The 72089-nt window shown below is 42.7% G+C and overlaps 1 protein-coding gene and 1 long non-coding RNA gene across 2 annotated transcripts; one reads left to right on the top strand and one right to left on the bottom strand.

Moving 5' to 3' along the window:
- Nucleotides 1-25223: 25223 nt before the first annotated feature.
- LOC138797561 (uncharacterized) lies at nt 25224-38260 on the bottom strand. The gene is made up of 3 exons (XR_011363950.1): nt 38183-38260; nt 26976-27111; nt 25224-26272 (listed from the first exon to the last, which is right to left on the bottom strand). It is a non-coding gene; the product is annotated as an uncharacterized lncRNA (long non-coding RNA).
- A 121-nt stretch (nt 38261-38381) lies between these two features.
- On the top strand, nt 38382-70717 carry ELAVL1 (ELAV like RNA binding protein 1). The gene is made up of 6 exons (XM_069977880.1): nt 38382-38535; nt 43829-44010; nt 53046-53149; nt 58056-58209; nt 59200-59425; nt 62189-70717. Exons 2-6 carry the CDS (start codon nt 43839-43841, stop codon nt 62511-62513), a joined length of 981 nt encoding a protein of 326 aa, XP_069833981.1. The 5' UTR covers nt 38382-38535; nt 43829-43838; the 3' UTR covers nt 62514-70717.
- The last annotated feature ends 1372 nt before the right edge of the window (nt 70718-72089 follow it).

The raw sequence follows: 72089 nt of genomic DNA, 5'->3' as shown, positions 1-72089 counted from the left end.
GGCTATTGAGTGTTACTCAGCTAAGCGCTTCATAGTAACATAGTAAATAAGGTTGAAAGGACAAGAGTCCATCAAGTTCAACCTATAGAAATCCTACTGTGTTGATCCAGGGAAGGCAAAAACCCCTATGAGGCAGACGACAATTGCCCCACCACAGGGAGAAAACTCCCTCCCGACTCCAATAGCAATCAGAACAATCCCTGGATCAACGTATCACCGGAAATCTAATGCCCATAACTTGTGATATTATATTGTTCAAGAAAAGCATCCAGGCCTCCCTTAAACTTATTTATTGAATCGGCCATGACAACATCATGTGGCAGAGAGTTCCACAGTCTTACCGCTCGTACAGTAAAGAAACCGTGTCAATGCTGATGATAAAATCTTCTTTCCTCTAGACGTAGGGGATGCCCCCTAGTCATGTTTACAGACCTAGGAGTAAAAAGATCACTACAAAGATCTCTGTACTGTCTATTCATATATTTGTACATTGTGATCAGATCGCCCCTAAGACGTCTTTTTTCTAGCGTAAATAACCACAAGCTTGATAACCTGTCCTGGTACTGTAACCCACCCATTCCCTTAATGATCTTTGTTGCCCTCCTCTGCACCCGCTCGAGTTCAGCTGTGTCCTTCTTATATACCGGTGCCCAAAACTGTACACAGTATTCCATGTGTGGTCTGACCAGTGATTTATAAAGAGGCAAAACTATGTTCTCATCTTTAGCATCTATACCTCTTTTGATGCATCCCATTATTTTATTAGCCTTGGCAGCTGCTGCCTGGCACTGATCACTAAAGTTGAGTTTACTGTCCACCATTACCCCCAGGTCCTTTTCTGATGTAGTTTTACCCAGTGTTTTATTATTTAGCACATAACTGTACTTATTATTTCTATGGCCCAAGTGCATAACCTTACATTTATCCACATTAAACTTAATTTGCCATTTCACCGCCCAAGCCTCTAGCTTCTCCAAATCCCTCTGTAATATGATATGATCCTCCTCTGTACTGATTACTTTACCCAGTTTGGTATCATCTGCAAAAATGGAGATTCTACTCTGTAGCCCCTCAACAAGATCATTAATAAAAATATTAAAAAGAAGTGGACCTAACACTGACCCCTGTGGTACCCCACTAGTAACTAAAACCCAATCTGAATATGTTCCATCAATGACCACCCTCTGTTTTCTATCACACAACCAGTTACTTACCCATTTGCATACGTTTTCCCCGAGTCCCAGCATTCTCATTTTGTAGATCAACCTTTCATGCGGCACAGTATCAAATGCCTTTGAAAAGTCCAGATACACAACATCCACAGCCTTCCCCATCTAATCTATAACTTACCTCTTCATAGAAGCCGATTAATTAGTCTAACAGTACCGATCCCTCATAAATCCATGCTGGTGCTGCGTCATAAGATTATTTTCATTAATATACACCAGTATAGCATCTCGTACAAACCCCTCAAATACTTTACCTACTATAGATGTTAGACTTACGGGCCTGTAGTTTCCAGGATCACTCTATGACCCCTTCTTGAATATTGGTACCACATTAGCTATGCGCCAGTCCTGTGGAACAATCCCTGTCGTAATAGAATCTTTAAATATTAGGAATAACGGTCTGTCTAACACAGTATTTATTTCTTGCAAAACTCTAGGATGGATACCTTCTGGGCCCGGTGACTTATGGATTTTAATGTTTTTAAGGCGTCTCCCCACTTCTTGTTGTGTTAGGCAGGTGAGATTTATGGGAGGATTTATATTATCCCTAGTCATGTCCTCTGTTATGTGATTCTCCTCTGTGAATACAGTAGATAAAAATGTATTTAATAGATTGGGCTTTTCCTCTTCCCCCTCCACCATTACACCCAGATTATTTTTGAGATGACCAACATTTTCGGTTTTAAGTCTTTTGTTGTTTATATAGGTGAAGAACATTTTGGGATTCGTTTTACTTTCTGTGGCTATCCCTCTTTCTGTTGCTATTTTTGCTTCTTTTATTTGCTTTTTACACATTCTATTCTTCTGTCTGTAGTTGCTCAATGCTTCCCCACTACCTTCTTGTTTTAGTAGTCTGAATGCTTGTTTCTTATCATTTATTGCACCCCTTACAGCTAAAGTTAACCACATTGGATTTCTCTTATTTCTACTACTTTTATTCCCGTATGGTATGTGTCGTTCACACGATTTACCCAGGATGCTCTTAAATATGTCCCATTTCTCTTGTGTACTTTTATTTCTGAAGGCATTGTCCCAGTCTATGTCCCCAAGGTCCTCTCTTAGTTTTTGGAAATTAGCCTTCCTGAAATTTAATGTTTTTGTAGCCCCTCTGCTAATTATTTTATTGAAGGATAATTGAAAACTTACTATATTATGGTCACTATTACCTAGGTGACCCCCCACCTCTATTTTTGATATTTTGTCTGGCCTATTGGTTAAGATTAGATCCAGGAGTGCCCCCCCCTCTTGTTGGTTCCTGTATTAGTTGGGAAAGGTAATTATCTTTTACTATTTCCAAAAACCTGCTTCCCTTCCTGGAGCTGCAGGTTTCTGTTTTTCAGTTTATATTTAGGTAGTTAAAGTCCCCCATAATAATGACTTCCCCCTGCTTCGCTGCCGCATCTATTTGTCTTATAAGAAGATTTTCTGACTCTTCCACTATACTTGGAGGTTTATAACTCACTCCTATAAGAATTTTATTATTCTTCGTCCCTCCCCTTATTTCTACCCAAAGAGATTCCACATTATCATCACTTATATCCTCCCGCAGAATGGGGTTAAGGCATGATTTAACATATAGACAGACCCCTCCCCCTTTCTTATCTTTACGGTCATTTCTAAATAGACTATAACCCTGGATATTAGCAGCCCAGTCATTACTCTCATCCAGCCAGGTCTCGCTTATCTCCACTATATCATATTTCTCTTCAACCATTATGAGTTCTAATTCCTCACCTTTATTAGTGAGGCTTTGAGCATTAGTATACATACATTTAATATGTTGTTCATCTCTCCTGGTTCTGTTACTTCTGTTGTCTGACCTATTGCTTGATCTCCCAACCTGCTTTGTCTGCTGCCTGCCTGACCTCCTTGCCTGTCCCTGACTCTTCTTCTGCCTTATGTTTTTGTACCTCGCTGACCGCCGTTGCTGACCCGGACCGTAGACTCTTCATTATTGTGTTTGTTTTGTCTGTCTTGTTTTGTGTATCACCTGGTGTAGGACAGGGACTGACACCATGGTTGTTCGCGGCCGTTTAGGGCCGTTGAGGCAAGTAGGTAGGGACAGAAGGTCGGTTCAAGTGGTTAGGGCTCATTGTCTTGTCCTGTTCCCTAAGTCCGGCGCTTTTGTGAGAGCGCCTTCTCCAAACTGCCATTTTGAGATCTCTCCATAGGTGTTCTATGGGATTCAGGTCTGGACTCATTACTGGCCACTTTAGAAGTCTCCAGTGCTTTCTCTCAAACCATTGTCCTGCTGGAAGACCCATGACCTCTGAGGGAGATCCAGCTTTCTCACAATGGGTTCTACATTATGCTGTGAAATTTGTTGGTAGTCTTCAGACTTAATAATGCCATGCACACAGTCAAGTGGTCCAGTGCCAGAGGCAGCAAAGCAACCCCAAAACATCAGTGAACCTCCTCCATGTTTGACTGTAGGGACCGTGTTCTTTTCTTTGAAGGCCTCTTTTTTTTCTAAACTCTATGTTAATGCCTTTTCCCAGAAAGCTCTACTTTTGTCTCATCTGACCAGAGAAAATTCTTTCAAAAAGTTTTGGGCTTTCTAATGTAAGTTTTGGCAAACTCCAGCCTGGCTTTTTTATGTCTCTGGGTCAGAAGTGGGGTCTTCCTGGGTATCCTACCATAGAGTCCCTTTTCATTCAGACGCCGACTGATAGTAAGGGTTGACATTGTTGTACCCTTGGACTGCAGGGCAGCTAGAACTTTTTTGGATGTTAGTCGAAGTTCTTTAGCCACCATCCGCACAATCTTTCGTTGAAATCTCTCGTCAATTGTTCTTTTTCCGTCTACATCTAGAGAGGTTACCCACAGTGCCATGGGCTTTAAACAGGAACATTCAGGTCATTGGAGATTGCCTTGGGATTGCTCATGCTTCCTCACAATTTGGATTCTCAAGTCCTCAGACAGTTCTTTGGTCTGCTTTCTTTTCTCCATGCTCAATGTGGTTCACACAAGGACAGAGGTTGCGTCAACTTTAAAGGGGTAGTTTGGCGGTAATTAATTATTCACAGAATAACACACATTACAAAGTTATACTACTTTGTAATGTATGTTATGTCTGTGAATGGCCCCCTTCCCCGTGTCCCACCACCCCCACCCGTGTACCCGGAAGTGTGGTGCGCTATACATACCTGTCACGTGCCGACTCGTCTCCGATCTTCAGTCTGCGATGTCGTCTTCGGACGGCCGGGCCGAATGCCTCCGAGCGTCCTGAGTGCCGGCTGCCCTCTTCAGCGTCATCAGATGCTCAGCCGCGATTGGCTGAGCACAGTTATGCTCACCCATTAGCGGCTGAGCAGCCGATGACGCGGCAGAGGGCGGACGGCACTCAGGACGGACGGAGGGATTCGGCCGAAGACGACATCGCAGACTGAAGATCGGAGACGAGTCGGCACGTGACAGGTATGTATAGCGCACCACACTTCCGGGTACACGGGTGGGGGTGGTGGGACACGGAGAAGGGGGCCATTCACAGATATAACATATATTACAAAGTTGTATAACTTTGTAATGTGTGTTATTCTGTGAATAATTGTTTACCGCCGCACTACCCCTTTAATCCATTTCAACTGGCTGCAAGTGTGATTTAGTTATTGCCACCACCTGTTATGTGCCACAGGTAAGTAACAGGTGCTGTTAATTACACAAAATAAAAAAGCATCACATGATTTTTCTAAGGGTACTTTTGTCTGCCCCCTTTTTTTTATGTTGGGTCTGGAATTATATCAGTTTTTGGCTTTTTGACAATTCTTTTTGTGGTTTTCCATTGAAGACAAATTAAATGAAGAGATTAATACCAAAGCATTTGTGATTGCAATCATTTTCCATATCAATATCATAGCATTTTGTTCAAAAATATTTGTATAGGTTGTCTGGCAGGCAAGGGAAACTAAACTGGGATGAATTACCTCAGAAAATGTGTGTTCACACATGGCGTGTATTTTGCAGTAATGATGTGTTTGTGCCAATTTTACTATGATCGCTCAATTTGTTGCAAAATAGCAGCAAAAATACCATAAAACCATGTAAACACAGTCTAAGGGTCAGCAGTATAATTTATTTCCATCTCATCAATAAACCAACAATAGATCTATCCTCAGTAGTCAAATAGTCTTGAATCATGAACCCAAGGTATCCCATTCCAACAGGGATTTCTCCCACTGCTGGATCTCTGGCCTTCTGTCAGTGTACTTTCTGTCAGTGGCCTTTCAGTGTACTTATAAACTGCAGTGTTATCATGAATAGTACTGGTTTCAGTGTACTTATAAACTGTAGTGGTATCACTAATAGTACTAACTTCAGCGTGGTTATAAACTGTAGTGGTATCACTAATAGTACTGGTTTTAGTGTACTTATAAACTGTAGTAGTATCACTAATAGTACTGGTTTCAGTGTACTTATAAACTGTAGTGGTATTACTAATATTACTCATTTCAGCATGCCTATATATTGTAGTGTTGTCACAAGTAGTACTGGCTTCAGCTTGCTTTTAAACTGTAGTGTTATAACTAATAGTCCCAGCTTCAGCATGCAAATAACCTGTACTGGAAAGACTTAGGGCCCTATTACACAGAGCGATAATCGCTCCTTGTAATTGAGACAGCGATCATCGGCTGATCGTTGGTTTAGGTTTGGACCTAAAATCGCCTTGCGCTGACCGTGCATCGCTACGTGTAATAGCAATGCACGGCTGATGATTGCCCAAACACCTGATACCTTACAGCTCCCCGCTCACAGTCTTCTCTCCAGTGCTCTGTAGCTTCACGGTCCCGGCGGCTGCAGCAGCATCTGAGCGGCCTGTCAGTTGACAGGCCACTCAGCCAATCACAGGCCGTGGGAGCAGAGAGAGGTAAGGTATCAGGTGTTTAGGCAAGGGCTGCATGGATGTTGCTAACAGCCCTTACTGCCCCATTATAGGTCCATTAAAAGTGCCCATCTAGCAGATTGGCACTCTTTCACTAAAATGATCAGGCCGTAGTCGGCCCGGGTAATAGGACCCAAATGATATGTGAACACTACAGAAATCATGCGGATTAGTTGCCATGGATTCCACCTCGTCCCATAGACTCCATTGTATAGTCATGAAAAGTCAAGAAAATTATATTTAAATAAAACTACACCATATAGACCAACATTGATTTCTAGTAAACCATAGAGTCATCACTAATAGTACCTGCTTCATGGTGCTTATAAACTGTAGTGTTATCGCTAACTGGAGGGGCCTGGATGATGTCGTTTGGCGCCAAATTCAAATGCTGGTCTGATATATAGATAGAGTCCCTCATTATTTCCTTGTCTCTAGCTATAGATAGTGAGTCTGGACACCACTCTGACTCTGCAGAGGCAGGTCCCACCTCTATCCCAGTGAGTAGCTCACCCTAGCGGGTTCACTTATGCTTTAAGGTTTCCTTCTCTCTCTGCAGGGAGACAAGGAAGCCCAGAGGAGATCTAGATCTGAAAATGCAGCATCTGTAATGATAGATTGCCTGAGAGATATCCTCTGCTATAGCCAATGTTTGTGGTGCTGAACCGCCCCACAAAAGAGAAAGACTTCGTATAATCTCTGATTCTGACTCTGATGAAAATGTTCCGTCTGACTCTTAGGGTTCTGATAGTGAGGTGGAGCAGGTTGATAGCCCTCCTCCTGAGGAAAGTAAGAAGTATTACTTTTTTTGAAGAGGAGACAGACATTGTGCTGGGTCAGAAGTACTTTGGACTTAAAGTGTCACTGTCATAACCTTCAAAATCTAAATCAACAGTAGATGTGAAATAAAGCAAGTTTGCATTATACATTCATTATTTTTTGTTATTGTGATCATGCTGCAAAACAAAGTTGATTTTACCAGAAATTCAGGTCCAGTCTCCAGAAGGCAGATTTTCTGACTTGTGCTGGTTGAAAAAAAAAAAAAAAAAAAAGACAAAACACAAGAATTTCGGCCAGTACAAAGAGTCTATCAATCACATGACTGCCTTCTCTCTGTGAGCGCTCAGGATACACAGGACTTCGTAGTGTGAAGTTGAATGGGTCACATACCCGCAGCAGAATTTTCATTCCGCTGCCAGTATGTGACCCGGCCCCTTTAGCTCGCAGCGTGAAATCCGCTGCGGATCCGGTATGTGTGAAGCTAACCTAAAGGAAAGAAAAAATTTTGGCAAATCAGGTAGATAGAGCTACCTTAAAGGAGGAAAAGGGAGGGAGCTTCTCCTCAACTCTAACTCCTCCGAAAAAAAGCAGTGACACCATACCTGTGGGGGGGAGGCTGTCACAATTTTACTATGTGTGGGAAAAACAAAAAAAACTCTTATCCTAAAAACCTTAGAAAAGGAAGGGCTACAAAATAGAGTTTTCAAGTCTCCCTCCCTTAAAGGGGTTATCCAGCGCTACAAAAACATGGCCACTTTTCCCCCTCTCTTGTCTCCAGCTTGGGCGGGGTTTTGAAACTCAGTTCCATAGAAGTAAATGGAGCTTAATTGCAAACCACACCTGAACTGGAGACGACAGTAGGGGGGAAAATGGCCATGTTTTTGTAGTGCTGGATAACCCCTTTAAAGTTCTGTACTATAGATCTCAGCTCAGACACCTAAAACAGATTACGGGCATCTCAGAGCTCCTCTGCCTAGGAGCAGTAACTCAGGTCCCTTTTGCAGAACAAAGACTAGGTCATTATTCCAGACTATTCCTAGTTCAAAAACTCAATGGCTCATAAATCTTAAGCCATTAAATCATGTTATAACATACAAGAAGATCAAAATGGAAACATTAAAATATGCGAACATAAAAAATATCTAAGATTTGCCATCTTTCGCAACCAGCAAGTTCTTCACTATCAGTTCAAATCCATTCCGTTTGGCATTGCATCATCCCCACGTATTTTCACCGAGGTGATGGTAGAGGTAGTGGTTCACCTAAGCCTAAACGGTGTTACCATTATACCCTATCTAGACGACATTCTCATTGTCTCTCAGTCCAAAGAACAGCTGGAACGGCATATAAACCAATCTATATCTTGTCTCCAGAGTTTAGGTTGGATAGTCAGGGTACTAGTACACATAGTGATTTTTAACGACTAACGATAAACGATCGCAAACAAGATTGTTTATCATTCACCTGAAATCGTTCACCATATTACACAGAACGATAATCGTTAGTTACGATCATTATTGCGATAGTTACTATGATTGTTTACTCCATCTGATCCCAGTAAAACAATGAACAATGTGCAATTACACTGAACGATTAGTGAAAAAATGCAGAACTTGAGCGAACGAATGTGGAATTACAGTGAACGATTAGCAAGCGATTAACGATAATTTTAGGTTCAGATCTAAATCATACGATTTTTCAATCTTTGTCTGCAATTACACAGAACAATTATCGTTTAAATTCGAACAATTTAACAAATTTTTTCGCACGATACTTGTCCCGTGTAATAGGGCCCTAAATGTTCAAAAATTGGATTTAGTGCTGTCCCACAGGCATAGTGCTGGACACAGATTGCCAGATGACGTTTCTTCCTCAGGAGAAGATCAGTGCCCTCCAAGAAAAATTTTGTACGTTTTCTTAAAAAAATGGATGACAGAGTTGAACCTGAGCAAGGGAGTGCTATGGCACCCGTCTCCAGTAATCTCACTCACTACAGGCTTCAGCCTGTGGGGATGGGAAGCACATCTCAAGACTCACTACTTCCAGGGTTAGTGGTCAGAAGAAATCCGGCAGTGCTCGACAGCCCCATAGACCAAAGGATAAAAGCGCTATAAGCATGGTAATAGATCAATTTTAAGGAACATATATCTCTTAAAAATGTTTAGAATTTTTTAAAAGCCATCAAATAAAATAAAAGTTATACATGTTACATATCGTTGTAATCGTACCAACTTGAGGAACATATATATCAAGTCAGTTTTACCCCAGGGTGAACGGCATAAAAACAAAACCTCCCCAAATAAAAAAAAGTTTTGTTTTTTTTTCAATTTCACCACACATTCAATTTTTTTCTAGTTTTGCTGTGAACTTTATGCAAAAATTCAGCCTGTCATTGCAAAGTACAATTATTGGCCCAAAAAATAAGGGCTCATGTGGGTTTATAGGTAAAAAATTCAAGTGCTATGGCCTTTAACCCCTTAACGACATCGGGCGTACCCATACGCCCCCGTTGCCTGGGCTTTAACGCAAACGGGCGTATGGGTACGCCCGATGTTTCCCCGATCGCTGCGTGTTCACACACAGCGGTCGGGGAAGATGGCCTGCTATAAATCATAGCAGGCCATCTTAGCTTCACGGCACGGGGGGTGGTTAACACCCCCCGTGCTTACGATCGCCGCTATAGGCTGATCAATTCAGATCAGCCAATAGCGGCGATCGGAACCTTTCCGGGTCATCGGCGACCCGATGACCCGGAAAAAAATGGCGGTCGGTGCTGTCCGAGGACGGCACCGACCGCCATTACTGTAAAAAGTAATGGTGATCGCCGTGCCACCGGCCCGATCGCCGTGAACGGCCGCCCGGCCGTTCACGGCGATCGGGCCGGTGGCACGGCGATCAGAGTCCCACAATATAGTAAATACCTGCCCTGGACCCCTCAGCTAGGTAGCCGAGGGGTCCAGAGCAGGTATTTGTACATTACTCACCTGTCCCGGGCTCCTGATCGGCGTCTTCCGGGTTCGCGGCGTCCTCCGTCATTCCGTTCGGTCTTCGGGTCTTTCCGGCGGTCCCCGTCGTCTTCTTTCGGCTATTTTCGGCTCCAGCCTCGTCATTTTCCGGATTTTGCGCTCTGCTGCCCTCTAGCGGCTGATATGTGTAATACACTTATCAGCAGCTACAGGGATATTCAGAATGTAGAAAAAGGTTTTTTTTTTTCCAAATTTTTTTTTTTTCTATTTTCCGCACCCTATCGCCGCTGAGTGTTGATCAGCATCGCACGAAAGTGCGCTGCTAATCAGCAACTCCTCCTTTTTGGCGTAGGGTGTTTTTTTTCTATATCCTACTGCCACGGTCTGCTTATAAGTGCCGCACATAAGTGCGGCATTTATCAGCAACTCCTTTGTTGGCGTAGGTTTTTTTTTTATACTTACTGTAAAAAAACACGTAAAAAACACTACATTACACCACACTACATTGAATAAAGTTTGACACTACACCACTACATACCCCATATACTAGTCCCCATATAAAGATGGCCCCCAGGGTGTTTTCGGCGTCAGAGGGATACGTTATTATTACCTTCGACACCGAAACAGCCAGTGAGGATGAATGGGGGGGATCCTTCTTTCCTCCATTCATCCTCATCATCCAGTGACGTGTCTGGGGGTAGCGTAGTGTGCGCTGCCCCCCAGACACGTCTTTTCTGCCAGTACCGTCCCAATAAGAGATCACGGTATGGCGTGAAATTCTACAAACTCTGTGACAGTACCTCAGGGTACACTTACAGATTTCGTGTACGTGCAAACTGCGGAATGGCGAAGGATAACCCTTTGTGCATTCCGCAGCTGGCACCCACCGGCGGACTGATGCGGGCGCATGTCTCTACCCGTGTCATAGACTCCATTCTATGCACGGGCGGAATCCGTCGTCCATCCAAAGAATGAACACGTTGGACGGAGAGCGGAATCCGCCCGTGCATAGAATGGAGTCTATGACACGTGTGGAGACGTGCGCCTGCATCAGTCCGCCGGCGGGTGCCAGCTGTGGAATGCACGAAGGGTTATCTGTCGCGATTCCGCAGTGTGCATGTACCCTTAGAGTGTATGTAGGAAGGGACACCCGAATCCAGCCCCCAGATGCCCACTCCCCCCCCCCCATCCTCGGAGTTAGTGGGGAGATCGTCCGGGAACTGATCTTCCCACTGCTGGATAAAGGTTACCACCTGTACGGGATAACTTTTATACCAGCACCCCCTCTTCCAGTCCCTCGCTGCCCTGTAGCTTGCGGCACGATCCGAACATATCAGAAGCAGTAATAGCGCCCTAATATTTAGCAGCCATGGAGCGGACCCAGCGCTTCTGGATATGTGGGACCCCGCATCGCACCAGGACAACATTTTCCAGGTGACGTCCCCCACACTGGAGAACAGGAGACCCCAGAAGAAGTGCAGAGTGTGGGGTAACAGGGGATCAGGAAGGACACCATTTTCCAGTGTGACGCCTGTCCTGATCCCCCCGGCCTCTGCATACTGGATCGCTCCAAGGCGCACCACACGTCACTGGGGTTCTACATTATCTAAATTCTGTCCCTTATTCCTATTTCAGGGGTCACGTTGGTCCGGGGATTATTCTGATCGCCATTATGGAGTCGGGAAGGAATTTTTCCCTGTGATGAGGCTACTGTCGTCTGCCTCACGAGGGGTTTTTGCCTTCCTCTGGATCAACACAGGTTGAGTTTGATGGACACCTGTCATTTCCAACCTTATAAACTAATAATTGGCCCAATTGCCCCCAAATAAATTAGAATTGTCCCTTTTCCCCAGCTAAGTAGGTATGGCCACCATTCCCATTAGAGGATGCCATGATGCAATTACAAAGCCTCTGTGCGGCCAGGACTGTAGAACCCCCCCCCAAGTGACCCCATTCTGGAAACTACACCCCATAAGGAATCTAAGAAGGGGGGCAGCGGGGATATGGCCCCCTGGTGACGGCCACATTTGGGACGTGAAAATGAAAAACATTGTATTTTTTATTTTCTCGGCACATGTTCTACGTAAGTGCCCGTCACCAGTGGGGTCCATATGCTCACTGCACCCCTTGTTAGATTCCTTATGGGGTGTAGTTTCCAGAATGGGGTCACTTGTTGGGGGTTTCTACTGTCCTGGCAGCACAGGAGCTTTGTAATTGCGACATGGCCTCCATCCTCCATTCCAGCCTCTAAATGGCGCTCTGTCCCTTTGGTGACTTGCCCTGTGCCCATATGGCACATTATGCCCACATGTGGGGTATTTTCGTACTCAGGGGACACTACCCTACACGTTTTGTGTTCATTTTCTTTTTTAACCCCTTGTGGAAATGGAAAAAAATCAAGGCTAGACCAACATTTAGTGTAATTTTTGTAAAATTTTTACTCTAAATTATTAATCTTGTCATGTTTTTTCATTTTCACAAGGGGTTAAAAGATAAAAAAAAACATTTAATGTGTAGAGCAATTTCCCCTGAGTACGGAAATACCCCACATGTGGACATAAAGCGCCATGCGGGTGCAGGGTAAGCCTCCGAAGGGAAGGAGCACCATTTCGTTTTTGAAGGCTGGATTTGGATGGAATGGATTTTGAGGGGCCATGTTGCATTCAAAAGGCCTCTGTGTTGCCAAGACAGTTGAAACCCCCCACAAGTGACCCCATTATGGAAACTACACCCCTCAAGGAATGTAACAAGGGGTGTAGTGAGCATATGGACCCCACTGGTGACGGGCACAAATGTGGAACAATGTGGCGTGAAAATGAAATATTACATTTTTTACACTATAATGTTGGTTTAGCCTTGAATTTATCATTTTCACAAGGGGTTAAAAGAGAAAAAAACACACAATATGTGTAGAGCAATTTCCCCCGAGTCCGTAAATACCCCACATGTGGACATAAAGCGCCATGTGGGCGCAGGGCAAGCCTCCGAAGGGAAGGAGCGCCATTTGGATTTTGGAGGTTGGATTTGGCTAGAATGGATGATGAACGCCATGTCGCATTTACAGAGCCCTCGTGCTGCCAAAACACTGGAAACCCCCCACAAGTGACCCCATTCTGGAAACTGCACCCCTCAAGGAATCTAACAGGGGGGGGAAAGAGGATATGGACCCCTTGATGACGGGCACATTTGTGCCATGAAAGTGAAAAAATGAAATTTTTCCCTTTCACGTCACATTGTTCCACATTTGTGCCCGTCACCAGTGGGGTCCATATGCTCACTGCACCCCTTGTTAGATTCCTTGAGGGGTGTAGTTTCCAGAATGGGGTCACTTGTGGGGGGTTTCCACTGTCCTGGTAGCATAGGGCCTCTGTAAATGCGACATGGCCCTTGAAATCCTTTCCAGTGAAATTCAGCTTCCAAAAGCCAATTGGCACTCCTTCCCTTTGGAGGCTCGTCCTGCGCCCCCTTGGCACTTTATCGCCACATGTGGGGTATTTCTGTACTCGGGAGAAACTGCGCTACACATTTTTTGTCTTTTTTTGCCTCTTATCCCTTTAAGAAAATGAAAAATTGAAGGCTAGAACAACGTTTTAGTGTAAAAAATAAATTTTTCTTTTTTCACGCCATATTGTTCGGAAAATCTGTGAAGCACCTGTGGGGTCCAGATGCTCACCGCACCCCTTGTTACATTCCTTGAGGGGTGTAGTTTTCTAAATGGTGTCCCTTTAGGGGTGTTTTTTAGGTTTTGACACCCCAGAGCCTCTGCCAACCTGAAGTGGTACAGTCAAAAATGACCAAATATAACGGAGGCGTTGAAATTCACTAGGCGCTCCTTTGTATCTGAGGCTTGTGGTTGCGTCAAATAGCGCAATAGGGTCACATATGGGGTATTTCTATAAACTGCAGAAACGGGGCAATAATTATTGGGGTGCATTTCTCTGGTAATAGGTTTATAATTATGAAAAATATTGGATTACAATAAAATCTCTGCACAGAAAATTAAAATTTTCAAATTCCTTACACACTTAGCTTTTATTTCTGTGACTCCCCTAAAGGGTTAAAACACTTTCTGGATGTGCTTTTGCAGAGTTTGGGGGGTGCAGTTTCTGAAATGGGGTGCTTTGTGGGGCTTTCTAACATACAGGCCCCTCAAATACACTTGGGGGCTGGGTTCACACTATGTATATTTGAGGCTGTATTTGGTCCTCATGTCAGGTCCTCATAGCAACCAAAACCAGGAGTGGATTGAAAACACAGAAAGGATCTGTTCACACAATGTTGAAATTGAGTGGATGGCCGCCATATAACAGTAAATAACGGCCATTATTTCAATACCACAGCCGTTGTTTTAAAATAACAGCAAATATTTGCCATTAAATGATGGCCATCCACTCAATTACAACATTATGTGAACAGAGCCTTTCTGTGTTTTCAATCCACTCCTGGTTTTGGTTGCTATACAGCCTCACAAATACAGCCTCAAATATACATAGTGTGAACCCAGCATTATAAGGCTGGGTTCACACACTGTATACTTCAGGCAGTATTTGGTCCTCAAGTCAGGTCCTCATAGCAACCAAAACCAGGAGTGGATTGAAAACACAGAAAGGCTCTGTTCACACAATGTTGAAATTGAGTGGATGGCCGTCATATAACGGTAAATAACTGCCATTATTTCAATATAACAGCCGTTGTTTTAAAATAACAGCAAAAATTTGCCATTAAATGACGGCCATCCACTCAATTACAACATTATGTGAACAGAGCCTTTCTGTGTTTTCAATCCACTCCTGGTTTTGGTTGCTATACAGCCTCACAAATACAGCCTCAAATATACATAGTGTGAACCCAGCCTAAACCTGAACAGGTCCCTAAAAATATCTGATTTTGAAATTTTACTGAAAATTTGGAAATTTGCTGCTAATGTTTTAAGCTCCCTATTGTGTAAAAAAAATGAAAAATAGTTTAATAAATGCCGCCAACATAAAGTAGACATGTTGCTAATGCTATTTAATATATAATTTATGTGGTATAACCACTTTCTGTATACGCAAAAAAGTTTCAAAGTTGGAAAAATGCATTTTTTCACATTTTTTCACATTATTTGGGTTTTTTTCATAAAGATTTGTTATGAGTATCGACTCCAATTTACCAGAAATGTAAAGTACAATATGTCACGAGAAAACAATCTCAGAATCAGCCGGATAGGTAAAAGCATCCCGAAGGTATTAATGACTAAAGTGACACTGGTCATATTCATAAAATTTGTCTCTGTCATTAAGGCCATTTCAGGCTCTGTCCTTAAGGGGTTAAAGCACAAGGAGGAAAAAGCGAAAATGCAAAAATTTTAATTGCCCGGTCCTCTAAGGGTTAAAGCTCATTCCACCAGAGCTGTGTCTGTCTCCAGATTCTCTTGAGCAGGTACAAATTGGATGTAGCACCATCCCAAAATCTGCAGAGATATAGAGCAACATTAAAGACTTTTACTAATTTTTCCATATACATATGTGTAACAGTATAAATAACATGAGTACGCTATTAGTAAGTTGGTTAAAACAGATGTTGTCCATTGCTCCAATGATGGACTCAGATCCTAGTAGGGGTCTGTCCTAAAACAATCAGTCTCAGATGACCGGCGTGTATTAGGTCTTTACTCCACTGGTAGAGCAGGAGATATAAGCTATATGAAGTGAAAACAAAACTGTAAAAGTGGACACATCCTATAAATAATGCACCTCAGTGCACGTAAATATACCTCATTCATAAACCAATGGGATCATGTCCGCCTTTAGTATATGGTATGATCAGCACCGTAGCAAGTTAACTTCTAATATAACCTTAGAACAAGAAAAGTGTATTTAACTATACAAACAAGGTGTTGGTCTCGTCTTCCCAGTGTGCCAGGTAAGAAGGGGGTGAGTACATAATATTAATATCACAATTCACAATTGAAGCGAAGTAGTATTCCTATAAGCGAACCATGGGGCCCAGGTTTTCTGAAACTTGTCTTTTTTTTTAAAACTTTTTATTCAAATTTCTGCAATATAACAGCAAATAAACGCATGTGGAGACGGTACTCCACGTTGGATAAACAAGAGCATACATACATAACTTGTGATTCAAACACAGAAGAAAAGTGTAACAGCCATAGTATAGATTAGTGTCCAGGAGAGCCACAGTTCCTGGCTTCTCGGTGGTCGGCCTAATGGTGCGTTTACACGAAACGATAATTGGCCCAATCGTACGATTAACGATGTCGGAGTAACGATTTTTTTTTCAGAACGATCAGCGTTTATACGGTACGATATGTCGTACGGAAAATTCGTTTTGCGATCCTTAAGCCTATCTCACACATTGGTTAAATCGGTGAACGACTGTTCACATGGAACGATCTGCAAATTTTTTACGAACAACGATTTGCTAACATGTTGAAAGATCAAAATGAACGATTTCTCGTTCGTCGTTTGCTGCGTTTACACATACGATTATCTTTTCAATTCAATCGTTATCTCGCAAATTCGCACGATAATCGTTACGTGTAAACGCACCATAATACAAGTAAAATACAAGGTCGAATCCCATCCCCCCCATCCCCTCCCACCCTCCCCGCTCATGGTACTACCAGAAACTCAAGGAAGCTCCAACTATAACTCTGCCATCTGCAAAGTGCAACGCAATAGTTCCAGAAAAGTTTGGCCTATGACACCTTTAGCCGGCCCAGTGTACCTGCAACATCTTAAGCCAGATACCATTTGGTGTCTTTAAAGGGCAAGACAACCTGTTGTATCTCGGCTTAAGTGAGGAAAGTACATATAAACATCTTCCACTTTTTAAAGAACCTTTTGTAGATTTTTCTTTCATGCGTGAGACTTCTAACTGGTCATAAAGGAGATACTTCTTGACCTGGCCCACCACTTCGTCCGTAGCTGGCATATGAGGTTCTAACCAGTGTGCCAGCAAGCAGCGTTTGGCGACCAGGACAAAAACATGGGTAAGTAATTTCGGCGGGATCTCGGTGTGAGGGATAAGGAGTAGGAGAAAGTCAGGTGTCAATGGGAGTTTAACCCGTAATTTGGAGAACAGCAAGTCCTTCAATTTTACCCAAAACGGGCATGTCACTAAGCAGTGCATAAGGTTCGTCCGCCCCAGATTACAGTTAGGACATCTATCCTGTCAGGCCTGTCCGGTGTCTTAGGCAGCGTGAAACCGTAGGTGGCGTGGTGAATAATACGATACTGGGTTTCTCTCCAATGCTCACTAACCACCGCCCTTCGGACCGCCGCCCATCCGTCCAGTATAAGTTTTGTCAGCTCACTTTTGTCCAGTTTATTTTTCCAGTACCTAAAGATGCTCTGATGCTTACGTAATGCCCAATAAATATATGACAGGGAATGATTAGGGTTTTCCAGTTGTACCAGATCATGAACCAGGATAGACCGGTAAAATAAGGAAAGATCTCTCAGCCGGGGTTTGACAAAAGCCATGATCTGCCTGTACAACAAGAAATTTCCTGCTGCCAAACCATATTTTCCCTGCATGTCTGGAAAAGTCAAGTACCTATGTTCCGAGTCGTGTAAAAGGTGTGACACCTGGTGGATACCCTTCTCACGCCTTCTCAGATAAGCCTTGTCCAATTGCCTCAATTCCGGGTGCGACCACAATGGCATATGCTTCCCTATAGAAGCTGGAAGTTTAGGGTCTTTCAAACTAGCTTTCCAGGCCGCAACCATATCACGTAGTAACACAGTGTTTAATGTGGGAGGGAATAGCAGAAAATTTGGAATATAACACCGCCTTCAGAGACCAAGGGCCAGCTAGGGCTGCTTTAACACCAAAGTTAGAAAAGCCCCCTCCGCCCCTCATCCAATCAAAGCCATGCCTAAGCAAGCATGCTATGTTATATCTCCTAATGTCAGGGAAATTAAAGCCACCTTGGTCACGAAACAACTGTAGATTTTAAAGGGCTATACGTGGCCTCTTTCCCTTCTAGATAAAGTTCAGGAAGGCTGTCTGTAATTTACTCACGTCTGCATGCTTCAACAACACGGGGATTGTCTGCATAGGGTATAAGAGCCTCGAGAATGCTAACATTTTAAGTAGGTGACACCTCGCCATCATGGGCAAGGGCAGTGACTTCCATCTGTCAATGTCTTTAAGGATTGACTGGATGAGTGGTGGGTAATTGAGTCCATATAGCGAGCCAGGTGTTCTTCCAATCATGATCCCTAAATAATTTATTGCTGTGCGTGTGATCGTCAGGTCCCAGGGCTTTATTGGGTTTTAAATCTTTGACGGCTCTAGCAATATCCTCCATTTGGCTCCTCGGCAGTTCGGCCATTGGTCTTGTGATAGCCTTGGCATTAGAGAGGCCGAGTTTGCGGAGGCCTCCATCCGACTAGGGCTTGAGAAAGCTGCTGACGGAAGGTTGGTCAGATAGTCTTTCAGACTGTTAGCTGCGTCATCGACTGCCGTGAAGGATTGCATGGACCCGTTAGGGTGAAACACCTTCAATACTGCCGGATATACCAGCGCAAATCTTACTTGTTTCCTAAACAATGCAGTGCAGATTGGGGAGAACAATTTCCTTTTGCAAGTGACTTCGTCCAAAAAGTCTCCAAAAAGAAGTGCTGACCTTCGAAGCGGAGACCATCTTGCTTATTACGAAAGGCTCTTTGGATAGCCACCTTGTCTGTAAAATCTAAGTGCTTTACAATCACTTGCCTTGGCCTGTCCCTCTGTGCAAGTCTAGGGGGGGTCCCCGCATCAGGAGGCTGTCGTGTTTCGGTGCGCTCTCTCCACCTTGCAATGGCGCTGGAGACCGAGCATAGACGGTATAGTCAACTCGCATATTTGTAGTAGGTCTCTTTGCTTGACGGTTTCAGGGACTCCCACCACACGGAGATTGTTCTGTCGGGACCTATTTTCAAAGTCCTCCACCTTGTCCCAAAGCTTTGTATTTTCCCTCTCCACCTCTTGCAAGTGCGTGTGTCTGGACTCGGCTGAGTCCTTCAGCGTGCCTATTCTATCCTCAGCAGCGGTGAGTCTCGTCCCTTGCGCCTCCATCTCTGCCTGCATCTGTTTCATAGCTGCAGCCACTGCCACCGTGACTCCAGCGTAATGCGCTTTACAACTTCGGTAGCCAGTGCTGCATAATCTAGTACGAGAGTGTCCCCCTCCTCCTCTCCCCCTGAAATGTCTCTTTCAGACCTGGCTGGCGAGGTAGCCCTGGAGGATACAGGGGAAGGCGCCATGTTGGTCTCCCCTCCGTTCTGCTTGCCTTTTTTCTGGACGTAGCAATCAATTCAAGTGCCCCGATATATAGCCATAATCACCCCGGTTTGTGCAATAGTGCGGGTGTATGAATGACGGGCACGAAAGCCGCAGAGCAAAGCTGAGGCTGTGCGTGGCTTACAGCATGGCACCGGAACTGGAAGTCTTGAAACTTGTCTTTTATATGATTTATTATGCTAGTCAGCTCTTCCAACCTACAAATTTAGTTACCCTTTTCTACCCATTGCTGATGCGATGGGGTTGTCTGACAAGAATTGAACCAAAAGTTTTGCTGCTGACAGCAAGTGCGCCTCTACCAAGTGTTTGTGGAGGGAAAAAGCTTTACTGGAAAGGCCCAAGGAGACCAATTCCATGTTAAGCTTCATCTTAGGGGCACATACTTTGTTTATCACACAGATTATTTACATTACAAATTATATAACTGTGATGTGTGTTAAATTAGCTAAAAAAAAAGAGGTGTTCAGAGCGGAGCCGCGTGGCGACGCCGCTCTGAACCGCCGCGATCCCGGGTGATGCGTGTAGCCCGTGATCAGACCGTGCCCGGTAATTAAGTAATCGGAGGCAACTGTCAGAGTTGACAGCTGCATCCGATTACCGTATGCAGCCATTCCCTGGTGTCTAGTGGCGGAGATCGCTCCTCCGGGAGAGCGATCTCCGTGTCTTTTACCTGGTGGGGTCTTCGCTAAAATGGCGCTGACTCCGACTCGGCACTTGGTTTTTTTTCGGCTGCAGCAGCCGAAAGCAATCAAGTGCCGATCTCATCGATCTATGCTGTATAACTATATACAGCATAGATCAATGAGAGATCAGAGTGCATATACTAGAAGTCCCCCAGGGGGGCTTCTAGTATATGTGCAAAAAAAAAAAAAGTGTTGTTTTTAACAAAAAGCCCCCTACCCTAATAAGTTTGAATCACCCCCCTTTCTCCATGTTATAAATAAAAATAAATAAATAAATAAACATGTTTGCTATCGCCGCGTGCGTAATCGCCCGAAATATAAATTAATCACATTCCTGATCTCACATGGTAAACGGCTTAAGCGCCAAAAAATCCCAAAGTGCAAAATTGCGCATTTTTGGTCGCATCAAATCCAGAAAAAATGTAATAAAATGTGTTCAAAAAGTCGTATATGCGCAATCAAGGTACCGATCGAAAGAACACATCATGGCGCAAAAAAATGACACCTCACACAGCCCCATAGACCAAAGCATAAAAGCGTTATAAGTATGGGAATGGAGCGATTTTAAGGAACATATATTTGTTAACAATGGTTTGAATTTTTTACAAGCCATCAGATAAAAGAAAAGTTATACATGTTATATATCGTTGTAATCGTAATGACTTGAGGAACATGCATAACAAGTCAGTTTTACCCCAGGGCAAATGGCGTAATAACAAATACCCCCCAAATAAAAGAAATGCGTTTTTTTGTTCAATTTCACCACACATTGAATTTTTTCCTGGTTTCGCAGTGTACTTTATGCAAAAATTCAGCCTGTCATTGCAAAGTAGGGCTGGGCGATATGGCCAAAAAATAAAATCTCGTTTTTTTTTTTGTTTTTTTTTACAAATTTTTTATTTTTGCTAAATAAACAGGACATTTTTCTCCCTGCAGCATTAGATACTATCTTAATTACGTTTAAAACAACGGCATTGCTTCCCAGTGTGACAGTGCTGCCCCTGTGCCCCCATGTAGTAGACAAGCCCATTGTGTGCCCCATATAAGTAGTTTTCCCAAATATGTGCCCCATATAGTATAGGAGATCTTTGTGCCTCCATCTAGGTAGGGAGTAGTAGTGGGGGTATAGTGGATAAAGGGTGTAGTGGTACAGGTAAACATGAGGAGTGTGGTGGTAGTAGTACAGTTATAGATGAGGGGTGTAGTAGTACAGGTTAAGATGAGGGGTGTAGTAGTAGTACAGGTATAGAGCAGGGGTGTAGTAGTACAGGTAAAGATGAGGGGTGTAGTAGTAGTACAGGTATAGAGGAGGGGTGTAGTAGCATAGGTAGAGATGAGGGGTGTAGTAGTACAGGAACAAATGAGGGGTATAGTAATAGTACAGGTATAGATGAGGAGTGTAGTAGTACAGGTATAGATGGGGGGTGTAGTAGTAGTATAGGTATAGAGGAGGGGTGTAGTACTAGTACAGTTATAGAGGAGGGGTGTACTAGTACAGGTATAGAGGAGGGGTGTACTAGTAGTACAGGTATAGAGGAGGGTTGTAGCAGTAGTACAGGTATAGAGGAGGGGTGTAATAGTAGTACAGGAATAGATGAGAGGGACTGGGGCAGCTGAGTGTGACTGAGGGGGGATGGGGCAGCTTAGGGTGACTGGGGGGGCTGAGGCAGCTAAGGGGGACTGAGTGGGACTGGGGTGACTGAGGGGCTATGAGGAAGACTAGGGGTGAATGAGGGGGTATGGGGCAGACTGGGGGTGACTGAGGGGGTATGGAGCAGACTGGGGGTGACTGAGGGGGTATGGAGCAGATTGGGGGTGACTGAGGGGATATGGAGCAGACTGGGGGTGACTGAGGGTGCATGGGGCAGACTGGGGGTGACTGAGGGGGCATGGGGCAGACTGGGAGTCACTGAGGGGGCATGGGGCAGACTGGGGGTCACTGAGGGGGTATGCGGGCCTAAGGCAGGCACGGTAAAGTGTAGGGTCTCGAGAGAGAGTTGCAGGACGGTGAGGTGCAGGGTCGGCAGTCAGGAGAGATGTGGCACCAGCGGTTCCAGCCTCTTCACAGAGCCGCGGCTGACCTGTCCCCGCCCCTTACACAGCAGAGTCGCGCTGAGCTGCGTCCCGCTCTCTTCCTGGCACACATGCAGGTCCCCGGTCTGTGGAGGAGGCGGCAGGGATTGCAGCAGAAGGAGATAGCGACGCTGCCCACTGTACAGCTTCAGGACCCACAGCGGCGTTATCTCCTTCTGCTGCAATCCCTGCCGCCTTCTCCACAGACCAGGGACCTGCACATGTGCCAGTAAGAAAGCGGGACACAGCTCAGCGCGGCTCTGCTGTGTAAGGGGCGGGGACAGGTCAGCCGCGGCTCTGTGAAGAGGCTGGAGCTGCCGGTGCCGCATCTCTCCTGACTGGCGGCCCTGCACCTCACCGTCCTGCAACACTCCCTGGACCCGACACTTTACCGCGCCGGCCGCCCCTCCACTGGTCTGCCCGCAATGATTCTTTGTGAAAATCGAATTTACGATTTTCACAAAAAATCTAATCGATTCTAACTGTCTGGGCGAATTAATCGAATTAATTCAATTAATCACCCAGCCCTATTGCAAAGTACAATTAGTGACACAAAAAATAAGGGCTCATGTGGGTTTCTAGGTGGAAAAATGCAAGTGCTATGGCCTTTTAAACACAAGAAGGAAAAAACGAAAACGCAAAAACGAAAATTGGCCCCGTCCTTGTGGGGTAAAAGTGTCACTGTCGTTTAAGCTATTTTTGCAGAAATCAATAGTATAGGCGATTTTAAGAAACTTTGTAATTGTTTATTAGCCGAAAAATGCATTTTTATCATTAAGGGTAGCTTCACACGTACCGGATCCGCAATGGATTTCACGCTGCGAGTTTGCAGTGAAATCCGCTGCGGATCCTTTAGTGTGAAGCTGAATAGGTCCCATACAAGCAGCAGATCTGCTGCCTGTATGGGACCAGGCCTCTTGAACCCCACCACCACCGGCCGCCCAGAGCATACTTTACCTGCTACTATAGGATCTGCAGCAGATTTCGCTGCAAAACTCGCAGCGTGAAATCCACTGCGGATCCGGTACGTGTGAAGCTACCCCAAAAAGAAGTTTGAAGCTCTCCCCCCGTCTTCATGGTTCTCTTATGGAGAGGGGTGGAGGGAGATTAGGCACCTAAACAGGACAACAAAGAAATAATTTACAGCTACATTGCCGGCTATCTCCTCGCACTGACCTTTCTGACCTCTGAATACGGCTTTCATGCAGCTTACGCTGTGTAATCCTTTGTTCTCTGCTGCCAACTAATCTCCCTCCTCCCCTCTCCATAGAACAGAACTCGACTGATGTAAAAAAGTCAAGATTTCCTGATAATGAGCAGTGGATGAGAGAGAGGAGGGAGGGGGGGCCTAGGAAAAGTCTTTTTGAATGCAGATAATGGCATATTTGCCTAATAAACCCAATTACAAAGTTTCTTAAAATCGTCTGGACTATTGATTTCTGCAAAAAAAATAAAACAACAGTGACAGGGGTTATAAAATACTTTTGGCCGGATTTCTCCTTTTAAAACAATTAAAAAGATGGCCAAAGGACAGCCACCATAACTACACATGTGCCCCCACAATACTTAGAGCAGCAAATAATAGACCAGGCGTAATAAAAAAAAATCACAAAGGATCTTGCTAGTATGAGAAGATAGACACACCAAGCATGGATATATAGTCAACAATACAGGAAAGATACCACAATAAATAACATATACAGGATATGAAAAAAAAAAAAAAAGTGCTCAATACTGTATACCATAGATTGCAATAGCAAGTCCACCCTAGTATACAATCACCTACATCCCACACATTCTGTTATGTCCCCATAACTTTATCAGGAGTTAGCATTGGTAGAAAGTGATGTAGTGCATATTTATACATAATCATAATGAGATAAGTAAGTATACATTACCAATTACGGTCGTCACCATCCTGTTCTCCCGGGCGCCATCTTCTGACGACGACGCCAGAGTCGGGGGGCGGTCCGGGTCTTCTTCCTCCTCGGCTTCTTCATAGAAACTGAATGAGAAAGAAAAGGCATGCGCACCAGCAGCCTTTTCATTGGCTGGAGCGCATCACATGGCTTCCAGCTTGCTCAGCCCTGATTGGCTGAGCTTGCTGGAAGCCATGTGATGCGCTCCAGCCAATGAAAAGGCTGCCGATGCGCAAGCGCACTGGCAGCCTTTTTCTCCCATGGACCTGGAAGTGAGAGACATCGCTGGACGGCGGCAAGAGGTGACTGAGGCGTGGACGGCGGGGGAATCGAGTGGCGATAGTCACTGGAGGGATGGTGAGTATGAAGTCTGTGTGTGTTTGGTTTTTTTTCTGGTCCCGTGGGAGTTGACCTTTAAAAGCAGCAAAACGGTGCAAAAGCTATAATAAGTTGATTTTACAAACATAAAAAGCTATGGGTGGGCTATTTATTAATGAAAAAAAGATTTTGGGGGGGGGGAATAGCCATTTAATTTCCCAGAATCACGTATAAAATCTAACTTTTATTAGATATGCATTAAAAGTAAAAAAATGTATTAAAACAAGTGTTCTACACATATGAAATCCGCACTTCACAACAGATCTAGAGTGTTGACCCTCTGATAGACTGGTATACTTAGTGATATATTAGCCCAAATGCATAAAGATGAAACCAGACTTCAGAAAAAATTGCAATAAACAAGTATCTCTGTCTCAATCCAGGTCTGGTTTCATCTTTATGCATTTTGGCTAATCTATCCCTAAGTATACCAGTCTATCAGAGGGTCAATACCCTAGATCTGTTGTGAAGTGCCGATTTCATGACTTGTTTTAATACATTTTTTACTTTTAATGCATATCTAATAAAAGTTAGATTTTATTCGTGATTCTGGGAAATTAAATATAATTTACACAAAATTGGACTGTGGTTATTGCACGCCCATATGAGGTGGTGCATCTGTGATTTCGAATAACCATTTAATGCTAAGTCAAAGGTATAGCTGCAATGTAAGTACAAATTCTTATTTAGATATCACAACACATACAGAGCCTGTCAGTACTGACACATATATGGCGCACCGAAAGCAGGCAGGGCTGCAGGAACTAACAGGTAATAGAAACATGACCATGTTAGAGATGAGCTAACCTCGAGCATGCTCGAGTCTATTCGAACCTGAACTTTCGGCATTTGATTAGCGGGGGCTGCTGAAGTTGGATAAAGCCCTAAGGCTATGTGGAAAACATGGATATAGTCATTGGCTGTATCCATGTTTTCCAGACAACCTTAGAGCTTTATCCAAGTTCAGCAGCCACCGCTAATCAAATGCCGATCGTTCGGGTTTGGATGGACTCGAACCTGAACCCGGTTCGCTCATCTCTAGACCATATACATATTCACTTTTATCACTATTCTGTTGGTGCATCCCTTTGATTGTTTATATTTTTATATTACATTTTTTTCACTTTGCTATTTTCTTTACATTTCCTTATGACCATTTTTTAGCCCATTAACACCACTTCACTTGTGTTTTCTCATTGGGTATGTATTAGTGTATTTTTTATATTTTGGCCCTAATGTAACTATTATACACAGTGTATGGACCGCTTTGGATGTACTGTGCAATATTCTCCCGATGATGCCATCACATGCACAGATATTCTAAGCCACGCCCGTAGGGCACGGAGCTGTAAGTTTAAAAGTTGTTTTTTAGGACAATAACTGCATCATCTGCCAAACAGACCACCGGACAGATCTTGGATTAAAAGAAGCTATCTGAAGGTACAAGTGGTTTGGGGGGGAGGGGCGGTGTCAGATTGTGGGTACAGAGTAGTTTTAATAAGACATTTTGAGCCATCAACGAGGTAGATAATAATCCATGTGGGCCTTACAAATGAAGCAGCAAAGGATTTCTTGTTTGTTCCAGTGCCACTTCTTATTGGTTAACTTATCACGTAAGTTCGGTGCTCTTCTAGCAACCAGCAAAGGTTGGGGCGTCACACATTAAGAAATCCTGGGATCCGAACGCAGGATACTCCAATGTCTCTCCAGGATTTGTTGGACTTCCTTCCATTGGTTATTGAATTGTGAGATGAATCGTAAACTCTTATCGGGGTCTATTTGTCATAATACAACCTCTATATCCTGGTTACATGCTCGTTGATATGCCTCACAGACGAATTTGCGAAGATAACCACGTGCCCTAAATTGTGACGTCAGATCTCAACTTGTTCTCGAAAGTCACTATTTGTCGTACAGTTTCTCTTGACTTGGTAAAATTGTCCTGTGGGTATAATCAGGGTGATTGTAGGTTGAAAACTGGTTAAGTGCAGAAAAATATTCGTTGCTTTACTTCAATAAAATAAATTAGCCGGTAGTCTGCCATCTTTGATTTCAAGCTGAAGATCCAGAAAATCCACTGCGGAGGAAGAAACATGGGAGGTAAGTTTCACATTGAAATTGTTACAACTTAAACTCGAGATAAACCCAACCCAGACCTGTTCCTCCCCATCCCAAAAAAAGACAATGGGGGACATTTATTAAGTCCGGCGTTTTTTACGCCGGACTTAAAAATGTCCCCGCATCTCCAGCGCTACGGGGATTTATGTAGAGGCGGACTGCCTTTACATAAATCCCGTGCGCTCGGCCGAAAACCTACGCCAGCTGAGGACTGGAGTAGGTTTTCGGCGTATCTTTTGGCGTAACGGATGGTGAATCGCCCTCCGTTCCACCCCCCTCACACACCCTCTCCGCCCCCCGGCGTACTAGGCGGAAAGTGCCGATTTGCAAATATTTTATTCGCAAATCGGCCATTTGCGAATAAAATAATACGCAAATCGGCACTTTCCGACGAAAATCATCCGTACGCCGGATGATACATGTCCCCCAATGTCTATAAAACTGAACCAATGGGTAACTAAGCAAAAATAGGGCGAAGGGTACATGTGTGCCTAGTCCCACCATCCCATAAAGAGGTTGGCGTAAAAGGGGGCACAACGTGCACCCAACGCCATCCCAGATACCTGGCGGTAGAACTTCTTATCGAACGTTAAGTAACTGTGCCTTAATATAAAACTCAGGGCCTCCACAATGAAAGAATACAGTTTATGATTAGAACCCACCTGCCAATTTAAGAAGTATGTTATTGCCGCAAGTCCATCTTGATGGTTAATATTTGTAACTCCACATCACATCACCATTAGTGTACCACTCTTCCAGACCACGCCTTCAAGGCACTGGAACAGGTGCATTGAGTCCCTAAGGTAAGAAGGGAGACTGGTCACCAGTGGTTGCAAAAAATTATCCACAAAAATACAAGCCTTCTAACACAAACCCCCAATTCCGGCTACGATTGGCCTGCCCAGAGGGTTGTTCAGATCTTTATGAACCTGTATTGATTTGACGCTGGCAGTCTGGCTAGAGTGATGGATAGTGATGGTAGTGTTCTATGACGCAATCTTCGGTCATGTGAGTACATCACTTATACTGTACTATTCTCCTGATGATGCCATCGCAAGCACCCTCAGTTTTGGAAACTGCCTGATGCTGTGACCCCACGGATAGGACAGACTACTTGGCCTTGGCATTTATGTTGAAATAACTCATTCACTCCTCTATGTGGACGCTTCCTTCACAATCCTTCTTGAACTTGCTGCCTTTTTTCCTTAATTTTTGGAATTACATGAAATTTTGTTGATGTTTTTTTGTAAAGATATTTTATCTTTGTAACTTGCCACATAATTTATGTTTCCATATTTGGCCTAGACTAACGAATATATATATATATATATATATATATATATATATATATATATATACTTACATTGTTTATGTATTTGGTCATGTTTCTATTACCTGTTAGTTCCTGCAGCCCTGCCTGCTTTCGGTGCGCCATATATGTGTCAGTACTGACAGGCTCCGTAAGTGTTGTGATATCTAAATAAGATAATTTGGGTAGTTCATGTGTTGCCCTTTGGTATGTATATTTCTACACTTCCCTGTATATATGGTGATTGGATCCAATGGAATGTCTTATATACTTTTCCTTTGGATTGTATTTCTATGTTCTAATTGTTACGTACAATTTATCACACTTTATTATCTAATATTTTATACAAACTTTTTCTGTTATTTTTTCCTGATACATACTTATTCACCTGTATGGTGGGTTGATTTGGTTTATATTTTGTAATATTTTTAATGTTTTATATTTTATGTATATGCTTGGTTACATAGTTAATACGGTTGAAAAAAGACACATGTCCATCAAGTTCAACCAAGGAGGGGATGGATACAGGGAAGGGGGAGGGGTGATAGGTTGTATACATATGCATTTATATTATTTTGCTCTAAGAACTTGTCTAGGCCGGTTTTGAAGCCCTCTACTGTTTTTGCTGTGACCAGATCCTGTGGTAGACTGTTCCACAGATTCACAGTTCTCATAGTAAAGAAGGCTTGTCGCCTCCGGAGATTGAACCTTTTTTTCTCCAGGCGGAGGCAGTGCCCTCTTGTCCTTTGAGGGGGTTTTACCTGGAACATCTTTTCCCCATATTTCTTGTAGGGGCCATTTATATATTTAAATAAGTTAATCATATCTCCCCTTAAACGTCTCTTCTCCAGACTAAACAAATGTAATTCTTTTAATCTCTCCTCATAACTAAGATGCTCTATTCCCCTTATTAGTTTAGTTGCCCATCTTTGTACCCCCTCCAGCTCTAGAACATCTTTTTTATGAATCGGGTTCCAAAACTGGACGGCATACTCCAGATGAGGCCGCACCAAAGCTTTATAAAGTGGTAATATTATATCCCTGTCCCGTGAGTCCATGCCTGTTTTAATGCATGACAATATCCTGCTGGCTTTAGAAGCAGCTGACTGACATAGTGTGCTGTTCTGTAGTCTATTATCTACAAGTACACCCAGATCCTTCTTCATCAGCGACTCTCCCAGAGTAACTCCCCCCAGGACATATGATGCATGCGGGTTATTAGTACCCAGGTGCATAACTTTACATTTATCCACATTGAACCTCATTTGTCAAGTGGACGCCCAAACACTCAGTGTGTCTAAGTCATCCTGTAACATCTGCACATCTTCCATAGACTGTACTGTACTACAAAGCTTGGTGTCATCTGCAAAGATAGAAACATTGCTGTTAATTCCATTCTCAATATCATTAATAAACAAGTTAAACAGAAGAGGGCCCAGTACTGACCCTTGGGGTACACCACTTATTACCTGGGACCATTTGGAGTAGGAATCATTGACCACCACTCTCTGGGTACGATTTTTAAGCCAGTTTTCAATCCAGTTACACATTAAATTTTCCAAACCGATAAGACTTTAACTTACCCATCAGACGTCCATGAGGAACTGTGTCAAACGCTTTTGCAAAATCCAGGTACACGATATCCACAGTCGCGCCGCCATCCAGGCTTCTACTTACCTCTTCATAGAAACATATTAGGTTGGTTTGACAGCTTCTGTCCTTAGTAAAACCATGCTGGTTATCACTTATAATACTATTAGCCACTACATATTCCTAGATGTAGTCACTTATAAGCCCCTAAAATAGTTTCCCCGCAATGGACGTTAAGCTTACAGGTCTATAGTTACCTGGGGAAGTTCGAGAGCCCTTTCTGAAGATCGGCACTACATTTGCCTTACGCCAGTCCCTCGGCACAATACCAGTAAGCAAAGAATCACTGAATATTTCATACAAGGGTAGAGAAATTACAGAACTGAGTTCCCTTAGAACTCTGGGGTGTAATCCATCAGGCCCTGGAGCTTTGGTTACATTGAGTTTATTCAATTTATCTTGGACCATATCTATAGTAAACCAGTTCAGTACATTACATGTGTTAACAGCACTGGCCCTTCCCACCTCAGTACTGGCCCCACCCACAACAGCTCCATCCTCTTCTTTTGTATATACAGAACTGAAGAAGCCATTAAGTAACTCAGCTTTCTCCTGATCCCCAGTTATTAATTCCCCGTCGCCATTATTTAGGGGTCCTACATGCTCTGACCTTGTTTTTTTTTTTTTTTTTTTTGCATTAACATATTTGAAGAATTTTTGGGGGTTTCTTTTGCTATCTATGGCTACCTGCCTTTCATTGTAAATTTTTGCTGCTTTTATTACATTTTTACAGGTTTTGTTGACTTCTTTGTAATGTTTAAAAGCTAAAGCTGACCCCTCTGACTTGTAGTTTTTGAATGTCCCTTTTTTCTCATTTATAGCCCTTCTAAACTTCGGTTGTAAGCCATGTGGGATTTGATTTTAACCGTTTATATTTGTTACCCATAGGAATATATTTGGTTATTTGCATGGTTACATATCAAATGGGGCGTGTCTAAGTGAACTTTCTAATTTCTACATCTGGTACAAGAAGTACTGGCACTTATTGCAACTCTATATACTGCGCATGCGCAGCACGATATGGCTAGATATCACTAGTGGAATCGAATACATGTATTGTGCCAATCGTGCAGGTAATTTTTATGGTCTCATTGGAAAATATTTATTGTGATTTTTTTAAAATTTATCATTACTAGTTAGCCTGGCATATCATATTTGGTCTAATGTGATGTGCATGTGCCATACTAAGCACCTGCATTTAGTATTGAGCATTTGATACACCCTAGTCATGTGACGTGAACTTTGGTTATGTGACTGCACTAGGGGCTGTATTTTGATACACTCTAAGGCTGGGTTCACACTATGTATATTTGAGGCTGTATTTGTGAGGCTGTATAGCAACCAAAACCAGGAGTGGATTGAAAACACAGAAAGGCTCTGTTCACATAATGTTGTAATTGAGTGGATGGCCGCCATTTAATGGCAAATATTTGCTGTTATTTTAAAACAACGGCTGTGGTATTGAAATAATGGCCGTTATTTACTGTTATATGGCGGCCATCCACTCAATTTCAACATTGTGTGAACAGATCCTTTCTGTGTTTTCAATCCACTCCTGGTTTTGGTTGCTATGAGGACCTGACATGAGGACCAAATACTGCCTGAAATATACATAGTGTGAACCCAGCCTAATTATGTGACACGGATTGGGGTCATGTGATTATAATTATGCTTTGACACAGTGTGCATGCATGTATTGATTCGGCGCTGGCAGCCTGCCTAGAATGATGGATAGATCTCTATTCTATGTCGCAATATGCGGTATTGTGATCGCCATGTGACATCACTTATATTGTACTATTGGCGCAATTTATTACTCTACTTAAATAGCAGCTACCTTTGACTTAATAATAAGTTTATGTGCTATACTTACCTATATTTATGAATATTTGCTGGTTATGATTTGAGTTGATCATGGGACCAGGGCCAGTGTTACCTCACTTCCAGTTTTGTGTGATTCAGCGCAGCGTGCGTTCCAGTGGCCATCGGGGCTCACAACAGGTATTCATCATCTCATTATAATTATGTATAAATATGCACTACATCACTTTCTACCAATTCTAACTCCTGATGAAGTTATGGGGTCATAACCGAACGCGTGTGATGTAGGCGATTGTATACCAGGGTGGACTTGCTATTGCAATCTATGGTTTACAGCATTGAGCACTTAGCAATTTTTTTTTAATATATATGTTATTGATTGTGGTATCTTTCCTGTATTGTTGACTGTATATCCATGCTTGGTGTATTTATCGTCTCATACTAGCAAGATCCTTTGTAATGAGTGATTTCTTTTATTTACACTTTCAGTGTGCTTATAAACTGTAGTGTTATCACCAATAGTACTGCCTTTAACATGCTTATAAAATGTAGTGTTATCACCAATACTACTAGTATTGGTTTCAGTGTGCTTATAAACGGTAGTGTTATCATCGCAAATATTGGATCAGATTCACAATTATTCATGAACTGGAAGCAAACGAATCTCACTAAAAAAAGCCAAACTATAGTTGCTACAACAGTTTTACTATTGCAGAGTAATGTTTCATTCAACAGCTGTTGTTGTGACAGTGTCAAAAATTCCAAAAATGTCAAATTTTAAAAAATGTCAATCAGCCAGTCAGTAATTTAATTTTCGCCCCTGGACAACAGTGGACTTTGGTGGATCAGCGGCACAAAATGTATAAACTTACTAATTAACCATTTAACACGTTCCAATCCCCCTTCAAGTACCCTTTCACCTTCCCTGTGTGGCACCTTTGTAACAAGGGGTCATGGTAGTGGCGATCCTTGAACGAAGTCAGGATTATACAGCCTTGTTTGGAAGCAGTAGGTCCCTCACTTCTACCTCTCCCTCCTACATCTGGACCATGGGGAAAAAAACACTGCCACTGCTGAAACAACAGTCCCTGTCTGAAGCCATCACTAGTAGACAGCACTACTCCAACGACCAGCCTACAGCAATGATAATAAATGGACAACTGGTTAACTTGATTGCCCTTTATTTCTTTTATTACATTTTAAAAGATAAAAATAGAAAATACAAAAATACACAATTTCTTAACTGAACAAAATGATAAAAAATTAACAAAACATTAACCACACCAAAAGATAAAGGTAAAACTGGCCCATCCCTACACTCATTCCTCCTCACTAACAACTTATATAATCTATACCTACAATATCCACCAAAAAGTTAAATATTACTAATTATAACATATTAATGAACTATATACACCACTATAAACAACACACTACTATAAATGCCTACCTGGCTAAGTTTATTGCCCTGCAGTCTCTTTCGTTCCAGCTAGTGGAGTCAAAGCCATTTAGGGACCTGATAGTTTGTACACAACTGCGAAATTGAAAGTGCTAAGTCGCCATTTCTTTGTGAAGGCTATTACATCTCTCCACACATACCTGTAAAAGAAGGTTGGCGACTCTTTGCACCTCTCTGTCTTGCATTGGGTGCACCTAAGTGCTAACCCCAACAGTTCCAGCTACGCCCAAGGGCAGTGTATGTCTGTGACTGCACACTGGATAAAGGCCCTATTCCACCAACAGATCTGATGACAGATTATCTGCCAAAGATTTGAAGCCAAACCCAGGAACAGACTATAAACAGAGATCAGGTCATAAAGGAAAGACTGGATTTCTCCTCTTTTCAAATCCACTCCTTTTGGCTGTAAATCTTTGGCAGATAATCTGTCGTCAGATCTGTTGGTGGAATAGGGCCTTTACAGTCCATCCGGGAGAGCTGCAGAAGCAACAATAAATGGAGGTTACTTCGCTATCGCCTCCTAGACTTCAGTGTGGATACTATCCAGAGATCTCATCATCTGCCTCCACCTCCTCTGGTCATCACGCCAAAACACACCCTGTCCCTGTTGTGTACTGACGCTGCCAAACCCAGCGCTGTCAGCCGATCCTACCCAGGACTAAACGATCTCCTGAAGATGGTGAGGAAGCTTTTTACCTACTTCAGCCACTCATACATGGCATGTAACACACTCTGCCAGATCCAACGCTGTCATGGACTGCAACAACATCGGCTGATATGCCAATTCAGTGGAACTCATCCCTCCACGTTTGATCGGCTATACCAACAGAGATTGCCGGATTCACACCGAATTACTGTTTCCAGGTCACCCATTGGCAGTTGATGCATGATGTTTGCCAATTTGTGGTTTGAGGTACCATATTGCCACATGGCAGAGAACTGCCCCTCCGCGAGTAGGTGCTTTGGGGAACACTTGAGGGACCACTTGATATGGCCCACCTTCTCCCTCTGGCCACACCACTGCCTCTTGCCGCTGCCTATCCCTCCCCCCTCTGAAATGTTGGGTCCGCTGTCTCACAGCTCTTAGACAGGGTAGGATGAACACTTGGATGATCAGTGGACACAATCCCCTCCAATCTCCCTTGAACCATAATTTCAGAGTGTGAGGTTGCAAACTGACTGGCCACGTTGCTTACCATCCACTTCAACACCTGCTAGTGCTGCTCTAGATTCAGTGGTGGTGTACTGCATGCCCCTGGTAACCGGAAGTGGTGGCCAGATGTGGATATAACTGAGTGACTATTAATAGCTATATACTAGTATACTATTCTGTAAAAAATCATATTGGGCAGGGGTGTGGTGGAAATTAAATAGAGAATCCTCACCGCTTCCAGTGCCTGCACTGCATCATGTAGATTCTGGACCCAAACTGCTGTCAGCTTCTCCCCAGTGTTAGGTTTATCGCAACCAGGGTTCCAAATTACAGACTGGTGAATTTAGCCCACTCAGCCAATCGTTGACTGCATTGGTGTCCCGCCTGGAGTCACTGACTGACTAAGCAGGCCATCCCTCAACTGGGTCGTGGCATAGCCGGCAGGGTCCAGAATTAGGACGCAGCTTTGCACAGGAAACAGGACTAGAACTTTTTTGTTCCCCCCCCCCCCCCCCCCCCCCCACAATGATTTTTTACTTTTTACTTCCCAGACGGACTTATCCTTTAGGCTATGTTTACACTACGTAAAAGTACGGCCGTTGTATCCAATGGCCACAACGGCCGTACTTTTGGCACTGTCGAACAATGCCTTACTTTCAATGGGATCCCGGCCAGAGCATATACACATCGTATACGCTCCGGCCGGGATCCCGTACAGGGCCGGAAATAACTGACATGTTAGCATTTTGCTGACGGAACGCGTGGGTTAGGGTCAGCACCGGAGTCACTCTCATCTCCTCTCAGTTCTTCATCTTGGTTTGTTCATCATTGCATTTATTTTATTATTTGTACACACTATTTTATGTATTGTGTTGTTTCATTTTTATTTTTGCATGATGTACCCTATACTTTATGTATATATGCAGGGCCGTTTTAATACATTGGTGGGCCCAGTGCACAGCCCTCAAGAGTGGGCCCCCCCCCCTTCCCTTTCGTCACATTGTATAATGTACTGAATTTGCCCCAACACTGTATCAAGAGCCCCAATACATACAGTAGTTACCTTATAACACTATTTCCACCATACAGTGATTACATATTACATAAAAACTGCACTAAACAAAACAGAAAGATATCACCAATGATACCATTACATAATACCGCCACATCATGACCCCTAACACTACAACCCTATAACAGAGTGCAGTTACATCCAGTGACTCACCAGGGGCGTCTTCTCCGATCAGAGTCTGTCACCTTTTCTTTTTCTCTCCATCCAGCCTGGGCCACCTTGAAGTCTTCTCCTGGCTGTGAATCTTCTCTCCAGAATCTGCCAGACAAATATTTTAGGCTCCTACACATACAAAAGTTAGCTCCCTTGTACTCCTATACAGTAGTTACACCCCTCTGTACCCCTACATAGTTACACCCCTCTGTGCCTCGATAGTTTTAAGGTGTCCCTGTAGTATATAGACCCTCATGTGCTCCCCCATTAGTATATAGCCCCCCTGTGCACTCTCCCCAGTAGTATATAGCCCCCCTGTGCTCTCCCACAATAGTATATAGCCCCCCTGTGCTCTCCCACAATAGTATATAGCCCCCCTATGCTCTCCCACAATAGTATATAGCCCCCCCTGTGCTCTCCCACAATAGTATATAGCCCCCCTGTGCTCTCCCACAATAGTATATAGCCCCCCTGTGCTCTCCCACAATAGTATATAGCCCCCCTGTGCTCTCCCACAATAGTATATAGCCCCCCTGTGCTCTCCCCCCAATAGTATATAGCCCCCCTGTGCTCTCCTCCATAGTATATAGCTCCCCTGTGCTCTCCACAATAGTATATAGCCCCCCTGTGCTCTCCCCCATAGTATATAGCTCCCCTGTGCTCCCCCATAGTATATAGCCCCCTGTGCTCCCCAGTAGTATATAGCCCCCCTGTGCTCTCCCCCATAGTATATAGCTCCCCTGTGACCCCCATAGTATATAGCCCCCTGTGCTCCCCAGTAGTATATAGCTCCCCTGTGCTCCCCCGTAATATATAGCCCCCTGTGCTCCCCCTCCCATATAACATTGAAAAAAACAAACACTCACCTAGGTCCACGCGTTCCTCTTCTCTTCCCTCTTGTGGCCGCACTTCCTGCGGTCACAAGAGGCTGCACTCCCCTTACCCTCGCGCCGACGCTCCAGTGGGAGAGAGTGCGGCCTCTTGTGACCGCAGGAAGTGCGGCTACAAGAGTGACTGACAGGGAGGGAGCCAATGGCTCTCTCTCTGTCAGTATCGCTGCTGCTGAAGCGCCGCAGCAGCAGCAGCGGTGGACGGGGGGGCCCTGCAGGGGGCGCCATGGAGGGGTAAGTAGATTACCCATCCATGGCGCTCCCCCTGACAGGCTGGTGGCCGGAGCCCTGTTCAACCGGACTGGTCGCACATAGCAACGGCCGGCCTGCTCTGGGGGGCCCCTTTAACCAGTGGGCCCGATGCATGTGCACCATGTGCCCTCTGGTTAAAGCGGCCCTGTATATATGTGAGGGATGCTAGATTCTCAGGCATGCTATATTTATTCATGTGGAGGATCCCGGTTGGTGGGGTGACTTATTGTATTCTCCCCCCTTAGAGTTAGGTTTTATTGCTGTATACAGCCTTTCTTTTTTTCTGTGTGTCTTCTTAAATTTTGTAAAATAAAATCTTTTTTTTGTATATTTTTGGGTGTGCAGAGATTCTTTATCCTCAGACCTTTCTTTGTTTCTTGCTTAAAGTGACTGTACCACCTGGCCCAGGCAGAAGCACTGGAGGCGGGCCGACCCACCCTTAGTGGGAAGAAACTCCAGCCGTGATTCCATTAGAATCAATGGAGCCCTATCATTAGAGGGGCTGGGGTTTCTTCCCACTAAGGGTGGGTCGGCCTGCCTCCAGTGCTTCGACCTGGGCCTGGTGGTACAGTCACCTTAAAGGGGTAGTGCGGCGCTCAGAAATTATTCACAGAATAGCACACATTACAAAGTTATACAACTTTGTAATGTATGTTATGTCTGTGAATCGCCCCGTTCCCCGTGTCCCCCCCCCCCCACCTGTGTACCCGGAAGTGTGGTGCATTATACATTACCTGATCCGTGTCGAGGGCCGTCCGCCAACTTGTGCCAAACGTCATCTTCGGACGGACAGCCGAGTCGCTGCCGCCCGTCCCCCCTCCGCCGCGTCACAACTGTGCTCAGCCGCGATTGGCTGAGCAGTTATGCTCAGCCAATCGCGGCTGATGACGCGGCCACGTCATCAGCTGCTCAGACGCGATTGGCTGAGCATAACTGTGCTCAGCCAATCGCAGCTGAGCATCGGATGACGCTGCAGAGGGCGGACGGCATTCAGAATAGTCGGAGCTGTTCGCCGTCCACCCGAAGAAGACGTCGCTGAATGAAGATAGAAGACTGGTGTCGGCACATGACAGGTATGTATAGCGCACCACACTTCCGGGTACACGGGTGGGGGTGGTGGGACACGGGGAAGGGGGCTATTCACAGACATAACATACATTACAGAGTTGTATAACTTTGTAATGTGTGTTATTCTGTGAATAATTTCTGAGCACCGCACTACCCCTTTAATATCTAATCTATGAGGCATAACCATCTTCTTTACAATAAGAATTATAGTTGGAAAAATGAAGTTTTTCATAAAAATTAACTATGGGTCATATGTATCATTCCTTTTGTGCTATTATTCTGATGCATTTTATTTTTGCTGAGTATAACATTTTGCACATTTATGAAGCAGTTTGCTCCATTTTTGGATTTTTCCACTTTAGGGGGGGATGTTAGAGGAATGGTTTACATGAGCTACTTTTTTAGCCATTTATGGGAGGAGCTTTATCAAACTGGTATAAAGTAGAATTAGCTCAGTTGCCCCTAGCAGCCAGTTTCTACCTTTCATTTTACAGGGAGTCTGCGAGGCATGAAAAGTGGAATGTGATTGGTTGCTAGGGGCAACTGAGCCAGCTCTATTTTACACCCCTTTTATAAATCTTACCCAATGTGCGCATTTTTTTAATGCAGTGTTACACCTGTTTTTTGGCCCAAAAAACTAAAAGTACAAAACTTAAGTAATATTTATCAAGGCCCATGCTTCTAATTCTAAATTTTTCAGCATGGAGGAAAGACTATGCGCAACGCATAAAAATTGCACTAGCAAAAATATTCTTGCGCAAATGTTAAATAGGCCCCTACTAGTAATAGACCACCGGTAACCAGAGCAGACTGAGACTTCCATCAACCATACACAGCGACCATTGTCTATAATAGGAGCCCTATAGAGGGCTGCTTCTCTGTAAATGACAGGGGGACTTCTCAGAGACTTGACTGCAGATGGCTGCACTGGGAGGAGAGTGATAACCTACCACTATCTTACACAATAACTGGAAAGTATTGTAGGCCACATCCCTATATGTATACAAGTCGCGTTTCTACCCATTAAATATGTAGATAAAACCTCATGCCGCCTCAACCAAGCCGTGAGGTAAAGCAGGCGCCATTCTCCCGCGCACTCTCCTCAACAGCTCTTTCTATCTCGCAGGCCGGAAGTATCGGTGCGCGCGCGGCGCGGGGACGAGTAATGCGGGCAGCCAATCCTGAGCGAGTTCTCCTTCGCTTAGCCAATGGCGGCGGGGCCTGTCCTCTCCACCGAGCATGCGCAGCCGTCCTCCGCCATGTTGCTTTCCTCTCGTTTTACCCTTTTTCGCTGTGTGACGGTAGAAGACGTTGCTCGCTGTGCGCCGGGATCGTGCGGGATTGGACACGGATCGCGCCGCTCTCTCGTCTGCCTAGAGCGGGAAGCTGCCAAGGGTAAGGCTATATAATGGCGGCTAGAGCTCGGCTAGCTGTGGAAAACGTTGCGGCCCGAGGAGGCTTGTTGGGCGGCCCCTATGTGCAGCGCACACCCTCCTCCTCCATAGGCCTGAGCCCGCAGTGCGGCCTTCTCCAGTCCTGAATCCATTGTGCCTGCCCCCTCCACCCCGGGAATCCCACCCGTCAGTTTGTGGAGGGCAGTGCCGGGCGGCGGGGGATGGGTAGGAGCAGGTGATGTGTGCTGCTGCCTATAGTGATCACATATAGTGGGATATGGGGCGCCCTGGTGATGTGTGCTGCTGCTTATAGTGATCACATGATATGGGGCGCCCTGGTGATGTGTGCTGCTGCTTATAGTGATCACATGATATGGGGCGCCCTGGTGATGTGCGCTGCTGCTTATAGTGATCACATGGTATGGGGCGCCCTGGTGATGTGTGCTGCTGCCTATAGTGATCACATATAGTGGGATATGGGGTGCCCTGGTGATGTGTGCTGCTGCCTATAGTGATCACATGGTATGGGGTGCCCTGGTGATGTGTGCTGCTGCTTATAGTGATCACATGATATGGGGCACCCTGGTGATGTGTGCTGCTGCTTATAGTGATCACATGATATGGGGCGCCCTGGTGATGTGTGCTGCTGCTTATAGTGATCACATGATATGGGGCGCCCTGGTGATGTGCGCTGCTGCTTATAGTGATCACATGGTATGGGGCGCCCTGGTGATGTGTGCTGCTGCCTATAGTGATCACATATAGTGGGATATGGGGTGCCCTGGTGATGTGTGCTGCTGCCTATAGTGATCACATGGTATGGGGCGCCCTGGTGATGTGTGCTGCTGCTTATAGTGATCACATGATATGGGGCACCCTGGTGATGTGTGCTGCTGCCTATAGTGATCACATGGTATGGGGCGCCCTGGTGATGTGTGGTGCTGCTTATAGTGATCACATGATATGGGGCGCCCTGGTGATTTGTGCTGCTGCCTGTAGTGATCACATGATATGGGGCGCCCTGGTGATGTGTGCTGCTGCCTGTAGTGATCACATGATATGGGGCGCCCTGGTGAGGTGTGCTGCTGCCTGTAGTGATCACATCATATGGGGTGCCCTGGTGAGGTGTGCTGCTGCCTGTAGTGATCACATGATATGGGGCGCCCTGGTAATGTGTGCTGCTGTCTATAGTGATCACATGGTATGGGGCGCCCTGGTGATGTGTGCTGCTGCCTATAGTGATCACATATAGCAGGATATGGAGCATCCTGGTAATGTGTGATGCTGTCTATAGTGATCACATGGTATGGGGTGCCCTGGTGATGTGTGCTGCTGCCTATAGCGATCCCATGGTATGGGGTGCCCTGGTGATGTGTGCTGCTGCCTGTAGCGATCACATGATATGGGGCGCCCTGGTGATGTGTGCTGCTGCCTGTAGCGATCACATGATATGGGGCGCCCTGGTGATGTGTGCTGCTGCTTATAGTGATCACATGGTATGGGGCCCCCTGGTGATGTGTGCTGCTTATAGTGATCACATGGTATGGGGTGCCCTGGTGATGTGTGCTGCTGCCTATAGTGATCACATGGTATGGGGTGCCCTGGTGATGTGTGCTGCTGCCTGTAGCGATCACATGATATGGGGCGCCTGGTGATGTGTGCTGCTGCTTATAGTGATCACATGGTATGGGGCCCCCTGGTGATGTGTGCTGCTGCTTATAGTGATCACATGGTATGGGGTGCCCTGGTGATGTGTGCTGCTGCCTATAGTGATCACATGATATGGGGTGCCCTGGTGATGTGTGCTGCTGCCTATAGCGATCCCATGGTATGGGGTGCCCTGGTGATGTGTGCTGCTGCCTGTAGTGATCACATGATATGGGGTGACCTGGTGATGTGTGCTGCTGCCTATAGTGATCACATGATATGGGGCGCCCTGGTGATGTGTGCTGGAAATGTTACTCTTCAGCTTCACAGAACTTCTTTTGTGACAAAGCCCAGTGTGATGGCTTCCTTCCCTGATCAGCTATGCTGTGTGATGGCTTCCTTCCCTGATCAGCTATGCTGTGTAATGGCTTCCCTGATCAGCTGGGCTGTGTGATGGCTTCCTTCCCTGATCAGCTGTGCTGTGTGATGGCAGATTTTGTTTTATCTTAAAATATATTGCAAAGCTCCAAAAATAGGGGAATGTGGGCAGCAAGTTTGAGAGGAACCAATCAACGTCATGGCCTCTGATAAAAGCAGAGGGAGGGAAGGGGGGCTCACCTCTGCTGTTACCAGAGCTCTGGGACCATGATGTCATCAGCCTGCTCCGCACCCTAGAGTCTCAGGGCTATAATGTCATCAGCCTGCTCAACAGAATCATCAGAGCTTCGGGGCCGTGACGTCATCAGCCTGCTCAGAATTATAGATCTCCCGGCCTGTGATGTCATCGGAGGTGGCACTCTTCTGTAGCTGATTGGTTGAGCAGATCTATGATGTCACATCCCTGATCTCGGAGGCGCTGTACACTAGGGACTGGAGCTCTGTGATACTACTGTGTGTGTATGTGTGTATATATATACACACACACACTGCTCAAAAAAATAAAGAGAACACTAAAAAACCATCCTAGATCTGAATGAATGGGTTTGTCCTGCTATTTGCCTATCATTTCCTAATTGTTAATTGTTCCATTTGCACAAAAGCAGGATTCACCATCAGGAGAGTGATTCACCATCAGTGTTGCTTCATAACTGGACATGGTGATTTTATAAACATGTGATTTACTTGGAGTTATAGTCAGTTGTTTAAGTGTTCCCTTTATTTTTTTTAACAATATATATATAGTGTAGAGTTAGATGCTGCTTTTTTTTGTAATTGCCTCTTTATTTTGTTAATCAGTAAAATTACAGAGATTTCCAACAACGCTTTGGTTGTACCCTTTCAATCACTTAATCTACAGAGCTGTGTGTAGGGGTTTTTGCACTGTGATCTGTAGAGTTTTTGGGTAGGTTGGACATTTTATCATTTTGCTTTTTATTTTCATATGAAATAGAGCACCGGTTATTGGTTTTTTTTTTTTTTTTTTTGTGCATTTACGATTTTCATAAAGGTATATAACTCTGTTACAACTTTATTAAGGAGATCGGAACTTTTTCTTAAATTTATACATTAACTGTCAGTAGTAAGGGTTGACATGGCCCCTCTGTGTCGGAAACTGCAGGACGGACATAAGGGAGCACGGACAGGTGAGTATAGGCTCTATTGTTCTCAGCCATCTCCAGTATAATAAATGTTATCAAACGGTGGGGCTTATAAGCCCTGATTTATCAAAGGGTGTAAAATATCTACTGGTGTAAACTGCCCAATGCAACCAATCAGAGCTCAACTTTTGTTTTACCAGAGCTGAATTGTAATTGGTTGCACTATTGTGAACCATTGCTTAATATGGCTAATGGTATTTCAAATCTTTTACTGTAAAGTTGCAGGCCCCTTAAAGTGTCACTGTCATTATAACTTTCAAAATCTAAATCAACAGTAGATGTGAAATAAAGAAAGTTTGCAATATACATTCAATCATTTTTTTATTCTTGTTTATCTGAACTTACCAGTAATCCAGGTCCAGTCTCCAGTACAGAGAGTCACGGCTCAATGTGTCAATCAATCACATGACTGCCTTCTCTCTGTGAGCGCTCAGTTGGCCAGGGATACAGGGGACTTCCTGTTTTCTGACTGTTTCCGTTTTTTTTGCGAAAAAAGTCAAAAAGCAGGAAGTACAGTGTTTTCAATGATAACTAAACAAAAAATAATGAATGTAAATTGTGATTGGTTGCTAGGGGCAACTGAGCCAGCTCTATTTTACACCCCTTTTATAAATCTTCCTCAATGTGCAAATTTTTTTAATGCAGTGTTACACCTGTTTTTTGGCCCAAAAAACTAAGTACAAAACTTAAGTAATTATCAAGGCCCATGCTTCTAATGATAAGTTTTTCAACATGAAGGAAAGACTATGCGCAATGCATGAAAATCGCGCTAGCAAAAATATTCTTGTGCAAATGTTAAATAGGCCCCTATAAGTTACTAGTAATAGTGGTAACCACCGGTAACCAGAGCAGACTGAGACTTCCATCAACCATACACAGCGGCCATTGTCTATATTAGGAGCCCTATAGAGGGCTGCTTCTCTGTAAATGACGGGGGTCTTCTCAGAGACTTGACTGCAGATGGCTGCACTGTGAGGAGAGTGATCCTACCACTATCTTACACAATAACTGGAAAGTATTGTAGGCCACATCCCTATATGTATACAAGATGCGTTTCTACCCATTAAATATGTAGGTAAAACCTCAGCTGTGAAGTAAAGCAGGCGCCATTCTCCCCCTCAACAACTCTTTCTATCTTGTAGGCCGGATTTATCGGTGCACGGGGACAAGTAAGGTGGACAGCCAATCCTGAGCGAGTTCTTCTTCACTTAGCCAATGGCGGCGGGGCCTGTCCTCTTCTCCGAGCAAGCGCAGCCATCCTCCGCCATGTTGCTTTTCTCTCGTTTTACTTTTTTTTCGCAGGAAGTACCGTGTTTTCCATGATAACTAAACAAAAAAATGATGATAGGCAGAGAGGCCAGTAACGGACCTCTCTGCCTGTCATTCATTCCCCCAGAGCGCGCTGACAGGCAGAGCACAGTGATTAGATACGGGCGGGGAGCCGCCCAGATGACTACCTCCACGCCTCTGCCTTTCACACGCCCGGGTGATTAAACTGCTTTTTTTCAGGTACACAGCTCCTGCTGCAGCCACGGCTGGTACGTGCAAAGGCTGCTGCAGGAGCTGTATGCAGCGGTTCCCTTTTAAGCTATGGTGTCAGGCGTCATTGATTATGACCTAATCATGAACTCTCAAAGTTCTTGTCCAGGGACATAAAGAGATGAGCGCCACTGGAGCATATTAGAGTCTGATCCTTTGACTTTTGATTAGCGGTGGCAAGTTGTATGTGTGTATCCACCAGGACTCCCTAGGACTGCATCCAACTTCTTCAGCCACTGGTAATCAAATGCTGCAAGATTGGACTCCAGCATGCTTCAGCTGTGCTTATCTCTACTCAGATGTAAATGTAAAATGTATGTAGTTTTATTATGAATCCTGTGCCATTGTTAAAGCTGTGTCTTAGAGGGGAAGCCGTTCTTTATTCAGTATGACTACCTGTGTAAAGTAAAATAAACTCAATTGTGTGTCAACATGGTAAAACGAGAGCTACAGCCTGTGTACTAGTCAGGACCTTAAGAATATTGTGTAACTTTCTTTTAATATTGACAGGTGATATAAGATGTCTAACGGTTACGAAGATCACATGGATGATGTGTGCAGGGATGACATGGGCCGAACTAATCTAATTGTCAACTACTTGCCTCAAAATATGACGCAGGATGAGCTGCGCAGCCTGTTCAGCAGCATTGGAGAGGTGGAGTCTGCCAAGCTGATACGGGATAAAGTGGCAGGTAAGAATAGTCACAGATATAACGCATCCTGAAGATTGAACATTGTAATGCAACTGTTCAGGATTAGGATACCTAGCTCCATTTAATGTGAGTGCAGGGAACCTGTAAGCGCCCTGTTACACTGTGATAGGGCATAACAGCTGTCATCATCATTAGGGTGGTCCCCAACAGCTTCTTTCCTCCTTGCATGCAATGGTTAATAAGATATACCAGCAGAGCAGGCAGAAGCCCCGGAGACCATCCTGATGACTTGTGCTTCACACAACATGAAGGTGGTTACTGGTTCCCTCCTGCCATGTGTACTTGTATACTGATGGGAGGCTTAAAGGGGTTATCCAGCGCTACAAAAACATGGCCACTTTCTTTCAGAAACAACACGACTCTTGTCTCCAGTTCAGGTGTGGTTTGAAATTAAGCTCCATTCACTTCAATGGAACTGAGCAGCAAAACCCCGCCCAAGCTGGAGACAAGAGTGGGGCTGTCTCTGGAAGAACGTAGCCATGTTTTTGTAGCGCTGGATAACCCCTTTAAAGGAGTTGGCCAAGCTTGGGAAAACATGGCTTTCTTTCTTACAGAGACATTGCAACTCTTGTCTCCAGTTTGGGTGTGGTTTGCAACTCTGTTCCATTGAAGTAAATGGAGCTTGTCGTGCTGCTTCTAGAGGAAAGTGGTTATGTTTTGATAAGCCTGGGTAACCCTTTTAAGTAACTATAGTAGAACTCCCTGCAATCATATAGTCTATACACAGGGTGTGGAATAATAGCATTGATACCCCTTTATATATGTGTCAGTCACAATACAGTGGTGCCTTGGATTACGAGCATAATTCGTTCCAGGATTATGCTTGTAATCCAAATCCACTCTTAAACCAAAGCAAATTTTCCTATAAGAAATCATAGAAATGCAGACTATTGGTTCCACACCCCAAAAATAATAATTTTATATTCTGAATAACATGTAAAACACATGAAACAAACATTTATAAACAGCTAAATATGTGATATTATAAGTTACGTACAGTATAGCAATTAGCATGTGGAGTATAATGTATAGTAAGTGCATAAACCTGAAAACACAGCAGCAGCTTGTAGATACAGGATGGAGCTGCAGATCCCCATAATGCTGTAGAGTAGTACAACAGGCTAGAATAGAGAAGCAGGGCTGCTGTCAGAGGTCTGTGTTGTCACATGACAGCAATGGGGAAGGGGTGTGTGTTCAGCATGGACCAATCAGGACTTACAGAGACTGCAAGGAGCATGAAGGAATCGCAGGACATATGTGGGCACAGACATGCAGCGCTCTCTGTCCGTGGAGAGAGGGGTTACAGCTATGAAGAGATTACCTACACAGTCCTGTCCCCTGATGTAAGCCCCAGCCTGAAGTGGATCTACACTCTATACAGACCATGTCCCTCCCCCACTCGCCGTCCCACCCAGTACAGGGAGCTCTTAAACCAAAGCAATGCTCTTAAACCAAGTCACAATTTTGAAAAACTGTGAGCTCCTAAACCAAGGTACCACTGTACTTTGTTATTAGGGGAATGCCACAAGTGATATAAAATAAAAGCCACAGTATTTGCATCCAGGATTGAAAAATGCACAGATACTTTCTTGCAAAATCAGCTCCACCCCCTGTCCTTGGGTTGTTTGTGGTATTACAATACAGCTCCATTCACTTTGGGGCGAGCAGCGAAATCTGCGGGGAAATGCTCTATGCCGATTCCATAGTGTGAACGCACCCTAATGCTGTGTAGGCAATCTGTGAGTGGTACTATACTATACATACATACATACATACATACATACATGTTTATATAGCTGTCACACCACAGATTTTTGAAAGTTCTGTTCTTGAACAAAGGCCATAAGTGTCCCAGCAGATGAAGTAGTATATGTCCTTCCTTTATATTTCCCATTCCTTTTAAATCTACTTAGTCTTCGCTCAGAAAGTGCAGTGATTCCAGAAAGTTCCTGTGTGTGTGTGTGAGAGTGTCTTGATTCTGAGGCTTTTCTCATTTGGTTTGAGGTCCCCTTCTTATTACTAGTCTGTGGGGATTTAAAGGGGTTGTCCACTGAAGTCTGGGTCCAAATCATAGCGGGTGAAACTACGGCTGCATGCGTTACTGAATAGCTACACACTGAGCGGTTATTAGACATCGTGTGCGGCCGTGTTTTCCCTCTACTCGGGAGGGAGAGCTGTGGAGACCAGAGGGCTTTAGCTGTACTCTGCTCCTGAACAGTCCTCTTAAAGGGGATCCAGTTTTAGAAACACATGGCCGCTTTCTTCCAGAGACAGCACCACTTTTGTCTCCAGTTCAGGGTGCAGGTTTTGTAACTGTGTTCTCTTGAAGTGAATGGAGCTTAATTGAGAAGTCCGGTGAAAATTTTTATTAAAGTATTGTATTGCCCCCCCAAAAGTTATGCAAATCACCAATATACACTTATTACGGGAAATGCACAAAAAGTACTTTTTTCTCTGCACTTACTACAGCATCAAGGCTTCACTCCCTGAATAAAATGGCGGTCACGACCGGACTCCTAGAGCTGGAAGTCGGGTCGTGACATTACCATTTTATTCAGGAAGTGAAGCCTTAATGCAGTAGTAAGTGCAGAGAAAAAAGTACTTTTTGTGCATTTCCCGTAATAAGTGTATATTGGTGATTTGCATAACTTTTGGGGGGCAATACAATACTTTAATAAAAATTTTCACCGGACAAGTATTGTATTGCCCCCCAAAAGTTATGCAAATCACCAATATACACTTATTACGGGAAATGCACAAAAAGTACTTTTTTCTCTGCACTTACTACTGCATTAAGGCTTCACTTCCTGAATAAAATGGTGATGTCACGACCCGACTTCCAGCTCTAGGAGTCCGGTCGTGACCGCCATTTTATTCAGGGAGTGAAGCCTTGATGCTGTAGTAAGTACAGGGAAAAAAGCACTTTTATAAGCATTTCCCATAATAAGTGTATATTGGTGATTTGTATAACTTTTGGGGGGTAATACAGTACCTTAATAAAAAATTTCGCCGGACTTCTCCTTTAATTAAAAAAAGAAAAACCACACACCTGTACTGGAGACGCGTGGTGCTGTCATCCAGAGTTAGAAAATCATAGACAGCACCACGCGTCTCCAGTACAGGTGTGTGGTTTTTCTTTTTTTAATTAAAGGAGAAGTCCGGCGAAATTTTTTATTAAGGTACTGTATTACCCCCCAAAAGTTATACAAATCACCAATATACACTTATTATGGGAAATGCTTATAAAAGTGCTTTTTTCCCTGTACTTACTACAGCATCAAGGCTTCACTCCCTGAATAAAATGGCGGTCACGACCGGACTCCTAGAGCTGGAAGTCGGGTCGTGACATCACCATTTTATTCAGGAAGTGAAGCCTTAATGCAGTAGTAAGTGCAGAGAAAAAAGTACTTTTTGTGCATTTCCCGTAATAAGTGTATATTGGTGATTTGCATAACTTTTGGGGGGCAATACAATACTTTAATAAAAATTTTCACCGGACAAGTATTGTATTGCCCCCCCAAAAGTTATGCAAATCACCAATATACACTTATTACGGGAAATGCACAAAAAGTACTTTTTTCTCTGCACTTACTACTGCATTAAGGCTTCACTTCCTGAATAAAATGGTGATGTCACGACCCGACTTCCAGCTCTAGGAGTCCGGTCGTGACCGCCATTTTATTCAGGGAGTGAAGCCTTGATGCTGTAGTAAGTACAGGGAAAAAAGCACTTTTATAAGCATTTCCCATAATAAGTGTATATTGGTGATTTGTATAACTTTTGGGGGGTAATACAGTACCTTAATAAAAAATTTCGCCGGACTTCTCCTTTAATTAAAAAAAGAAAAACCACACACCTGTACTGGAGACGCGTGGTGCTGTCTATGATTTTCTAACTCTGGATAACTCCCTAAATCGTTGTGTTATGCAACTGTTTTGGATGCTGTAACGATAGTGGAACCCATGGATTAGGAGCTGGCTCTGTGGTCCATGTATCTGTACATACAGATAGCAACATTCATATATACTTTATTTTTTTTTGTGCAGTAGAATTGTGGCATCTTTGTACGTCTGGCGTATACATTTTGCATATAGACAGCCGCACCAAACAGTCACAGTGATGCTGTTAGCCCATGTCCCAAAGTATACATGTATAGACACATATATATAGGATATATATACATATATAGGGACTGAATCATGGTTCCTGTGCTCCTTAGGCTGCATTCCCACGTTCCGTGATCCGTCAGGATCACGGACATGGAATGCATGTACCGGAGTCCACCCGTGCCCGGACAGCATCTGTTATTAGATGCTGGGAGCGGGGAAGACTGTATTCATAAGTGCCGCGCTGTAGTAACAGCACCGCGCGGCTGATTCATTACAGTGCGGCACTTATGAATACAGTCTCCCCCGCTCCCAGCATCTAATAGCAGATGCTGTCCGGGCGCGGGGGGACTCCGGTACATGCATTCCACGTCCGTGATCCGTCAGGATCACGGAACGTGGGAATGCAGCCTTAGTCCTGAGAAATGGACAGAATTTATGACTCTGTTCTGCACACTCTCCACACTGCATTTTATCTTATACTTTTAGAGTATACTTTTATCTTTTTAAAATTTGAATGCTCTAGCGATGTTGACCTACAGGTAACGTACGTTGTACAGCTCATACTTTCCCCCTGGGGGGAAAAAATTGGAAAGCCAAGTGTTTTTTGGGGGGGGGCAAATGCGCTTTTCTCAATTTTGCCACTTACAGTGAGGAAAACTAGTATTTAGTCAGCCACCAATTGTGCAAGTTCTGCTACTTAAAAAGATGAGAGGCCTGTAACTGACATCATAGGTAGTCCTAAACTATGGGACAAAATAATAAAACAAATCCAGAAGATCATATTGTCTCATTTACAAAAAATTTATTTGCAAAAGAACTAGTGAAAAATAAGTATTTAGGCAGTAACAAAAGTTCATCTCAATACTATGTTTAATATCCTTCATTGGCAATGACAATGAGGTCAAGCGTTTCCTGTAATGTCTTCACAAGGTTGGCACACACTGCTGGTTTGTTGGCCGATTCCTCCATGCAGATCTGCTCTAGAGTAGTGATGTTTTGGGGCTTATACTGGGTAACACGGACTTTCAACTTCCTTCAAAGCCCTGGCCGTGTGATTGGGATCATTGTCATGCTGAAAGACCCAGTGACGTTTAATTTTCAATGCCATTGCTCATTGAAGGAGGTTTGCACTCAAAATCTGTCAATACATGGCCCTTGTTTGTAGGTGACCAAATACTAATTTTCTACCTTAAAGAAGCAGTTCACTTTTTTTTTTTTTTTTGGGCCCCTTGGTAGCCTGTGGCATGTATACTTACAGAAGATGATCGGTGTCCCGCGGCGTAGCTCCGGTCCCGTCCCGCGGTGCCGTACAAATCCGGCGCGCGCTCACTTCCGCCGGCGCTGTGACTCCTCTTATCGGCCTTGTAATTTGAACGCCGGAAGTCACGCGCTTCCATAGAGAATGCATGGAAGCGAGTGACTTCCGGCGTATAATGACAGGACAGAGAAGAGGACTGACAGCAGCCGGCGGAAGTGAGCGCGCGCCGGATTTGAACGGCACCGTGGGATGGGACCGGAGCTACGCCGCGGGACACCGATCATCTTCTGTAAGTATACATGCCACAGGCTACCGGGGGGGGGCCAAAAAAAAAAAAAAAAGTGAACTGCTTCTTTAATTTGCAAATAAATTCTAAATCGGACAATTTGATTTTGTGGATTTGTTATTTTGTCTCTCATAGTTGAGGTCTACCAATGATGTCAGTTACAGGCATCGCTCATCTTTTTAAGTGGGAGAAGATGCTAAATTGTACGAAAAGATGTAAATAAATTTTTTCCGCTTCTGTGTCCTGTAATTTTCTATGGCTTTACATACTCGCAGAGTATTTTTTTTATTCTGCTACTACGGCTAATACATTACCTGGCCACTCTCCTGCATGCTTCTCGAGCTCTCTGGTGTCCCACTTAACCAATCAGTGTCTGTGGCGGGGCAGTGCACTGACTGCAGATCCTGTACATGTGAAGCTACTCTAAAACTGTTTTCTTTTTAATTATTGCATTAAAAAGAAATTTTTGCTGCTGCTGTGACTGTAAGGCTATGCTCGCGTAATGTTTTCGTTTGTAAAAAAAAAATGGCCGTTTCCTGGAGCCGCAAAAATAATAAACATGTCAATTTTTTCGGCCATTTTAAGTTGTTCACACACACAGTACTTTTTTTTTTTTTTTTAACCTGTCCTTTGCATTAAAGTCAATGGAATTTTATTACAGGACACACATTTAAACGGGCCAGCAGTCAGTATTGAGCTAAAATTGAGGGGGTAATTTTATACGTAAAGTATGGTCGCCGCATATGGTGGAGCGAAAAAATGGCCGCATCCCCACTGTATGCGACCCCTGTAAAAAAAAAAAAACAGTTAACTCACCTGTCACCCGTTCCCAGCAGGCAGTGTCATGCGCACTGTTTGTGCTGGAAATCCCTGAAGCCTCTGTTGCTCTCCCGGCAGCTGAGCGTCTTGTTACTAGGATGTGCCCTCCAGTATCTCAGAAAAGACCTCCTAACCCGCTGATATGTCCGTGTTGCACAGGAGGCGCCGAGGTGGAAGGTATGTCTCTTGCCTTCGTCCTCAGCACCATTCCCGTGCGCTTAGTCGTTCACGGTCCAGTAAGACTGTTGGGAGCACTGCCCTGCCCCTACAGTGTTAATTTGCCCCCAGATCTTTGCTGTGGGGGCGAGTCAGTGCTCCTAACGCTCTAAGGACCAAGGAGTTATTGATTAAGTGCATTGGAACGGCGCTGGGGATGAAGGTAAGAGACATACCATCCTCCTCAGCACATCTTGTGCTATAGGGACATAGCAGGTTAAATTTGTCTAACTTGCTGATAGTTTCCCCTTAAATACTTGTAGGAATCATCAAGTTAAATATTTCTGCAGATACATTTCTTTATTATGCTTGTCTCCTGATCTGATGCTTTTTACCTCCCATTGTTCACAGCTTGTTGTCTAGGTTACTGACTACATATACATTTTTCCTGGTGAACAGTGTAAAATTTTGCACCACATATTTGTGCCAAAACCACAAATTGTCCTGCAAAATACAAGCCCTTGTGCAGCTACGTGACTAAAAATATAAAGTTACAGCAAAAAGCTACCTGTTCTTGGTGTAGCTGTCATGACAAAAAGATCAAATATATAGTTAGTAAAGCGGTACGCTTGTCATTAGAACTAAATTTTGATAGTTTTGATCGTGTAGGGTGTGAGTGTTCGGAAAGCGACAGATCATGAAAACCAGCTGGGAGACTACCATGTGTTCTTCTCCCCGCTCTGTGTGAGCAGGGTGGCTTCATAAAATGAAATTATGCAATTGTCCAGGTCATGCTAAACAGATGGGAGAGAACTCGAGTGTGGACTTCTGGAATTGTTCTGCTGATCGGTCGTGGACTGAACACTCAAACCTCATAAGACTTTTGACATGTCTCTGTATTCAGGCGTGTATGACTGCTGGCCAATCGGCATTCATCACTGGGCCTATCTGAGCAGCGGGACACCTGACATCACTTTGGTTTCTGTTACTAAAGACCAAATGGCCTGTGGCGATCGGGGCGGCGCAGGGGGCTGCGGATGACCGTGGGGCCGGACTGCGGATGAGCGGAGGGCTGGGCTGCGGGCTCGCGATCGCAAAACGATTTTTCCGTACGATATATCGTACCGTCTAAACGCTGATCGTTATGAAAAAAAAAATTGTTACTCCGACATCGTTAATCGTACGATACGTTTCTGTGTAAACGCACCATAAGTCAAGGACCCACAACTGCAGTAGCAGAATATGTGGAATTGTATGTTATAGAAAATGAGCAGTAAAATAATTGCCGAAGTAAATCTCCTCCCCTGCTGATGTAATAGTGATTGGTAATAACAGTGCCCAAACACATGACCACTGGATGTATTCTATGAAGGTTCCTATTGAAGCCATTGTAAATATTATATTGGAAGACTTTCACTTCTCAATATGTGAAGACTAGCCTTAGTTTGCTAATACTGCAATATCATTTTAAAGGGATATTCTCAATATTCTCCAGTGTGATTTTTCTTAGCTCCCTGCTTCTCAATCTTTTTTTTCTGGGACTGACCTGTCCTTGCAAATATGGTAGATTCTGCCAGTCACAAAGTCCATCTCGGAAGTCGGAAGAAAAGCGACAAGAGTCGGCCAGACGATGTCACAGGGGAAGCTCTGGTGGACCTAGGTAGGGTAGTGTTTTTGTCTTCTATCACTCCTTACTGCCTACTGAGCTGCCAGAGCTGCTTGATTGATGTTGGTAAAATCATTCACAAAATAACTTTTGTTGCCTATGTTTTTGCATTAATTTTTAAAAAAGCCTGTGAGTAGTGTCGACGGGTCCATCATTCTCTGCCCTAGCACTTCTGCACCTCGCTGTGTTGTATTCACACCACTTTTCATGATCAGACGCACTTCGCATATACGGTGCAGTGAGATGTAGCAGTGCTTGGACGCGAGAATCCCAGGTGCTATCTATGGCATCAAAAGTATGTTCTAAATGGTTTTATTAATATCGAGTGGTGCGGTCAAGGGGTGACAGATTCCTTTTACTTATCCTGAATACCCCTTAGGTGTCACTTATCATTTATCATCAGGCGGTGTTATGTGCACTACTATGAAGGTTTGTTATAAAAGTGTAAGGGTGCTATCCCCTCAGCAGTCATACAGCGCAGAACATTCTAACTTGCCTTTGTTTCCAGTCTAATATTGATCCTAATAGCGTCTATTGCTTTTCTATCACATAAATGTGTCACTGATATTTTTGATAATTTTTGCCACCAGTTTTTATGTTTGTTAGAAAGGGAGATGACTGGGTTTCCAGGTTTTTTTTACTGTTCAGAGAGGAATCTATTTTTTTTTCTTAATTGTGTTTTTTATTTTGTTTTTGTTTTATTTTTTTTTCCTTTTGCAGGGCACAGCTTAGGATATGGCTTTGTGAATTACTTAAATGCTAAAGATGCTGAAAGAGCAATAAACACACTTAATGGATTGAGACTGCAATCAAAAACTATAAAGGTGAATATATATCTTATAACCCTTAAAGAGCCCTGACAGGAGATTTTTGGCTTTGCCATTTCTGTTGCTCAGTCTCCTGTGGTTTTAGGGCTGTGAGCTTCTCCCCTCAATGATACAGGTATATTCCCTTCTAAACAACCCACTTTGTCATTGTTGCAAAATTCTTTTAAAACAGTTTTTTTTTTGTTTTTTAAGCTCAGGTTCAGTTTGTTTTAGTGGAGAAGTTTACATAATGCCTTCCTGCTCGTTCTGGTGACATGCTTTACATTTGGCACCCTACTAATACTTTCTATACAGGAATATTCCAGAGGTGATGGACAATTCACCACAGATGTAGCGTTGTCAGTGGAATTGCAATGGTTTCACCTTTTCTGTTTGTTACAGATTATAGATTTGTTATTTGTGAATAACACTTAAAGGAAACCTGTCAGCGGGAGCAGGATACAACATACCTTAGATTTAGGCTGAAGCGCTTAGGAATTTGAGAGCAACTGGGAATGGGGGATCTAGTCACGGTGGGGAGTGGGGTCCCAGCAACCGTTTACCACTCTGACAGTCTTGAGCGGCGTTCAAAATGTCACTCAAGGTCCGCAGGACGGGGAGCAGCTGCCAGTGACCGACCTGATGACTGGTTACATTGTTCTAGGTGATTAATAAAACTCAGATTTTTCTATAATTATATATTACATCCTATAGATTCTGCTCACTCTTTTTGCTTATGGTTTGGGCATAATAAAACCGCTGACAGTTTACCTTTAAAGTATATTATAAAAAGGCTAAATATATGGGCTTCTATCATTGATCTTTAGAAACGTCAAAGTTATGGTATGCAACTTTGAGACCTAAACAGTTTTCTTTTGGGGTTGAAGATGTTGCAGGAAGAGTCCTAAAAAGTGTTTAAACAGCCTAAAATATTTGATGCCTTTTCAAACAACTCCCCTTTATTAGAAATCACACATCAAACATATTTCTAATTCATGTCAATTGCCAAAAATTACTACTTACCTTCCACTATTGCGGAAATTTCTTTTAGACGTGCATGGTAAGGTGGAACGGACATCAATGAAAGAAAAAAGAAAAAAATGCCAGCTTACAGCTAGATGTCCACAGCTCGCTTGGGCACGCATTCCAATAGATGCAATTTTATCAGAAAAACAGGAGTCAAGCTTGCAGTGAAAATACTGATTACAGTTTTATTCATATCTGCCCATACAGTGCACACACAGCGATACTATTCCCAGAAAAATGTGTTTCTGGGGGTTGTATCGCTATGTGTGCACTGTATGGGGGATATGAATTAAACTACAGTCAGTATTTTCACTGCAAGCTGGACTCTTCATTTGTTCTTCTGATAAGGTGGTATGGAACCTCACGGGAAGTGTATTGGGGGAGGTGGGGATGAGAGCCTAGTGTGTGCACAGAGCCCATCAGTCTTTTCCTGCTGAGCCTTAAGGGTAAATAAAGGCTTTCTTCTTTCCTATAAGGTTTGGGGCAGCAGCCCCATGTAAATGGCTATGCTTTTACTATGTACACAGCACCGCCTCATGTGTTCTTATGTACACAGTGCTGCCTTGTGTAAATGCCTGTTTTCTTACTTTGCGCATAATGCTGCCTCATGTGTTAATGCCTGTATTCTTACTATATGCACATTGCAGCCTCGCTTGTAAATGCCTGTGGTGTTATATGTATGCTGCACAGCCTAATGTGTTCTTAGTATGTACACAGATCTGCCCAAATGTGTAAATGTTCTTTGCAGCTTCATGTGTAAATACCTGTGGGGTTACTATGTACACAGTGCTGCCTCGTGTGTAAATGCCTCTATTCTTATTATGTACACTTTGCTTCCTTATGTGTAAACGCCTGTGTTAACATGCACACAGTGCTGTCTCGTGTGATCTTACTATGTACACAGTTCTGCCTCGTGTGGTATTTCCTGTGTTCTTACTATGTACACCAAGGGTGTCAAACTCTGGCCCTCCAGTGGTTGCAAAACTACAATTCCCATCAAGCCTGGACAGCCAAACTTTGACTGTCCAGGCATGATGGGAGCTGGAGGGCCTGAGTTTGACACCCCTGGTGTGTATAGTGAGAACACAGGCATTTACACATTTGGCAGCACTGTGTACATGTTAAGAACACAGGCATTGTCCAAGGGTGGCAGAGTGAGCCATTCAGGGATTTGGATCAACCTCCAAGCCGTTCACTAAGCTGCAAGAGGCCTGCCCATAGAGAACTTTGTCATGGCTAGAATATAAGCAACTGAGAGCCTTCATGCGTAAGCTGTTCCTGCAGGGCATCCCACACCAACTGATCTGGAGTCATCTCCTCCGGCTAGGATACTTTCCCAGTTATACTGCATCCTTTTGGCAACAGGTGCAGATCCAGAACCCTCCCTATATATCAGCATGGGGGAAAAAAAAATTTAATTCACAAGCCCTGGTAGGCTTAAAATATTTACTCTGATGCACGCCTACTGCGTGCCACACACACACACACAAAAAAAAATTCTGACGACCTGGTACAGGTGTCCATAACTCCTACACCAATGCTACCCTGAGGTTTCAGACTTCTGCTGGAGATGTGGAGGAGAGATCGTCACAGTGGTGCATGTCTGGTGGGATTGCTCCAGCTTTGAGTTTTATACCCAGGTCACTGGCAAAAATCTATTACATCTTTTTTTTACCGCACTTACTGACTGCAGCTACCCACATGCTCACTGCGCTTACTGACAGCAGCCCCCTGTATGATATCAAACTCTCCTTCTCTAGGTTGTGCTCTCCTGATCTGTGGTGATTCTGTCCATGAGATGGGCTCAGTGGTGGACCCTGGGGGGAGGGGCATGGTCACATGCTTCTCCATGCTTGCCCATCTTATGCACAGAATCACCACAGGGCAGGAAGGCATTGCCTGGAGGAGGAAAGTGGACAACCATATTGTTCCTGTGGGGCCCATCCAGTTAAAAAAAAACTTTGCAGATACATTTATTTAGCAGATTTGCTTCCTCCCTTCTCATTGTTGCTCTACATGCAGTGGTCTGGTTGGTATCTGTATATATCTATTATATGTGGTGCAGTAATGGAAGGGAAAGAGCCGCATATAAGGAGGATGCAAGGCTGTCAAATGAAACGAGTCCTATAAGTTTACCTTTAATGTAAGCCGATATACAAAATGCCATTTTATAAATTCTGTTTACTTAAAGGAGAAGTCCTACCAAACTGATAAACAGCAGGGGTGTTGGGGGAAAATAATAAAGAAAACTTTCCTATCCTTGTGCCTGATAGCGCCAGTCTCCTAGCTGCAATGTCATGTACCTGGCTGAGGGATTGGCCGCCCAGCCAATCAGTGACTGGGGTGGGACACCTTTGCAATCACTTGACTGTCGAAGCGGGACAATTCATCAGCCGGGCCGTGAGACTGTAGCTAGGAGAGCTGGGTATGTGACATACCCGATCTCCAGCTGAAGATGACATCCAGCGGCCATTAGCAGCACCCAGGAGCGGCACAATAGAGACATGGGGACAGGTGAGTTTATTTTCCCACAGCCCTTCCTGCCGTTTATCATTTTGGTGGGACTTCTGAACACTGAATAACTTCCCATGTAGAAGTTTCCATAGGATTTCTAGGAATTCTAATAATCCTATGTGATAAGTTTCTGTGATTTCATCTCTTTATTGCTGGTTCATGTTCATATTCTTCATATATTGCTGTTTGCTTTGTACTCTACGAAGGTCAGGTGTTTCTATGACATTGGGGACAGGGCTTTCATCTACTGAATACATTAGCCGTGACTTCATATTAGTGGCAGCCTCCCCTGCTGACATTGATTATTCTGGTGCCGTGGGGATTTCATGAATGATGTAGTAGTTATATATCCCATGTTATATAAGAGTATACAGAAAACTATGTAAGATGCTTAAACTGTCCAGATGTAGCCATTCCCATCATTCATGTGAATATGTGAATATTCATACCAGTTCTCCCTTTGTAAAAAAAAAAAAAAAAAAAAAAAAAAAAAAAAAATCATGGTGAAAACAGACAGCTTTCACTTGCCAAGTTTGTTGGAATGAGAATCTGGAAGCTGCTTCCTCTTATGTTTTCCATGGAAACCGTTGTCATTCTGGGGCCTGTTCTATGTTTTATGTGTATATTTTTTTTTGTTTTCTACATTCTGAGCCAGTGGAACCCCGATAGAGGGGTTATTGTGATTAATCTGCATAGGACAAAAATAACCCAAAAAGTTACTTTGTGCAAAAACCGACTCTAGGCCTGGGCTACTGGGACCTCTTTAGTTGTACTGGTGGATTTTTGCGTGACACTTGCTGTTTGTAGTGCGTTGTTTGCCGCTTGCACGGTGTAGTGTGTTGTATGCAGCCAACTGCAGCTTTCGCTGTTTGTCCCAGGCCATGATGTGACTGTAACTGGGCAGGGAGTGTGATCTGCTTCCGGCTACTGCTCACTAAATCCCATTAATCTTATATCTGGGAATTGCTTCTACATCCGTGGAGCCTATTATTCTGCTGTATGCTACTGTATGTAGCAAAGTGTCCTGCAGTAGGTATTGTACCATTCTGTATAGTAATGTATTTGGTAAGTTATCCTAAGGTAGGTTGTGAATTGTACCATGCTGTATACATGTACATTATTAGCACATGCATAGTGCTTTTCTCCTGACACTAGGCCTTAGCTGCTCTGCTGTATGTTACTGTATGTGGCGGAGTATCCTGTACTAGGTTGGGTATTATACCATGCTGTATAACATTATTAGCACATGTGTAGTGCTTTTCTCCTGATATTAGGCCTTAGTATATTCTGCTTTTAAATATTTTTAAGCTCCTAAATGCGAACATGTATTGCAATATATTCCTAAGACATAAGAAATAACACTCACTTTCCCTTTCATTTTGAGGTGTCATTTGCACGTCCAAGTTCAGAAAACATCAAGGATGCAAACTTGTACATAAGTGGCCTTCCAAGGACAATGACTCAGAAAGACGTTGAAGATATGTTTTCTGGCTTTGGCCGGATCATAAATTCTCGCGTTCTTGTTGATCAGGCTACTGGTAAGTAGAGTATAGGTCACTATTGCATAGCTGCTCTAGAGGGTTCTTTTTTTCTTTTCATATTTTATCCCTCCCTGTGAAATCACTGTGCCCTGGCCACGCTCTGTCAGTGACATCACCGTGCACTGGCCACTCTGTACCATGCACATTCTCTGGCTCAATGGTTATGTGCATTATTTGTTTTAAGAAAGCACCACAGGGCAAAGCACACCCTTAAAGGTGATACTAAAAAACTTTATTGGATCACATGGTATCCTTACATATGATATAGTGTGCAGTATATGGTAGAATCAAATGTTATCTTAACATATAATATAATGTCCAGTGTATAGGAAGGCAATGCTAGAATCACATGGTATCCTTACATATGATAGTGTGCAGTATATAGAAAGACAATGCTAGGTAAGTAAGGTGTAAGAAGTATATAGGAATAAAACATCTTCATTCACTGCTGCTTCCTCAGTGATTGGCTGTAAGGGACAATAATAGGGCAGGTATTACAGCCCCATTGTTTAAACCAACTTCTGACATGTCACAGCAACATGTCAGAAGCTTGAAGAGGTCGGGGTCTGGATGCTGAGACCCAGGCCAATCATTAAAATGAATAGGGCCCCAGATATAACCTTTCCAGCCAGTAACTACGGTGTTTATTGACTTTGGCCTTTCATTTATTGTAATTATTGTCTGCTCATTTAATTCCATAGATCCCATATTAACATCTCTGCCCCCAGCCTGTTATAGCTGGGGCAGATAACATTTATGATATTGTATATTTGTTCATCCCTCCCAGCCCCCTGGCAACAGTGGTGCCCTGTATCCCCCTGCTCTCCACAAATAACAGTTATAACAATTTCTAGCTAAAGAGCATTTACATACATTGCGTAGGATTGCTGGCTGATTGTTCTTAAATTAGGTGACTGTTTAATCCCAGAACTTCACATCGGGTCAGGATAAAACTCCATACAAATAATTTTTATTGTTACATTTAAGGTTTATCCCGTGGTGTTGCTTTTATACGGTTTGACAAACGATCAGAAGCAGAAGAAGCGATTGCCAGCTTCAATGGCCATAAACCACCCGGCTCATCTGAACCCATCACCGTAAAGTTTGCTGCGAATCCGAACCAGAATAAAAACATGGCGCTTCTATCTCAGCTCTGTCATTCTCCAGCACGGCGGTTCGGAGGCCCTGTCCACCACCAGGCTCAGAGGTTCAGGTAATGTAATACAGCAGGGGTCTGCTTACCCCAAACTTACCTTCAAGCCAGTGGCTATATTCAGGTTCTTTCTCCCCCATCCATACTCAAAGATTACTTGTAATAAGTATATTATAATATTAAAGGGGTAGTTTACCACTTTTTTTTTCTTTTCAAATCAACTGGTGCCAGATTTTTGTAATTTACTTATTTACTTAATAGTACTTATGAGTTGCTGTATGTCCTGCAGGAAGTGGTGTTTTCTTTCCAGTCTGACTCAGGAACTCTCCAAAGAAGTAGCAAATCCCCATTTAAAAAAAAAAAACTCTCCTGCTCTCGGCAGTGTTTTTAATAGAAGTACATTGCAAATCTCTGGCACAAATTGATTTGAAAGAAATATTTTTTGGGTGAACAACCTCTTTAAACATTACTTGTTTATGGCGACTTAAACTTGAGTTTAAATTCTAATTTATCATATTTAGGACAGAGTCTGTGTCTCTTCATTGTGTTACATTGGTTGGGGATGTGCTTTAGGTTGGTCTTACAGATAAATTGCTTAAGAAGCACGTCGCAAACATTTTTTTCAGAAATTAACTGGTTGTGATTTTAAGCAGTTTTGCAATTTACAACACAGTGACCTTATACACAACACAAAGCATTGTCTCCTGGAAAGAATGCAATGTTGTTTTCCCTCAGCTGATTTGGCCATGTGTAAGATTGATTTAACCCTTCAAGGATGGAGCCAACTTTCATTGTTGCTCTTTCATTTTCTCTTCCTTGTGTTTAACCCCTAGGCCACCCTAGACGTACCTGTACATCCAGGGCCACCTATGTGTGTTCAGAGCGGGGCCGCGCTCTGAACCGCCACGGTCCCGGGTGCCGCATGTAGCCTGGGGCCGCGGCTATTAGCGGGCACGGTCCGATCGCCGTGCCTGCTAATAAAATAATCTGATCAAAGTTGACAGCTGCATCTGATTACTTGTATGCAGCCATTCCTGGTATCTAGTGGGGTGGAGCAATTCACTCATCCTGCTCCGGCCGGGCACAGCGCCGTAATGGCGCTGATCCCGGCTCGGCACTCGATTGCTTCCAGCTGCAGCAGCCGGAAGCAATCGAAGTGCCTATCTCATCGATCTATGCTGTATAAGTTTACAGGATGAGAGATCAGAGTGCTTATACTAGAAGTCTCCCTGGGGGGGCTTCTAGTATAAGTGTAAAGTAAAAAAAAAAAAAAAGTATTAATAAAAAGCCCCCTCCCCTAATAAAAGTTTGAATCACTCCCCTTTTCCCATGTTATAAATAATAGTAATAAATAAATAAACATGTTTGGTATCGCCGTGTGCGTAATCGCCCAAGCTATTAATTTATCACATTCCTGATCGCGCACGGTAAATGGTGTAAGCGTAAAAAATCCAAAGTGCAAAATTGCGCATCTTTGGTCAAATCCAGAAAAATTGTAATAAGCGATCAAAAAGTCGCATATGCGCAATCAAGGTACTGATAGAAAGAACATATCATGGCGCAAAAAATTACACCTTACACAGCCCCATAGACCAAAGGATAAAAGTGTTATAAGCCTGGGAATAGAGCAATTTTAACATATATTTGTTAACGATGGTTTGAATTTTTTACCGGTCATCAGATACAATAAAAGTTATACATGTTATATATCGTTGTAATCGTAACGACTTGAGGAACATATATAACAAGTCAGTTTTACCCCAGGGTGAGGGGCGTAAAAAGGAAAAAAAAACAAATAAAAGAAATGCGTTTTTCTTTTTCTTTTTTTTTTCAATTTCACCACACATTGAATTTTTTTGTGGTTTAGCAGTGTACTTTATGAAAAAATTCACCCTGTCATTGCAAAGTAAAATTAGTGGCGCAAAAAATAAGGGCTCATGTGTGTTTCTAGGTGAAAAAGTGGTATGGCCTTTTAAGCACAAGGAGGAAAAAAGGAAAACTCAAAAAATTTAAATTGCGCTGGTCTTCTGAGGGTTAAAAGCGCTGGCATTTTTTCATCTATAGACCCACCTAAGCCCTTACTTTTTGTGACACCATTTGTGCTTTGCATTGATAGACTTAATTTTTCATAAAATATGCTGCACAACCGGGAAAAATTTATTTGTGCAGTGAAATAAAAAAAAGGCAATTTGTTTGTATTGGGGGTGGGGGGTTTTAGATGGTTCATGTTGACACCGTTCACCCTATGGTAAAACTGACATGTTATTTATGTTCCTAAAGTCGGTATGATTACAACGATATGTAACTTGTATAACTTTTATTTTATTTGAAGGCTTTCAAAAAATTAAAACCTTTAAAAAAAATAAGTTGCCCTATAACCATGCTTATATAGCTTTCATATTTTGGTCTATAGGGCTGTGTAAGGTGTCATTTTTGCTTATGATTCACTGATTCATTAGATCAGTGATAGATTGCTCCTGGCTCCAGAAGCCCTAAGCAGTCTATTACCGAGCCGGTATCAGCGTCATTTAGACGCAGAGGCCTGGCCAGGTAGGCAGAAGGGATCACCCCTCCTTAACAGCGGCATGAAAAGTATACTCGTCAAGTGTCGTTAATGGGTTAAACATAGAAAACTTAATAAACATAGTATATTGCAAAAATGCTTGACATGCCAACCCCTGATTTTTTTAAGAAAAAAAAATTTGTGACCGCTTAAATGTCCTATCATAAGAGACTGAGAAGTTTGTTGTTCCTGGCAATCATAAAGGGGACGTCTGTCTTCATTTTTATATGTTTATAACGTGTATATTCTCTTCCTAATAGGTTCTCACCGATGGGGGTAGATCATATGAGTAGTATATCTGGTGTGAATGTTGCCAGCAATGCTTCATCTGGATGGTGTATCTTCATCTATAACCTTGGCCAAGACGCAGATGAAGGAATCCTTTGGCAGATGTTTGGTCCATTTGGAGCTGTCACTAATGTGAAGGTTATCCGTGATTTTAACACCAACAAGTGCAAAGGTTTTGGTTTTGTGACCATGACAAACTATGAAGAAGCAGCCATGGCCATTGCGAGTCTGAATGGCTACCGCCTAGGCGACAAGACCTTACAAGTTTCTTTCAAAACCAGCAAGTCCCACAAATAACTTGCTCCTAATTGTCTTTTGTATGGGATAGAGAAAATAAGTTTGACAGTTGGGGGAAGACTTTTCTTTGTTAGTGTAAAACTCATTCGCGCCAATTTTCACAAGTGTGTTTTTGTCTTAGTCTAAAGAAAAGTGGGGGAAAAAAAGATTTTTTTATACTCTGGGGATGCAACTTACATGTTCAAATGTTCGAGATCCCAAAATGTTAGACCAATTTTAAGTTCCTTAAGTTATTTACTTTAAATCTACAAATAAAATCAGAATTAGCAGTAGATATGCCCTATGGATGAAGATCACTTTAAGCATGTGCTGACCTAGGAGACGATGAAAAGGTTTGCTCTGTGGGTTTCCATTTTCCAGACTCTGGAAATTACTTTTTTAATCAAGCTGTCAAGGTGCCAGCTTAAGTATTTGTGTAGATATTTATATATATACTCTTTTGTTTTCACCCACCCCATTCTCCCTGATCCTATGATTTCACTGATTTACAGGTTTATATTAGAGTGTGCAGCTTCTTAGATTAATCTTCAGGAAGATATGCTCATTCAATATTTTGTGTGTGTGTAATTCTCAGCATTTCATAGAAATGCGGTTTTTCTGAAGGCGACAGAATTTTATGGCCTTTTTATTGTACGTCATTGTCATCTTATGAAATTAAAATATGCCCTTGACTTCCTCTATATTCATTAGAGCCATTAGAACTTGGTATGGTATATAGAATGGTTCTCAGAAGCAGTCAAGTCAGGCCTTAACCCCAGATTTGCTATTTATACCCAAGATAATTTTTTTTTTTTTCAAAGCCCTTATGAGAGGCAGGGAAGGACCAAAGAGTTCTCTATTCATTAACTGAACTCTATGAAATATGTTTCTTCATATACATTTTTTTTCCTTTTTTTTTTTTTCCTCCATTGCGTCACATACTGTGCATTGTGCACTTTGTATTGGTACAGTGTAGCGGAGATAGTGTGTATACTTTTTCGAGTAGAAGTAAAATGTATGACTTTGAACTAAGATTACTGTTTTAATAACACTTGTAAACATTTAAGCGGTGTGCTTTTTCGCATCCCCTTTTTCATGAATTTCTTTTGTAGAAGTAATGACCGTTTTCATATAAAAGCTTCATATTTCCTTAAGGTTAAAACTATTAACAGAGTATTTGATTCTTAGTTAAGTAAAATGAATCCCCTTCCTAAGTTTTCTACAGAATGCCTTGAATTTTCAGTTTTGTTTCTCTTGATTTTCTTTTGCTTTTTTTGTGTTTTCATTTGTTTTACTTTTGAATTTAAGACCATTAAATTTGATTTTGTTTTGCTCAAATTTTGTTTTTGTTTGGTTTTTTTATTTTCTTTTCTTTTGGTAAGTAATTGCTTTCCGATTTTACACATAGAAGTCTAAAAATATGCAGTTTATGATAAGTTTTATGCTGTAAAAAAACAAAACAAAGGATAAGCTTGCGGTTCCTTCTCCATGTTAAGTGTAGGTTGCCCAGAAGTGTTGTAAAAGCTAGTCTTAAAGATATATAAGGTTTAAATTTTTATTTGGATGTATTGCAGAAAACGAAAATTCAAACTGGGAGTGATACATAAGTTTTTTAAATGGTGTGCGTGGCATAGGGCACAGTAGACACTTAAAGAAACACACACCCATCTTGTCCCTGTCTTTAGTGGTCATGCACCCTCTCCTGTATGCTCTCTGCAGTATTGCCTCACTTGACCTGCCGACCGATGTTCTGGTCTGGCTGCAGGGCCCACATATTCTGCCTCTGACCAGCGTCATCTTGCTACTAGTTTGGAAAGACTAGACATCCCTGCTCTGTATGCTTCTCTAGGGCCGTTGGTCCAGGATCGGATCACATGGGCCACGCAGCTGGACCATAATGGCACCCTGCAAGGCAAAGAAGGCTGCACTGTAGAGAAAAGATGGGAGTTTGTGAGTGAGCACACCTGCCAGCCACCTGAAGACATGAAAGCCTAATACTTTAAGTTGTTCTTTGAGGTCTAATGCTTGCTAGGACATTTTGTTAATAATTTTTTTCCAGAAACACATTTTGTGAAGGAATCTAAATAGCTTATTACTTTTCGCTAGAGATGAGTGAATCAGATTGCTTCGTTCCTATCTGCATTCTGCTCATCAGGCTGTGGGGCTTTATAGTCTGCTCTGCTCCATGCTGCTCCACCCTAGGTGCTGGGAAAAGGTAAAGATCCAGGACTGGATCCATCTTTTGCCAGCACCTGGGGTGGAGCTGCCGGGGGGTGGGGGTGGTCTCTGGAATACCTCTCTAGATCATCTAGCAGAAGTTCACATTACATTCCAAATCAAATATTTGGACACCATGATTCTGTTTTGGCTATCCGGATTCTAGACAAGTACATGGCATGTGGTGATCCATAAGGAGCCCGACGTTACGCACATGGTTGATTCTGTGATTCTGTTTTTACAGGAACTGGAAATTGTTGGAATACTTATTAGTAATGTAAGAAATGAATGCACAGTTGTGGTGTCTGTGGACTATGGATGTGTATACCTACACTCAGTGTGAATGCAATTATAAGTGTTTACCTGCAACCATCAGAAGATAAGACATCCCTGTGTGGTAGAGAAGGGGATACAAGTCATTTGTAACCACATATATGAAAATCAAGAATAATCCTTGGATAAACAACTTTTTTGAGTAGTATAATTTGATAATTTTTAATGAAGGCGTTGGGATTCTTTATATTTGACACTTGCAGTATATGTACGGTGTGCAAGTGGCAGAAGCGGTATGAGCTGACATGCGTCATACTCGAGCAGCCAGCGTTTACCACTAATGACAGACATCAGGAATAAATATGTTGCATGTAAATGACTTATTTAAATGTCAATTTAGTGGCCAATCTGCACCTTCACAGTACAGTTGCGGAATACTGGTCAGCTAGTATGATAGCGGGAGGTGTTGCCTATGTGCCAGGCATACTGACTAATGGCACACCTCAGGCACTGATCTATATAAGCAATCTAAAGATTGCCTGTAATAGTTTCCTAGGGGGGTACTTAGTGTTTGAAAGATTACAAAGTTCCCCAGTATAGTCATTCCAAATACAAAATTTGCTGAGTTTTGGGAGCGGTATCTATTAGAAAAATTGAATAGGTGACCAAAAAGTCTAAAGCAGAATGATACAGATAAAACTACATATCATGGTGCAAAAGAATGAGCCCTTATACAGCCCCTGAGTCTGAATAGAGCGCTTTTAAGAGAATTCGTATCCTAAAAAGTTTTAATCTATTAACAGAAGTAAAATAAAATAAAAGTTACATAAACCGGGTATGATTGTAATTAGAGATGAGCGAATTTATAGAAGTGAAGTGCTTCCTTTCAACGAGGAGAAGTTTCCCAGGACTGGATCTAGCTTTTGCAGCCCCCGGGGAGAGGTGGCAGTGAGTTATAAGACAGCAGACTGATGAGTGGATTGCAGAAGTAACAAAGCACTTCATCTTCATTACTACTGTAAATTCGCTCATCTTTAGTACTTACCAATGGAGTACAGGTGACATTTTACCTTAAAAAGCCCCCAAAAGTTGCATAAAGAACCTTTCAAGTGGGTCGTAGAAGGAAAATATGGCTTCTAGAAGGCGTAAGGAAAAGGTGCACCATTAAATGGTTTTCCCAAGCAAAACCTACTGACAAGCTATCCAGAGGATAGTGCATCAGCTGTTCAGTGCCAGCACTATAGACTGAGTAAGCTGCAGTAACCATGTCTGGCAACTACACTGTAAATGAGCGGCAGTAATTATGTCTGGCCACTATACGGTGAACAGAGAAGACTGCTTCAGACCCCCTTCACTGTATAGCGTGGCTACCAAAACAGCTGATCAGTGCATCCCATCACTTGATGCCTGATAAGCTATGCTGTGGACAGTAGATTTTGCCATGTTCCCATTATGTCTTTTTTTCGGGCGACCGTTTTCATAATTTTGTTTTTTTAACTAAATAAGTTGCTATTAGTACAGTAGATGTTTAATTTGAAGATGACATCTATAGGGTCAGGCGTATAATGGAAGACAGAACTTGGTCATAAAATGATTGTGTTTTCTGAGTAAGATGGCAATTTTTACATTTTGGGACCTTTTTCATATAGAAAAAAAATAGATGACACATTGATGTATTTTACAGGCATCAGTGTAAAGAACATAATGTGAACTATCAGTGCTGTTGACGTTGCCTCCTTTAGGACGCTTTGTAGCTGGTAGTCTAGGCTTACAGAAACATGGCTGCCTTTTTCCAGAAACAGCACCTCTACTGTCCTCTGTTTGGGTGCACATTTCTGTCACTCAGTTCCATTGAAATATTTGGGCTGAAAAAACAGCACCACCCTGTCCCCAGGTTGTGTGCAATATTACAACCATGGATACGCCTCTCAAGCACTAGAGACAGCCCCGAACAGCCCCTCTAATTTATTTAGAGGTACATCTAAGGCCTTTGAGCCCTTTTTACATTTGCAGCTTCTGTGAGCTGGTTTTAACATATTAACATGATGTGCAATGTTTACAGTATGTTGTAATGAAAGATTAGCCTTCTCAATGAAGGATTGCCTGCCTTTCCCACACATTGGATCAAGTGAATGCAGTAGCTACTGCATAAGGATCGCTGTCTTATCTGGGTACACCAATCTATAGTATCTTTTTTTTTTTTTTTTAAAGTGGAGTTTGGCATATATATATATATATATATATATATATATATATATATATATATATATATATATATATATGTGTGTTTTTATAATACAATGTGTGTGTCAAGGTGAGTTGGTTGCAAAATGCTTTACTTTTAATGCTTATCTTTTTAGCAATATACCAAGTATAATAACACTTAACACTACTGGCGCTTGTAGGTTGTAGGCAAGGAGTGTTTATACATGAGGTCATTTGCATATGTATGTATAAAAAAAAAAGTCTGACTATGTGTATGTGTGTATGTATATGTGTGTGTGTGTATATATATGTATATGTGTGTGTGTGTGTGTGTGTATATGTATATATATATATATATATATATATATAAATATATAAATATACATACATAGTCACAGCTGGCCTTGGTGGTTGCTGATCACCACTATTACAGTGCATGTCTTTACATCCTTCAGAGAAAGAAAAGGTTATTAAACACGTGTCGAACATTTCTTTCAATGTAAAAGTCTTGCAAGCATCACTTATATTGTGATTTTATTGTTCCCTTGTGCTGTTATGCTGTTCATAAGTGCTGTTTTATTAGAGCGACACCTTCCCTTTCCCTAATGTTCAGGATTTTCTTTTACACTGTGCCATTTAGTTTTAGTTAAATCCTGGAATATGAAGCTTGTGTACCCGTATAATTGGATACACTTTATTTTTTATTTTTTTTTTTTGCTTGGTTCTTGTATATTGTCTACACTTAAGTTATTATACACAACCCTGTGAACCCAGAAAACACACTGTATATATGTATAATAGCCGGGTTACACTTAAAACTTTCATTTCTTATAGACCTAAAATATTTTGAACGTGTATGTGCTATAGGACCTGTTTCTCTTTTGTAGGGTATAATGCATGTATGTCTGGCTTTTGAGATGCAGAATGACATTTCAGGCCAGTAATTTTTGCATTGTGTATAATTTTGAAACTAAGTTTTATTAAGTTTGTAAAGTTGTGTGTGTATAAAGGAAATATACACAAACCAACTGTATATGCATACACGGATGAGAGAAATCTCCTCAATAATGTGCTTCATTCTGCTTCATGGTGAAATCATGGATCAGTATCCATGTGGAAATAACTGTGCAAACAGAGATGCATAAATCCTATTGAACTCAATGGTATGCTTATTCCAAACACAAGTTAGGCTGACTTTGAGGCAGAATCTGTCGCCAAATCCGATATAGTTACGCCTGCATTAGGCCTAAGTGGAATAGTTTAAGTGAAGTATTTTACCTTAAATTTATGCTATCTAATTAAGCAAGCTCTTGTATCATACAATAAGATTTCATTTTAGGCATAGTTTTAGAAATACGCTGTGTAGCCTTTCTTGCCAATTTTCCTTTTAGCCCATAGCAGCCGTAAAGGGCTTATCCAGGATTAGAAAAAAAAGGAAGTGACTTTCTTATTAAAAAAAAAAAAAAACACCATCCATTTTCAGGTTGTGTGCGATATTGCAGTTTGGTTCCATTAATTTTGATGGAACTGAGCAACAAAACCTGCACCCAAACGAAGGACAGGAGTGTTGCTGTTTCTGAAAGAATGCGGACATATTTTTGTAAGCCTATCAATCCTTTTATAGTGTATCGCCAACAATTGTGGCAGATATTTGGAAAAATACTGTAGGCTGCACTGTGACATAGTGGATTTTTTTTTTTGTAACATATAATAATTCAGTGCTGGAATCTTTTTCCAAGTGTCCATCCTTCCTGCTGTGTATAAGCGCATTTAGAGACCGCTTCCCACTCCAAGAATCCTGTCAAGAATCCTCTTCTCCTATGTATTGGGAGAATAGCTTAACAAAATGATGTAAGTTATACATCGATCTGTTGAGCATTTCTGTCACTAGTTTATGCTGCCCCCCATTGAAGGCAGAATAAACCTAATTAGAGATTACCTTTTAAGAAGTGTGAAAATCAACACCTAGCAAATACCTTCATAAGGACAGAGTCTGAAGGATTTCATAATGAGTGAACTGTTTTCAGTCATCAATTTCTGCATGTAAAATGTTTCCTTCCATTTTATTTATGAAATTACTGGCAGCGGTATCACTTCACAGTACAAAAATGTTAGCATGCAATAAATACACACATAGGAAACTCCAACATAAGAATTCTTGTCTGCTGAGTTTGGGAGGTTGTTAGCATTTACCTCTGTAGGTCAGTTTGTCTTGTCTATTAGAAAGTCCCGGTTTATTTATGTGCCATTTAGTGGAAAGGTTAGCCATAACTGTTTTCATTCTGTATTCTGTTCTCTCATGTGCTACCTTTAGCCTTTGTTATGATTTTCACCAAATGCTTGCTTTTAGCTGCTTTATATTCAGAATATTTACCGTACTCATTATTTTAGGTATAAGGCTTGGGGTCACCCTGCGCTTTTCTTTCCTTTTCAGTACATTCAGTTTTGATGTACAGAAAAATGTGAGCAAGCACCAAAAATGCATTGCTGATTGAGGAAAGGTGGGTATCCTAATGGAGACCGCTGTTGTCTGAGCTATGGTATGTGCACACTACGGAATCCCAAAGGAACACCCGTTGCACAGCCACGCGAATATCTGCTGCTTTCATAGACTTCATTCTATGGTTTGCCAGATTCCGCCGTATGGCCAAAGAATAAACCCGCTCATTCTTCAGTATTCTGTGTAATCTGGCAAACCATACAATGAAGCCTATTGGAGCAGCGGAGACGCGGCTGCCGCAGTCTGCGAGCTGCACAAGTCGGGAGGGGTGTTCCGTCTGGATTCCGTAGTGTGCACATACCCTAAAGATATACATATTCATTATGTACAGTTAAACGCTTGTGAAATTAGTTCAGACTTTAATGATCGTCTGGAATTGATATTCTACAATAAGACCTAAAGTGTCTCCTCAGTTTCCATTGATTAATAAACCTGACATTGTTTGTATGTAGATAAATCTTGTCTAAGCTAAGTTCTACATGCCTTAGGTAGTGTTGTTTTAAAGTCTGGTTATTCAGCACATCAAGTATACTAGAGGAGGCCCGTTTCTGTGACGTATTTTGTTATGCTTTAATGATGGTTGTAAGTGGTGGGAACAGTTATGGTCACTAATAGAGAATAGTGACAGGCGGTAGGTGTTTATAACACCACTAACCATGTAATGCATTGTGACATATCTATGTTAATGTTATGCTCAGTATTACAGAAGTAATACATGCGTTCCTGTGTGTTGACTGATTTTACATTTATTATTTATTTAACTTGTAATTAACTCCATCAAAATGTTCAGAAATCTTATCACTTGACAAACCTCTCTTTATTAACTTGAATCATATCTTGATTATTTTGTATCTGATGTACAGTTGGAGTCTGGACAGAGGGCTTTGTTTCCCATATTGTATATAAACATTTTGTATATTTGGTGTTATTTTGTTTTATATTAAGTTAATTTTTCAGGTATCATTTTTTCTTTTAAACATTTGTTTTTACATGGTTTTATTTAAAATAAAGTATGACACTGCTTTCCAAATGGATCTGATGTCCTTTTGAACTCCGTTGCATAACCACCTATTTTCTGGTTTTATGTTGTAGACTTTTACCCAAACTTTTGCATGGACCGAACCCTTGTGAATTCAATAGGGGACCCAAACGTAAGGCCACAAAATTAGCTGTAAAATGGGTGTAGAAAAGAGTAGAAGGTTGCAAATGAAAACAAAATGTTGGTGAACAGGACTAAGTCAAATTTAAATTTCCACAATTTTTAAGCAGTTCCTGGCTAATTTGAATTTTTTCTTTTATTTGAAGTTTGGTGAAATAGTGCGGGCCTGGACGTTTATATTTCTATATCCTCCCTCTGACTTCCTGACTGGAGGCGGTGAATCCTGGATAATAAGGGGCCTAATGTACACTCTTAGAAAAATCATGGTTAAGGGCCTGGTGATGAACCTCCTTATAATTTATGGAGAGAGCCTGGTGTGACTCTTCATAGGGAGGAGTAATTAATGATACAGTTTTCCTAGGAGGCCCTTGAATTTGAATAAACACACGTTCAATCTTTTTGGCCATGGCTAAGGTTCGATTGTATCTGGGTTGACAGTTTTTTTAAAAAAAGATAAAGTCAAAGAAGTGCAAACATAACAGTAGTAGGTGGAGCTTCTTAAAAATAAGCTGGAATTCTTAATAGTTTGCTGATATTTTTTTTTATAATTGAAATTCCAGATATATTGAGTCAAAATTTTGAAATTAAAGATTATAAGAACACCCCGTAGAGTCCCCTTTACCAACCTTGTTGGTCCTGCCTGTGAGCCAGCTACTTTATCGTAAAGGCATCTGATGGGATCATTATCACTCCTGACTTGGTGAAACTTGAATTAGACAGGTAAGTAACTCAATAACAAATTCTTAGAGGTAGGGACTAATAATTAACAATACAGTCGTTCTTAGAGGCCCTGGAATTCGAATTAATACACTTTCGATCCTTTAACAATTATCTGAGAGGAAAAGCGTGCCAGTTAAGACTAGGAACAAGACAGTGGGAAGTGAGTGAAAGCCTGCTGGGACTCTCGGAAATTATTTTAATATGTGATGGCAGATAATTTTATTTTGAAATGCAACTTTTTTTTTTAAGTTTGCTTCACAATTTTTTTTCCCCCCCAAATTTAATTTTAACTGTTAATTTGACTTTGATTATAGTTTGTTTTCAAATGAAACCTTTTTAATATGGAACCTTAAAGGAAATTGCCAAAGACAGTAAATACCTTTAAAAAGTTTCTGAAAAGATGAGATGTAAGCAAATCTCATCTAATGGCAAAAGCAAAAAGTGTATTGACACATAAACCAAGAACAGCACAACAGATAAATGCAATAAAATACAATATGACCTACATAACCTAGAAGGGAAT

Source organism: Dendropsophus ebraccatus, chromosome 7, assembly GCF_027789765.1.
Source record: "Dendropsophus ebraccatus isolate aDenEbr1 chromosome 7, aDenEbr1.pat, whole genome shotgun sequence".
In the NCBI taxonomy this organism is placed as follows: Eukaryota; Metazoa; Chordata; class Amphibia; order Anura; family Hylidae; genus Dendropsophus; species Dendropsophus ebraccatus.
This window is presented reverse-complemented; position numbering and strand designations above follow the sequence as displayed.

Bases quoted from the DNA above. Each gene is read 5' to 3' on its own strand.
- ELAVL1 (XM_069977880.1), top strand. From the start codon at position 43,839: ATGTCTAACGGTTACGAAGATCACATGGATGATGTGTGCAGGGATGAC. The intron at 53,150-58,055 runs GTGAATATATAT...TTTCATTTTGAG, and splicing joins TGCAATCAAAAACTATAAAG to GTGTCATTTGCACGTCCAAG. The intron at 58,210-59,199 runs GTAAGTAGAGTA...GTTACATTTAAG, and splicing joins TCTTGTTGATCAGGCTACTG to GTTTATCCCGTGGTGTTGCT.